Source organism: Salmo salar, chromosome ssa16, assembly GCF_905237065.1.
Source record: "Salmo salar chromosome ssa16, Ssal_v3.1, whole genome shotgun sequence".
NCBI classification, from domain to species: Eukaryota; Metazoa; Chordata; class Actinopteri; order Salmoniformes; family Salmonidae; genus Salmo; species Salmo salar.
Window position 1 is genome coordinate 11,797,024 of NC_059457.1, and position 64,465 is coordinate 11,861,488.

General features: G+C 41.5%; 1 protein-coding gene and 1 pseudogene across 7 annotated transcripts; both read left to right on the forward strand.

Moving 5' to 3' along the window:
- The first annotated feature begins 28,687 nt into the window (after window positions 1-28,687).
- LOC123727805 (DEP domain-containing protein 7-like) lies at window positions 28,688-38,275 on the forward strand (annotated as a pseudogene).
- A 673-nt stretch (window positions 38,276-38,948) lies between these two features.
- On the forward strand, window positions 38,949-48,533 carry tcp11l1 (t-complex 11, testis-specific-like 1). 7 transcript variants are annotated; one of them, XM_014148071.2, is made up of 11 exons: window positions 42,601-42,744; window positions 42,942-43,048; window positions 44,080-44,227; window positions 44,539-44,671; window positions 44,843-44,963; window positions 45,726-45,946; window positions 46,134-46,270; window positions 46,412-46,575; window positions 47,305-47,486; window positions 47,636-47,808; window positions 48,030-48,533. In XM_014148071.2, the coding sequence occupies exons 3-11, from the start codon at window positions 44,107-44,109 to the stop codon at window positions 48,242-48,244; spliced, it is 1,467 nt and encodes a 488-aa protein (XP_014003546.1). In that variant the 5' UTR covers window positions 42,601-42,744; window positions 42,942-43,048; window positions 44,080-44,106; the 3' UTR covers window positions 48,245-48,533. The 7 variants fall into 7 exon arrangements, with proteins under 7 accessions (XP_014003545.1, XP_014003546.1, XP_014003547.1 ...); XM_014148072.2 differs by having other exon boundaries at window positions 42,643-42,744; window positions 42,946-43,048; XM_014148073.2 differs by having other exon boundaries at window positions 42,659-42,744; window positions 42,990-43,048.
- Window positions 48,534-64,465: the final 15,932 nt, after the last annotated feature.

Consider the following 64,465-nt stretch of genomic DNA (forward strand, 5'->3'; position numbering starts at 1 on the left):
CTCAATGGCGACGCGGCTTAATGCAAGACGGCATATGGGTTAAGACCCGGGCTCCAGTTCCTCCCTCAATCACAGCCAAAACAGTTCATCCTTTATGGAGCTCCACACAGTCAGAGTTATTCATACAGATATATAGGGTGACATTCTGTACCTCCTAGCCATGGGAGGAGGATGTACCCCATGTGATGTTCTCAACCTTGCTCAAATCAAACGTGTGTGGCGCTGGCATGGTGGTCTTTGATGTGTATAATTCAATCAGAGGAACCATCCAAAGAGTGTTAGCCTTACTTCCATATCTCTCACCAGAAGGATTTGTACGGGGATATTTCATCATTTGAAGACTGATAACTGACGGCAAAAAGTGAGACCGCAAAGAGACAAGGACTGAGCTTATTTAAGAGCATAAATGATATAAAGGATGAACTTCAAACCCTGGTGACCTTTGACAGTGGGGGATGGCCTAAGATGATCTTCTCTATGCTCCAGACCCAGGGTAAGAGGAGAGGGCCTGAGCAGAAGTGCTTCACAGCAGTACACATGCACACAGGGAGACCAAGCGCGTAGTCGCTCATCTTAAACCTTACAAGCAAAGGTAAAGTCAGTTATTCATTGTTAAGTTGTGAGTTTTAGTACAGCTATTGCTTGCAGAAGCTGTATAATTTTTCTAACAATACTGAAGTGTATAAATGCTACAAAGTCGATGTGTTAAATGAATGCAAAAAGTTCAAGGTTGTTTGATCGTTAAAACTATTGAAAATATAATCAAACACTAGATCCCTTCTTACTTCAAATACACATCTAAGGTTTATGTTTTCATTGGATTGATACAACACTCTTATGTGGGCAATGCTTTTCTAAAAAAAACTCTGGTTTCTCTACAGAGGCACTATGGGGGGGGGGGCCAGAGTAAAATCCGCCCAGTATAATGTGCTCATGTACCGGAAGTATTTTATAGACCAGCAGCTGCAGTATTTCACTTCACGAGGCAGTGCACTCGGAGTGCCAGGATTGCACTCAAGCTTTCTTAAAAGGACATTTTCTTCTCAATTTAATAAGACTTCCTGGTTAGATTTATTGTGATGGCTTTTGAAGTAAAGAGGCATAACGTGACAAAAAAACAAGCTCTATAACCTCAGGATATTCCACAAGCGCTGAGCATTCCGAGATTTCCGTTTAGTTGACGGTCGCAGAAAATTGGCAAATAAAATGTTTTCCCCGCCTATAAAGACTTTGAATTAAATTGATCTGGGACGTAAATCAGAAGCAAACTCAAAACTTGACTCAAACAGTAAAGATGTGAGGTGTTTGTTCGGGCTTCAAGGCTCATCACCTACAGTATGTGGGGAATACGTTAAGAACGTCAAGGTCTTCTAGTATTTTACCCAACTTTGTTTTCATACTCTGGCAGTAATCATCGCTCACACACTCACCCGTGATGAGCAGCATTGTCTATCTGATCTAAAAAATAAAAAAAAGAACAATAGCACAGCTGAGACGTTCAAATGATAAGACAGGAAGGGCTTAATAAAAAAAGGGGAATTCATTGAGGTCTATGATTCACACACCCCCACAGCGAAAGAAGACTATGTTGACATGATTTTGAACAGGGTGCCTTGTTCCCAGAGAGAGGCACCTTCCTCAACAGTGTTATTCTAATGTTAGCTGAATGCACACGACCCAGTGGAGCGTGCAGAGAAGAGTAGAGAAAGGGCCTGGCTAATTCGCTTGGCACTCAGTGAGGACACAGTGATGGAATGTGAATGTCAGCAGCCTCTTTATTTACACACTATATAAAAACCAACTGGTAATTAACACCGGGGCGCCCTCCCGCGCTCAAGTGTAATTGACTGTTTCAAAAGGACCACCGCTTCATAATCCTGGCTGTGTATTAATATTACCCTCTCCATATTGCCCCATATCCCACCCTCCGTTTCAGGACAGGGGTCACCACCACTGGCTGAGACACTCAAACACATAAGACTTCTTTATGAAGGCATTAACATTTTGACGTGCTCATAATGAGTAAGTGTAGTAAGATGGACCTCGGAGAGACCTTGTGCCACTGTCGAAGGTGTGTGGAGTCTTATTTGTGCTGTGTGAGGAATTTTCTTGTGGAATACATCTTGAGTGGTAAGCCTACTGAGTATCCGTAGGAGCAAAATGATAATTGCCGTTTTAATTGCATTCGTACGGGTAACTGGCTGAAAAACGATTCAATTTCCCTATGTATCTTCCAGGGTTCTGTATTTGTAAAAAATTGGAAATGGGCAGAATTGTAATCCATTTCTGCTGCATTTCGATTAGATCGAGTCAATTTGACAGCATCTTCTGGCATCCATTTCAAAGTGATCATCGCAATAGCCAATTTACAGCATAGTAATTATCCATGGTTACAAATAGTACAAGTGTTGTGGTTAAAGACTAGTTCTTTATTCTCAACACTGCTCTCTACTCTCTGTTAGTCGGAATAAAATATCCACTTGTTAATCTTGACCGGTGAGGCCTGTGAGCAACATACTGTATCGCCCTAACATGTGTCCATATGGTCTCTACTGCTTCCTCACAGGGGGGACATAAACTTAATGAGAAGCTCATTTGCATTTGTTAATTTGGGTTAATGTGCACTAATTGATTCCTGTAACTTGTGTATTCCAATTAACCCAAGTTACAGTTGCCCAGTGGTCCTGTTCCTGCTGGAAATGAGTGGTGTTTTCGCCATTAAATTCCCTCTGAGACACTGCCAGATTGGCTGTAGAGTAATTAAGAGTTAATTAGCTTGTAAACAATTAGACCAAGCAATTGTCTTCCTACCTTGGTTTATCTATTTCAGTGTGTCTATATTGCAACCTAAGACTGCTGACGACCCTTTTGAAGTCTATAACAATACAACTTAAACAAGCCAGGTACAAAGAATTAGGCTACTTTTAATTGACTGAACTGTGGGTAAATAACAAACTGCATGGATCTGAAAATAAATACAGGAAACCACTGAAAATACTCGAGCAATGCCTTCCTGTCTTGAGAGTAGTTTTCAAATCTCAACAACAGAACATTTGATAGTTTGAACAAGTGAACTTGTGGAATGTAATGATCAATAAATGAATGAAATCTACTCTAGTACTTCTTTATAACTGCGTAGTTTCACTTTCATCCATTTTGAGTCTCTTGGGGAGTCTCAACCTCTCGGAGCACAGGAACTGCTCGATCTTGGCAATTTGGGCTCTGATGTTAGACTGCTGCGACACCTCGTTGTCCTGTGAGCTGGGTGGAAAAGCACCAGAAGCAGTCCCTCTGCTGAAGCTGGGGTGACAGGGAGAGGAGTCGGCCCTGGGGTACTCCTGCCCATAGTGGAAGGGGTCGGGATGCTGAGCAACACAGAGCTGACAGTTAGTTATTAGTTATGAGCCATTTAGGCTTAAATAATACATCCAACTTGTTGAAATTGTCCCTTTACATGTTTTAGGTGCTTTCCCCTCATACATGTAACTCATGCTCATTGTTTCTCATTTCACAGCACCTGGCTCTAATAAACAGCAGACTGACACACTGTGATGATTGTGACGAGAGAGTAAGTGAGTGTGTGTGAGTGAGGAGAGGTAGCAAAGTATCATTAGGTAGCCTATTCCCACAGCCACTCCATTCTCTATCTAGCAATGTGAGTTTTATGTGTTGAACACACGTTGAAAATCCCAACCCCTCCACAGTAGCATCTCTGTGACCCTCAACATTAAGACTCAGACTCTGTGACCCTCAACCCAGAGTCCTGGATACAAAATAAAAAAGGTTTACAGGAAACAATTATCTGAAATAGTTTGAACTGTTTTCTGTCACTTGTCATTTGACAGATATGTCTGAGAGTTCCCTATAAACTTATGCAGAAGAGTTGATTCAACATTCTAGACATTCCCCAAGCATGGTTGATCGCGTCTACTAATCTATCCCTTCGGAGTCGAGATACTGCTGTTCTCCATCAACCTCTAACTGAGAAAATGCTGTCATTTCACCAGGCTGAAACGTTTTTGTAAAATAAGAAAACTTGAAGCACACTTATTTATTTTCATTGCTCTGCATAGCTGCTCCTAAGATACTGTAAATTAATTCCCTTTTTCTCTTGATATTTCATAAAAGGTATCTCTGATTCTGTTCCATTTCCCTTGATGATCTCTCTTGTGGGAAGTCAGGATGCTGTCAGCTTTCTGTGAGTCTGCAGACGTGGTCATCACTGACGGATCTGATTGACAAACAGGGAATGGAAGATATACTCAAGCCAATCAGATTCCCTTGATCAAATATCAGGTATGCCGATCACAAGGAGGCAATCATGAAGTCGCAAAACAACAATGTTCCTTTTTCAGAGTAAAAGTACTTTGAAAGATTATTTGAAGACTAAATGATTGCCATACTCACCTGTACTCACATACTCACTGTTTCGCTTGCCCTTAAGGATGATGGGTATTGTGAATGGAGAAGGAAGCTGTTGGAACCCAGAGGACTGTTTGGTTTTCAGTTCAGACACTGGAGATATCTGGCATGTAGAGGTTGCAGGCCTACTGTCATTGATACTTTGACTAATTGCGATGCTCTGCATGTTCCTGGAATGTATGTCCCTTTTTTCTGCAGTTAACACAAATGATGATTGATATCTTTTGTTGCTTGCAAAAAACGCATTGTCAATGTCAAATGTCTTCCCTTCAACTTTTAGAAGGTCAGATTGTCTTGAATGATTGCTTTTGGAGGAGAAATCGGTCTCAATTCTTGGGGGCTTTGACGTGGGTGGGTTGTTGTGCGTAACTTCAGCATCCTTTTCATTGGCATGTTGTGGTCTCAACTTTTCCTCCACTGTAGAGTTACGGCAGTGGCCTTCATGAACCCTCTCAGAGTGTGGTGAGTCCATAGCAAGTGGAGAAGGTTGGGACTGTGATCCAACAGGGCCGGCAACATCCACACAAACAATTGAAGAAGGATGTTCAGGGACATCATCTCCATGGGTTCCATCAGGGCTCGCATCAAGCTCTTCTCTCTCTGGTAAGGTCTTCTGACAGTTAGGATCCAGTGTATCCTCTGTCACAGGCACACACTCCAGCTGGTTGTTCATGCTTGTCCTCCGACTTCTTGGTGCCAATATTATAGTCCAACTGAGCACAGTCCTGTGCAACAACACTCTGGGGACTGTTTTGTTGTGGAAGGTTCAGGGGCATTGATGGAAGACAAGATATTCCCGTTATCTCTTGCTCTGTCGTATTCTCAATGTGTGTGTTGCTGTGTTGGGCTGAAGCTGGTAATGACCTGCTACTTGACTCATCATTGACCTCTGGCGTGTGACATCTTATCACATTGATTTCAACGACCTTCTGAGGAAGCGCGTTGCATGGATCTGAGGACTGTGAGACTGCCAATGGGGTCTCAGCTCGGACTGGGCCAATGTCCTGAAATTATGATGCTGCTTTTCTGGCTGCCTCCGTGTTTATCATATGTCTGTCTGTTTGTCATCTCTGGTGTATACACCCTCTGTTCTTGCTATCCATCCCTTGTTCCTCCAGCCACTGGGTCAACGTCTAGCGCACCACAGACAGACCTGTTCTCAGAGCCAGATTGCATCTTCATAGAGTGACCTTTGTCGGTTAGATGGACGTCCAGACATTATTAATCAAACTGCAGACTGGATCATTGGAATAACTGGAGTTACGTTTGTTGTTTGAGTCAGCTGGCTGACCTTCCCCTGCTCTGCATATACTCAGCTTATGGACCACGTCTGTGATGGTCGGACCATCTGCAGATCCGGACTGGAGCGAGGCCAACCACTCCAGACTTCCTGCTGGTGGTTGGAGCACTGAGCTAGGTTTGTCAATACCCTGACGGCTCTCTCCACCTCCCTTTACGTCTGTGTACGCTGGATCAGAACCATGGTCCGACCATCACAGCCTGTACGCTGTTGATAACCTTATAGTTGGCTGTCTGTGGAGAGACATCCATCAGTCTCCAAACACCCCTCAGGACCGACTTCACAGCTTTGATCTGTATAGGTAAATCACATAGACAAACAACATCAAAGATACATTTGGTACAATTTCTACAAAGTTATTGAACCGACATCAATGCCACAATTAAATATGCAATTAACTTGAATGCGATGGTAATGAATCATGCAATGGCAATGACTGGCAAACAATATAATGTTATTTTTGTACAATATAATGCATCTTACATGACACATTTGTAACATGTCAATTCCCCTGTTTGTGCCTCTCCATCCACTACATCTGCATCCTCTCTAGGAATGTCCTTAGCAGATTGGTCTCTGCTTTCACCCATTGGATTCTGGTTGTCTTTCAGCCCACTCTGTATAGGTGAACGGTAACAGATAACAGTATTATTGAGGTATTCATGGTGTAAGGTCGAAATACAGCAATTAAACATCTGTCTTTCTGCTTTTAAACAGCAGTGTACAAAACATTATGCACACCTGCTCTTCCCATAACAGACTGATCAGGTGAAAGCTGTGAGCCCTTATTGATGTCACTTTTTAAATCCAGGTTAAAGAAGGATTTTTAAGCCTTGAGACAGTTAAGACATGGATTGTGTGTGTGTGCCATTCTGAAGGTGAATGGGTAAGACAAACTATTTAAGTGCCTTTGAATGGGGTATGGTAATAGGTGCCAAGTGCACCGGTTTGTGTCATGAACTGCAATGCTGCTGGGTTTTTCACACTCAACAGTTTCCCGTGCATATCAAGAATTGTCCACCACCCAAAGGCCAACATGCCAACTGTGGTAAACATTGAGGTGGGCCAGCATCCCTGTGGAACGCTTTCGACACCTTGCAGAGTCCCAGCGTATTGAGGCAGTTCTGAAGGAAAAAGGGGGTGTGACTCAATATTAGGAAAGTGTTCTTAGTATTTTGTACACTCGGCATATATCAGCATGTGTAACTCAGATTTTTATTTGGCAAATGTTGCTGTTCCACCTCTAGTCCCTGTATGCGATCTGCTTGCAGTACAGCATGGGATGAAAGTTCAGTGTGTTTCTCATGAAGGTGATCAGAAGCCTTCTTCACAGATCTCAGGTGCTCTGGCTGGATCCTCACATGTCACATAAGCTTCTGTTTAAGCATACGCAGTACACACGATTTTAACACAACTTTAGTGTGTTCAGATATGTGAAACAATGACACAAACATACAGTGTCTAGTTTAGTTTGACCAAGCTTTTACATCACAAGAGAGACTTGGCCTATTGAATATATTTGTCCAGTGCGTCACAACATCTTTTCAACCGTATTTGACAATATTCAGGGATACCTCATTGTCCCATGTCATCTTAGAATTTCTCTACTCCTCCATCAGATGAGCGAATATGTCTTCTTTTTCCTGGGTTTTCTCTCGGATCACTTCATGTTCTCTTTTAAGGGCCTGCAATAAAATTAATCACCCGAGAGGTTTTTCATGCCATAATACATTTTTATGTGTTTATTTAACCTGGACAGAGGGATCTAAACAGGAAGGGAAGCCAATACAAATCAGCTAGGCTGTGTCATGTTAATAATGATTTTAATAAATGAATGAATATGTGAATTAAACTGAGGTAGAGGGGCGAGTAAGAGGCAATAAGATACGCGGCTGTAAACAGAGAATAAACACACTATCATTCAGTTGCACTTCGTGTGTACTAATGTGCAAAGTGTGATATATAATGCAGTCCGTCATCTTTATGTGCTGCGAACACTATCATCATTTATTTCTGTCCTTGTATAAATTCACTTCATAATCATTTAACTGGTTTTAAGAAGTCTTTGATCGAAAAGAGAGTGACAGAGGAAGTGTTTGTTCCACCGTTTTGTATTAAACCATCAACAGTGCTCTCTGGTCATTTAAATCATACCTATCAAATTGTGTTCTATTTTCAGAAAATCATGGGTCAATAAAAAATGCAATAAGATGTAATAGAGCAGAATAAACATGGATCGGGAAAGTGAATTTTGCAGCCCATTTTGTAATCTTAAAAGAAAAACAATTTTCTTTAGCTTAGTTTGCTCATTTGAAACGAGGAGACACTAATAACTGCTAAAATGTCTGATCCGGTACTCCTTCCGCTGTGCTTCAACCTCCAGCTCCACTTGGCTCACAGCCTGAGTTTATGACAGCAGAAGCTGCTGGACATGTTGTAGTGAGATCATCACCTCTTGAACATACACAAAGGGGTGGGGGCTGTGTTAATGACATAAAGCACAACCGCTTGCCTGCCCCATGTGGAAATCCCCTTTCCCAACCTCCACAAACCAACCCCCTTTATTTTACACTTACACACTTTCCCCAAATCCATAAAATATCACCTTTTAACATTTTCACCCCATCGAGCAGCCACTGTAATACACTATGCTATGCAGGGAAAGACAATTTGGATACTGACCTTTTTTTCCAGCCCTTTCAGTTGTACACTCATCGCTGAGTTTTTCAAATTAATTTCTGTTTCCTGCAACAACAAAAAACCTGTTTAATTATTAACATTTCATTCATGTTGTCTTGATACACATAAACCCAGTTTTTCTCCCAAAAACGAAATCCCTTTTATCACATGCGGTCTGTGTTGCTCTTTGACTATGAGGTTGCACATCTCCAGATCCACCCACCGATGACACTTTGGCCTTAAGAAGCTTGTTATTAAGTTCCTCCACGTCCTTGACGAAGACAAGGACATAAGAGTGCTTTCATTTACAAACTCGGAGACCCCAAAACTCCGATCCACATCCATAAGAGGGAAAAGTAACAAAATGATGTCGTGGTAAAATGTGTGTAACCTTCAGTCTCCGGCACTTTATAGTGCACTATGCCCTTTGGCACAGTGAATGCTGTACATATATATTACAGAGATACAGTGATATATGATCGTCTTTGATCTCCTTGACAGATAATTATTTGACTTACACCTCCAGACAATGCCTTCTCTAGCCAATCGTTCCCTATAAACAGCAGTCGGTATACTCTGCTGACGTAACACGCATTTTAAAATTCATATTTAAATCATGTCTCAAGTGTTTTAAGGAGATGATTGTGGATTCGTCTTTCCTATTTACAGACGTCAGTTTTATTGTTGAGTCTCATGACATTTTCAACTGTAAGGGAGGCATCAGAGACCACAAAGAGAAAGTCATTGAACAAATGTAAGCTTGCTGAACTAAATTAATTAATGAAATTGCATCATGCAATTGTTGACCAAGTTAAATATTTCTGGGATTTATATACAGTGCATTCGGAAAGTATTCAGACCCATTGACTTTTTCCACATTTTGTTACGTTACAGCCTTTTTCTAAAATTGATTAAATTGTTTTTTTCCACTCATAAATCTACACACAATACCCCATAATGACAAAGCAAAAACAGGTTTTTAGACATTTTTTCACATTTATATACTGCTCAAAAAAATAAAGGGAACACTTAAACAACACAATGTAACTCCAAGTCAATCACACGTCTGTGAAATCAAACTGTCCACTTAGGAAGCAACACTGATTTCACATGCTGTTGTGCAAATGGAATAGACAACAGGTGGAAATTATAGGCAATTAGCAAGACACCCCCAATAAAGGAGTGGTTCTGCAGGTGGTGACCACAGACCACTTCTCAGTTCCTATGCTTCCTGGCTGATGTTTTGGTCACTTTTGAATGCTGGCGGTGCTTTCACTCTAGTGGTAGCATGAGACGGAGTCTACAACCCACACAAGTGGCTCAGGTAGTGCAGCTCATCACATCTGTCACATCAATGCGAGCTGTGGCAAGAAGGTTTGCTGTGTCTGTCAGCGTAGTGTCCAGAGCATGGAGGCGGTACCAGGAGACAGGCCAGTACATCAGGAGACGTGGAGGAGGCCGTAGAAGGGCAACAACCCAGTAGCAGGACCGCTACCTCTGCCTTTGTGCAAGGAGGAGCAGGAGGAGCACTGCCAGAGCCCTGCAAAATGACCTCCAGCAGGCCACAAATGTGCATGTGTCTCTTCAAACGGTCAGAAACAGACTCCAGGAGGGCCCGACGTCCACAGGTGGGGATTGTGCTTACAGCCCAACACCGTGCAGGACGTTTGGCATTTGCCAGAGAACACCAAGATTGGCAAATTCGCCACTGGCGCCCTGTGCTCTTCACAGATGAAAGCAGGTTCACACTGAGCACATGTGACAGACGTGACAGAGTCTGGAGACGCCGTGGAGAACGTTCTGCTGCCTGCAACATCCTCCAGCATGACCGGTTTGGCGGTGGGTCAGTCATGGTGTAGGGTGGCATTTCTTTGGGGGGCCGCACAGCCCTCCATGTGCTCGCCAGAAGTAGCCTGACTGCCATTAGGTACCGAGATGAGATCCTCAGACCCCTTGTGAGACCATATGCTGGTGCGGCTGGCCCTGGGTTCCTCCTAATGCAAGACAATGCTAGACCTCATGTGGCTGGAGTGTGTCAGCAGTTCCTGCAAGAGGAAGGCATTGATGCTATGGACTGGCCCGCCCGTTCCCCAGACCTGAATCCAATTGAGCACATCTGGGACATCATGTCTCGCTCCATCCACCAACGCCACGTTGCACCACAGACTGTCCAGGAGTTGGCGGATGCTTTAGTCCAGGTCTGGGAGGAGATCCCTCAGGAGACCATCCGCCACCTCATCAGGAGCATGCCCAGGCATTGTAGGGAGGTCATACAGGCACGTGGAGGCCACACACACTACTGAGCCTCATTTTGACTTGTTTTAAGGACATTACATCAAAGTTGGATCAGCCTGTAGTGTGGTTTTCCACTTTAATTTTGAGTGTGACTCCAAATCCAGACCTTCATGGGTTGATAAATTGGATTTCCATTGATTATTTTTGTGTGATTTTGTTGTCAGCACATTCAACTATGTAAAGAAAAAAGTATTTAATAAGATTATTTCTTCATTCAGATCTAGGATGTGTTATTTTAGTGTTCCCTTTATTTTTTTGAGCAGTGTGTATATATATATATAAAAAATTGAAATATCACATTTACATAAATATTCAGACCCTTTACTCGGTACTTTGTTGAAGCACCTTTGGCAGCGATTACAGCCTCAAGTCTTCTTGGGTATAATGCCAGTCCACCTGGTCATATGTCCCCATTCCACCTGGTCATGCTGCTGCTCCAGTTTCAACTGTTCTGCCTGTTCCTATGGAACCATGACCTGTTCACTGGACGTGCTGTTGGTCTCTCTCTCTACCGCACCTCCTGTCTCTAACTCTGAATGATCGGCTATGAAAAGCCAACTGACATTTATTCCTGAGGTGCTGACCTGTTGCACCCTCTACAACCACTGTGATTATTATTATCTGACCCTGCTGTTCATCTATGCACGTTTGAACATCTTGGCCATGTTCTGTTATAATCTCCACCCATCACAGCCAGAAGAGGACTGGCCACCCCTCAGAGCCTGGTTCCTCTCTAGGTTTCTTCCTAGGTTCTGGCCTTTCTAGGGAGTTTTTCCTAGCCACCGTGCCTCTACATCTGCATTGCTTGCTGTTTAGGGTTTTAGGCTGGCTTTCTGTACAGCACTTTGTGACATCAGCTGATGTAAAAAGGGCTTTATAAATACATTTCATTGATTGATTGATGACGCTACAAGCTTTGCCACACCTATATTTGAGAAGTTTCTCCCATTCTTCTCTGCAGATCCTCTCAAGCTCTGTCAGGTTGGATGGGGAGCGTCGCTGCAGAGCTATTTTCAGATCTCTCCAGAGATGTTCGATCAGTTATAAGTCTGGGCTCTGGCTGGGCCACTCAAGGACATTCAGAGACTTGTCCCGAAGCACCTCCTGCGTTGCCTTGGCTGTGTGCTTAGGGTTGTTGTCCTGTTGGAATGTGAACCTTCACCCCAGTCTATGGTCCTGAGTGCTCTGGAGCAGGTATTCATCAAGGATCTCATCAAGGTAATTTGCTCCATTCATCTTTCCCTCGATTCCTGACTAGTCTCCTAGTCCCTGCCGCTGAAAAACTTTCCCATCGCATGATGCTGCCACCACCATGCTTCACCTTAGGGATGGTATTGGCCAGGTGATAAGCAGCTCCTGATTTTCTCCAGACGTGAAGTGTGGCCAAAGAGTTAAATCTTGGTTTCATCAGACCACATCCTGACTAGTATCCCAGTCCCTGCCGCTGAAAAACTTTCCCACAGGATGATGCTGCCACCACCATGCTTCACCTTAGGGATGGTATTGGCCAGTGTACCAAAAGGCTGATTGTTGGATTGCTGCAGAGATAGTTGTCCTTCTGGAAGGTTCTCCCATCTCCACAGAGGAACTGTGGAACTCTGTCAGAGTGACCATCGGGTTCTTGCTAACCTCCCTGTCCAAGGCCCTTCTCCCCCGATGTATCACTTTGGCAGGACAGCCAGCTCTAGGAAGAGTCTTGGGGGTTCCAAACTTCCTCCATTTAAGAATGATGGAGGCCACTGTGTTCTTGGGGACCTACAATGCTGCAGAATGTTTTTTGGTACCTTTCCTCAGATCTGTGCCTCGACACAATCCTGTCTCGGAGGTAATAAGAAATAAGGTATTTCTGTTTCTGCAAACATTTCTAAAAACCGGTTTTCCCAATTTCATTATGGGGTATTGTGTGTAGATTGATGAGGGCATTTTTTTATTTAATACATTTTAGAATAAAGCTGTAACGTAACAAAATGTAGAAAAAGGGAAGAGGTCTGAATCCTTTCCGAATGCACTGCATATGTAGCTTTATCTTTACTGCAAATGGAAAAGTAACATTCTCCAGATTAACTCCACAAGGTGGACAAAATGGTTCCTATCTTCTTTAAATTAACAGCAGCTGCTGACCACACCGTAACTGTATCACCACTTTACATAAATAGTGATACTATGGTTTAGGGGCAAAATTTTAACATGTTTCAAAAACCAAGCACAACAGAGTTACTGGTTGAATGCCAGACAAGCTACCTGATGATGTATGGCCTGCCACTGATTTCAAAGGCACTTCAATATTTTGTCTTGCCCATTCACCATCTGAATGACACACATACACAATCCATGTCTCAATTGTCTCAATCCTTATTTAACCTGTCTCCTCCCCTTTACCTACATTGATTGAATTGGACTTAACTAGTGACAACAATAAGGGATCATAGCTTTCACCTGGATTCACCTGGTCAGTCTATGTCATGGAAAGAGCAGGTGTTCTTAATGTTATGTACACTCAGTGTATATTAGAGTCTTGGGCAAAGTCTGGCTTTTAAAACGTATGGTAACACTTTACATTAAGTTGCTCTGCACAGGTATAAGAGCAACTTCAGTCTGACATAAAATGTCTAAATGTTCTACTGGGCATGGCTGTGGTGGGACTACCATTTTGCTCCAGCTTCTTGCGGGCCTGCTTGACCATGGCCCACTGTCTGGAGAGAGCGCCTAACCACTTCTCCACTTCCCCGAGTTGGTTCAGGTGGCTGTCTTTAGTCTGGGTCTGCAGCTGCAGCTTCTGCTCCTCTAATAAGAAGTCAAGTGGGTTCTCTCTCAGTAGAATGGTCAGGATTGGTATGATTTTTCGAAGTCAGCCGCCACAAAGGAGGAGGATACTGGGAAAGAGTTTGCTGTCACTTTGGGCTGAGAGGACCTTTGTTTAACATCTTGGCCGCCGGCTTCCCTCCTAGAGATAAGGAGTCAACTTGACACATGCCTGAAAGCCTTTTATTGTTCCTCGCTGTCATTTTTGTTTGATTGTCTGTATCAAGCCGCTTTTTTCTTTGCCACTGGAAGGTTAAACAGAGTGAGGCTCAGTTATAAAATATTATAGTGATATTTTCTAGGCTGCACTGGCAGTTCAAGTGTCACACACTCCCTATCCGTTACTCCTGATGAGCCAATCCCTCCCCTCATCCTCCTCTTTAATTCCGCCCACTCCCACTCTCCCCCCGGCGACATTTTGTATAATTGGAATCCTTACCAGCTCGCTTAATTTCTTCTCCAAACTGTACTCGAACAACTGTAAAACCGTAGTAAAAAGACGGTTACGTTTACAGTCTACAATGCAGACTTTCAGGGAAGTTTTATAGTATAAGCAAAGCCTTGCATATGTGCAAATAACATTAAATGAAACTAACAATACAAAACACATGGATTTAAAAAGATTTAATATACAGTGAGACATCAAATAAAGTCAACACAATTGTGCCATAATATAAGCAAGAAGTCAATTATATTACTCCAAAATAAAATGCCAAAAAGAGCCTGTATTGCTCAATAGCAGGGTTAGGTTGTAAATGCAGTGAACCATGGGGACTGCCATATATCACCTTAGCTGTCTCAACGCAGTATCTACTCCACATACACACCAACTCATAAGGCCAGCGGTGGGATAGCTTTTCACATCGTTCACCCATATCCTCCAAACGGGAAAAGCGGGGGAATCTTCCTTGTGTGTTTTCTAGAAATGTTACCTGTAACAATTTCACTTCCTCCTTCAGACTGTTAATCTCCTTGTCCAGCTGGTGATTTCCCTTCAATTAAACATTGTCACAATAGATATATTTAGTTTATTAGAATAGTATTTGTGAACTATAAACTAAACTCAGTAACTTAATTTTGGCATTACTGAATTACTGCATTTGTACAACACAATATGAAGCAATGACATATTACCTTTCCCACCCAATACTGTGTGGGAAAGGTAATAATAAAAAATAGTATCAATAAAGGGAAAAAAGTTAAGAATAGTTTTATCATATTTTTTCACCTTTGACACCTCTGATTTTGGACTGAAACTTAATTCAGGGGAGAAAATTAAACAGATTGCAAAATTATTATGTAATGATATCAGAATCAAATGTTACCAAACTATAAAGCAAAATTGGACACAAAAAATAAAATAAAAAAGCTGGCTACATTGAGTATGTTTACATGCACACCAATAATTTGATATAAAACTGATTATAGCAGTAGGCCGAGTATGGCAATAGTCATGTAAACACTTTACTCTGCTTATCCTAAGGTCAAAATCGAAGTAAGCGTAAGCCGACTAAAACACCTGGTTTTCTGAGCAATCTTTGGAAGGAAATGTTAACAGTTTTATCCAGCGGTGTATTTGATCTGCGCATGTGCCAGCGCCAGCAACGCAAAACTCAGAGAATTCAGAGAAACTGAAAGTATGCATTTTATAAATAGTTTTCACATACAAACTTTATATATCCAAACTCAGAATCAAATAGGCTTTCCAAAAAATAACGTGGTATAACCATGTGTTAGAACGTTTATTTTCATTGGCGATTCTCTGCATTTATTTAAATCCCATCAGGTAGCCTGATTTCAGATGTGTTAGAACGTTTATTTTCATTGCCGATTTTCTGCATTTTATTTAAGTCCAATCAGTTAGCCTGATTTCAGAGGTGTCCATGTAAACAGGATTAGTAGGGTAATCCTTCTTCTTGCAAAGCATGTAAACATTTTAGACAAACTATTACATTAATCTGACAATCCACAATAATCGTATTATTGTGTGCATGTAACCACACTCATGCTTCCACTCCACCACATAGTCGCGGGTAAAAAATCTGGAGAAGAAAAAAAAGGTGCTGTCATTTGTGAGATATTCTGCTATTCTAATTTCTGCTTCTTCGATACAAGTTTACTAATCTTTTCTTCATACCGAATTTCAGCCTCCTGAAGCAAAGTGCATACAAATAATATATAAAATACATAGTCAATCTCAGATTTAAAATTATTACTAGAGTATTATTCGCAGTGCCGTCAAAAAGGCCCAGTGCAGGCAAAAACTTGATTCTTCTGTGTTTTATAAATATTTCCACACTATGAGGTTGGAATAATACTGTGAAAATGATGGCATTGCCTTAGTGTAAGAGAGGTTTGAAAACGCCTCCTGAAATTTCAGCCTGTTTTGGTGGTATGGAGTTTTGGCCTTGCACTGCCAAAGACCAATAAGAAAGAGTTCCAAACCTCTCTGCCAATAACAGCTCATTTTCAGTATTCCCCTTCCCACTCAGACAACTCCCAGACAGTGTTAATGAGTTTTGTTTCTTTTTACCATTCTTTTTGAAAACAATCACAGTAAGGTACTTAACTGTTAGCCAGAAATGGTTTGATATTGAGATAAAAATGGCTGCAATAATTTAAAATAATTGAACAAATCATGATCAATACCAATACATTTTTCCTAAAGACAGAGTTGGATACCGGTCTACAGAATAAATTCAAGGAGGAAGGCTCAACTATGAATTGAGTTTCAGTAGTTCACCCCAATATCTTTGGGGAAGTAGCGGTACATTAGAGTGGTGATATTAGTGCCCTGGAAAGCAGGTAAAAGGAAAACGCTTTCTACATAGTTCATTTGTATATGCGTGTGGCATTTGGCTCATGGAGTTTATTTAAGTTCCCATTAAATTATGCATTGCATACTTGAAAAGTGCACACAAGATTAAGCTGTTAGTTTGCAGAAGAATAATGGGTGGTGAGCCCAGTAAAAAGGTTATTCAACTTGGTTATCCAAGTAAATCAAGAGGCAACAGCAGATTAAATAATGCCTGAGCCAAAACACATTGTAAATATCAGGCCTATCCCATATGTAATCTGAATACATGTGCATAACCTTATGTGAAAATTCACAACACAGTATTCTAAGATCAGATAAATGCCTATCATCGGTCTTCATTTAATTGCTTCATAGTCTGGGCGTTAAAGCATCTGGAGTTTGAATGCAGGTAAATCAATGAGATACCCAGACTTTGACCTCATGCCACTAAAACGTCCATATGATTATTAAAAAAAAAATGGCGCAGTTAAAATATTTGCCACTACTCCATCGTCACACTGTATAGGAAAACAAACATGATGGAATTTATCTTGCGCAAGATATTCTGACGTGACATCCTCTTCTTTTAACCTCACACCTATAAACCCAAGAACTACAAAGTGTTACTTTAATGGCATGCCTGAGGATCACATAGATTGAATACTTTTGTTTCTGTTCCAGAAACATGGTAATAACAATAAAAGGCAAGAGACAATAGTTTATTTTCCTCTTAAAACCTTAAACATGTCCAGTGCCAGGTTTAAAGTGCTTGCTCCAGGGTACCCCTTTTTACAAGCAAACACGAGAATTCACCAGGTCTTTGCTTGCATGACCCCGTTCTGATGTGCAACTACAGCTGGCTTGTGTCCAGATGGCCAAAAATGTCTGTGAGCTTCCTCTGAAAAATCATAATACACCTCCTACGAAATTACACTCCCCACTCCTTATGACTTGGCCAAATAGAGCCGTAAGTGTCCGAGCTCTTCCTGGTAAATAATGGGATGAAGAGGAAGTTGTTATTGTGGAGACATTCCTGAAAATGTTAGTTTTTCCAAGAATGTAAAAATCGATTATCCGGCTTTATGTTACTGTAACATCAAGAGATATTTAAAGGATGTTTATAAATCCCCGTTCCATGTGAATATGTAGTTCTTCCACTGCTTCAAGAAGACTTGTTTTCAATTCCAACACTTGTAAGGAAAATATCCCACTGTCTGTCTCGTGAGGGGTGTACGATAACGACAGCTCCTTTTCAAAGTCGTGTCCTCCAGTCAACAACAAAAAACGACAATAATTATGTTGTAAGTTAGGGAAATAAGAATTCAAATGCATTCTATAATTTATGTCTTTCTACAGTAAACCTAGCTTAGCGTGGCGGGGAGTTTTCCTGAGTGTGCACTGAGATCCATCAAGACGTTCAGGTCAGGAGGTTTTGTTGGGACTAATTAACCCTCTGATAACTCCTGTACAAGTAAAAAAATATATAACATAATAATAAGTCATATTTGGTATACGCCTAACGTAACACAACTGCAGGGTATACAGTGCAATGATTTGGTAGTAGTAGCAATTCTACTGCATTGAGAATAACATCTTCAACCCATCAAGGTGGAAATGAAGCTGTCCTGAGAGTCTAATAGGGGTCAGAGCCATTACACTGAATGGACAAATTGCCCTGTCATTCATCTTAAATAATATAAGTTATTTAATTTGACCTATAGATGGTCCCTGTCTCCTCATCATGACCACTTTTTAAGTGGGAGGTCTCCACTGCCGACGATCCTTTAATAGAAAATAGTATTTTCTCCATTCAACCTGCACCATTATCAATCAAGTGCAGGGATTAAATGAACCCGTTAGAATTTGCTACTATCATAAATGACATTGTGACCTGGAGGGGGGCAATTTCTTTATTTGCCTGTCCTCTGATTCATTTGAGCAGATATTAAACAATTCTATAAGCCATGAAAAGTGAAATTAAAAGGACACCATCCATACAACGGGATAATTCCCATCAGCAACATGAAGGCTTTATTACCTTCGAGTTTTATTACTATTGTCTTGTAATGCACTGAGGGAAACACCGCCATAACCAAAGCCCTGAGGTGAAGTTCATACGTATTTAATCACAATGTCATCGATCATGACGGCTGGGCTGACTTAAATGCTTAAAGCACAGCTACAGCAAAGTATTTAGGGCTCTTATACCACAATTACATAATTGACACGAGGTAATAACTGAGCTCAATAATATTGTAAGAGATAACGTAAACAAGCATCATAAATTCATGCCATAGAAAATAAATGACCACACAATAGCATGAAAATACTGACTGTGCAAATAAAATAATATAAACACAACATGCAACCATTTGAAAGATTTTACTGAGTTACAGTTCATATAAGGAAATCAGTCAACTGAAATAAATTCATTAGACCCTAATCTATGGATTTCACATGACTGGGAATACAGACATGCATCTGTTGGTCACAGATACCTTAAAAAATGGGTAGGGGCGTGGATCAGAAAACCAGTCAGTATCTGGTGTGACCATTTGCCTCCTGCAGCATGCACATCTCCTTTGCATAGTTAATCAGGCTGTTGATTGTGGCATGTGGAATGTTGTCCCATTCCTCTTCAATGGCAGTGCGAAGTTGCTGGATATTGGCGGGAATTGGAACACACTGTCGTACACGTCAGTCCAGAGCATCCCACACATGCTCAATGGAAGAGATGTCTAGTGAGTATGCAGGCCATGGAGAACTGGGACATTTTCAGCTTCCAGGAATTGTGTACAGCCGCCACCATGGGGCACTGTTCACAACGTTGACATAAGAAAACTGCTCGCCCACATGATGCCATACATGTGGTCTAAGGTTGTGAGGCCAGTTGGACGTACTTACAAACTCTTTAAAAAGACGTTGGAGGCGGCTTATGGTAGAGACATGAACATTCAATTCTCTGGCAAAAGCTCTGGTGGACATTCCTTCAGTCAGCATGCCATCTGCACGCTCCATCAAAACTTGAGACATCAGCGCCATAATGTTGTGTGACACATTTTAGAGTGGCCATTTATTGTCCCCAGCACAAGGTGCACCTCTGTAATGATCATGCTGTTTAATCAGCTTCTTGATATACCACACCTGTCAGGTGGATGGATTGTCTTGGCAAAGGAGAAATGCTCACCAACAGGGATTTAAACAAATTTGTACACAACATTTTGTAGATATAAGCTTTTTGTGCGTATGTAACATTTCTGGGATGTTTTATTTCAGCTCAGGAAATATGGGATCAACAATTTACACATTGTGTTTATATTTTTGTTTAGTATGCTTCCATTGTATGATGATTCTTTTATGGGATGATTTTAAATTATTTAGATGAATGGGAGGTTCAGAACTACATGATCACTTGCCAAACAGGATATGACAGCTCACTAAAGTACCTCATATTTGACTCTCTGTTTAAATAAAAGGTTAACTACAATAAATATAACATCCGAGTTAGACAATACAGTAAATCTTTAGCCAGGATGGACCAGGGTGGGTGAAGGCTTTTGTTTCAGCCAAGCAGTAACATACTTTTTACTATGGTATTTTACCTTATCAGTATTTTGACAAAAAATATATATGATATCTAACAAGCGACATCAACATTTTATGTGCAAGTGCTTCTGCATGGTCGGCAGCTTTATCATCCATGCCAGCTTTAATCCATAATGTGTTTAACGCATGTGTAGCCTGATAATTGCATTTAATCCTATGCATTCACCAATAATTGTTACTAGCACTAGGAGGCGTGAGATGACCAGAGTACCCACTTACAGCAGATGGATGGTACAACTGAATAGTTTTAGAAATATTCTAAAACACACAAATTGCCATATTTTGTAAACCTTGGTCACTGTAACTTTGTAACATTGAAATATCAAAAGCTTGTGGTTTTAGATACTATTCTGCATCATTGTATGTTAACATCATAAGGTTGCTTCACTTCAACATGAGCTTATTTGAACCCGAGCACTAAGCAGGTATGACATCGGTTCTCTGTGTCCAAATATGATTCAGGACTTTAAATCAAACCTAACCAAAATCAACTAAAAAATAGAGCAAAAAATATTCTCTATACTTACTCCATAAGGGAACAGTGCATACCTGGAATAGTGATGAGCGATTAGGGATTTTTGAGGTCAGTTCGGGATTAATTCTGTAACACAGAATATATATATATTTTTAAAGTCCCATGATGGTAGTGACTGCCCATTACTGCTTATCAGTTATTAACCATAATTTCTTCAAATTTATTTACTAAAATATTTCAGTTGTTGTGTAGATTACATTTTTTGATTTGATGACTTTATTATTTCATTCCAAGTCATCTCTATTGAGCTGCTGCTGCCTGTGCTGTCTGACAAAATTGTCACCTTGTAGATCTTCAAAGTAAATAAGGTATACTTTTATTTATTTTTTTATTTCCCCTTTATTTAACCAGGTAGGCTAGTTGAGGACAAGTTCTCATTTACAACTGCGACCTGGCCAAGATAAAGCAAAGCAGTGCGACAAAAGCAACTACACAGAGTTACACATAAACAAACGTACAGTCAATAACACAATAGAAAAGAAAAATTGAAAAATCTATGTACAGTGTGTGCAAATATAGAAGAGTAGGGAGGTAGGCAATAAATAGGCCTTAGAGGCGAAATAATTACAATTCAGCATTAATACTGGAGTGATAGATGTGCAGATGATGATGTGCAAGTAGAGATACTGCGGTGCAAAAGAGCAAGAGGGTAAGTAATAATATGGGGATGAGGTAGTTGGGTGTGCTATTTACAGATTGGCTGTGTACAGGTACAGTGATCGGTAAGCTGCTCTGACAGCTGATGCTTAAAGTTAGAGAGGGAGATATAAGACTCCAGCTTCAGAGATTTTTGCAATTCGTTCCAGTCATTGGCAGCAGAGAACTGGAAGGAAAGGCGGCCAAAGTAAGTATTGGCTTTGGGGATGACCAGTGCAATATACCTGCTGGAGCGTGTGCTACGGGTGGGTGTTACTATGGTGACCAGTGAGCTGAGATGAGACAGGGCTTTACCTAGCAAAGACTTATAGATGACCTGGAGCCAGTGGGTTTGGCGACGGATATGTAGTGAGGGCCAGCCAACGAGAGCATACAGGTCGCAGTGGTGGGTAGTATATGGGGCTTTGGTGACAAAACAGATGGCACTGTGATAGACTGCGTTCAATTTGCTGAGTAGAGTGTTGGGGGCTATTTTGTAAATAACATCGCTGAAGTCTAGGATCGGTATGATAGTCAGTTTTACGAGGGTATGTTTGGCAGCATGAGTGAAGGAGGTTTTGTTGCGAAATAGGTCATGACTGCTGAATAGAAACTATCAATGTATTTTCATGGATTTGATACGTTGTGAAGCAACAGCTGTTCTCTATATCTCCTCACGATCGTACATTCTTCTGTCTCTTCCGTAGCAGGTGTCAAAGAAACAGACTGGACAAGTAGATGCACAATGGATTATGATCACTGTAGTTAATTACCTTTATGTACTAAACTATGTTGGACATTGGCCTGTTGGAAACTACAACTCCCTACTACTTTTCCAGGCTGTATCACAACCAGCTGTGAATGGGAGTCCCATAGGGTGGCGCCCAATTGGCCCAGCATCGTCGGGGTTAGGGTTTGGCTGGGGTAGGCCGTCATTGTAAATAAGAATTTGTTCTTAACTGACTTGCCTAGTTAAATAAGGGAAGAAAAAAAAACTTTGCAAAGTTCAGGCTGGATCTGATTTATCTCTACAGAAACTGTGCAATGTGGACATTGAGCTCACAGGGGAAAAAAAACAGAACGAAATGGAATTCAAATAGTTGAAACAATGTTAGTCAATTAGTTGTTTGAAAACAGAAAAAGAACCAACATTTTGGTTAATCGCTCAGCACTAAACTGGAATAACTAATTAATTAATTGAATTGTGTCCTGTACATCTCACTGATTGCCTCCATGTCTATCTCTTTGAATAAAAACGTTCAGCATCACCTTGTCTTGGTGTGATCAATCTTCTAGTTGATCAATCTTCTAGTTTTCTATTTGTTAGATTGCTCCTTCCCTATTCATAGACGCTAACTACCGTTACCGCCGATTGATGAGGTATCTTTAGTGCTTATTGATGAAGGTATATTTTTCCTGGGGGACTTTTGTTAAGATCCCCCACGCTCGGTCTGAACGTGAACACCCATAGCTTGCCGAATGGTTTTGGAAACATAAGGAACGTATCTTTCATAACAGTGAGAAAAATACCCCCAAAAAATACGTTTTTTAAAAATTACTACACACATTTAAAGGGTTAGTGTCGCACATGTCCATATCTCCATGTCACAGCGCGTGTTTACGGAAGACAGACGGACGGTCAAGGCGACCACCTGTGCTAATTAGACATCTAGCATACTCTGAACACCTGTGTGTAAAGGAAGGCTGCCAAAAACGTGTTTTAACTGAAAAATACTGTCAGCTTCAACTGTAATAAAGCTGGTTAAAACAGTGTATAGTAAGTGAATATTTTTGTATTTGTGAAATGATTTTGGTGTGATATGAAAGTAAAGGGCTTTATGTTTTCTAGAACCGTATCACAATTGAGAATTAATTCACGTTTAGATATAGTTTTTGGCTGTCAGAGCCAGCCTACCTCTGAAAATAGCAAGGTCCTTGGACCTTAAGGAGTAACAGTAGGTTATCGTAGCTACTTTGGGCTAGATTTCCACCTGCTTTTTCAGGAACCTCCTAAAATCTCCCTCGGGCACCCATAGGACCCATAGGACCTCTGGTTGAGAACCACTGGTGTAGCTCCAGGCCTATATAGTTAGCAGACCCCTGTTTAGAGAAATGTGCTTTTGACTAGCTACATGGCGTCTACCCAGGGGCGAAAATCTGATATCAACTTTGGAGGGGACAATTACATTACATTTTCTCAAGAGCAATTCCTGAGGGGGACACCAAAAGTAGTGCTGTAACACATAGCCTACGTTTAAAATGGTAAATGTATATTGAGGAACCAAAGAAATAAGGTGTTTGCCGTACTCCTAACTACCGGTACCCAAAACTACACAACTAATCACAACAGCAATACCATTGCCTTTAACAAATCTTAGTTCAGTCACCAGTTTAAGTTGAGAGTGGGGGTATCCATGGCATTTTCCAATTATGTTCCTATTTTACAAGTAAAAAAATTGAGAACCTTTCATAATGTTGCCAAACAAAGACTCAACAAACTTACCTGAGACTCCCTGTCTCTGCCAGTCTGTCCCTGCATATCTGTCCCCAACTCTGCTGTCTGTGTGCCATCTGTTGCCTGCTCTGCCTAATGACATCATTGTGAAACATTCCATTAGCATTTCACTTCTTTCTTATGAACATTTTATCAACTAGTCTGAGATATTAGGCTAGTAGGGTTCTTACTTTGCGTTTTGGTGTACTGAAAAATACTCTGATGTCCGTCTTTTTTCTGCCATTTTTCTACCTGGCTGGCTACACACACACAGTATGTAGGTTATTTACAGTAGGAGATGGGCTTCTATCATCTTATCTTCTATCATTCTATATGGGCTTCGATCTGAAAGGTAGCTAGCAAATGTGAAACGGATTGCAGTGACAAGAGTTGACAGCTGTATGAGTTCACCATTTACACAACATATGCTGCAACCTTTTGTCATTTTAATCGTTTGTTTCATATTGGCTGGCTTCTAACAATAGCTGAATTTGCAAAGCTAGCGAGCACCAATTCAGTGGTGTTTGCTATAATCTTTGCTACCCGGGTTAAATAAAGGTGAAATAAAATATATAAATAAAAGTTCCCTTGCGACAATTTAGCTTTTGCAACGAGACCATTAAATATATTTAAAACAATGGTAGAAGAGAGTGTAGTTCTGTTCAGTTTATCGCTAACCTTATCACAGGGACTTTGAAACACTAACTTACATGCATGCTGATCTTGGAATAAATTGACGATAGCAAAGATTCCATCTTTGACGACGCCACATGAATGGAATAGGTACTAGCTAGCTTAATAGTTAATATTTGCGCGCTAGCTCTGCATATTCAGCTAGTGTGTGTGCGCGATTGACTGGATTAACCTCACATCAGTTACGTGCATTGAGTGCCTTTCAGACAGTAGATACGACCTCTACGTTACCTAGCAAGCTAAGGAACTGGCAGTGGATCAAACCATTGTGAGGCAAAGGGTGGGGGGTCGCAATCTTTTGAAACTTAAAAACGCGCTATTAAGTGTCTATAATCAGCACAATTGCTTTCATTGCGTATTATTAATATTATTTAAATTACATAGTTATGTTTCAGTGATATATTGGGGGGGGACAAATCATATTTTTCCCAGGATGGGGGGGTCGTGTCCCCCCCGTCCCCCCCGGGATTTCCGCCCCTGCGTCTACCTCAGAGCCTGGGGTCACAGGGGTGTATTAGTCGCACATAGTATTTTACTACGTTTTTTTCTACAGGACAAATTCAGGTCGGTTTCCCCGTTTCGTTTGGTTCCTAGTTTGTACAATCCTGGTTAAGTCTGGGCTACCTGTAAATCATTTTCACCAACCGTCTTCAAGTCCAAGGGCCTATAAACTAGAACAAGGCACCGACTTACCGGTAGACCCCTTCCACTACCATTACCAGCGAGCTAACGTTAGCTGGCTAGGTAGCATGGTTGGTGACTTACCAATTTCACAGCTGATTTCCTTTAGATGTGAAGAAACAAGCACACTTTTGAGAATACACAATAAGTTATTTTAAGTAAATCTAGCAAGGTTTCTAATATTATATACTGACAGTGTTGTTTGCTTAGCTAGTAAGCTACATTTATGAAAGTAACAAAGGCAATGTTGTAGGCCTAGCTAGCCATCTGCTGTGTAAATGTATTCAGCCGCTAGCACAGCTCGCGCACAGCCAGGTCAATGCACTTTCAGCACGCAAGAAAAACAAACAAAACTGGACATCATTTGGACCTGTGTTCTGACACGTGAATGCACAGCACACATATCTACAAAAAGCCAATTTCTAAAACGTATCATCTTAATTAATATTACATTTGCAACCTAACCATAACCACACTGCTAAACCTAACCTTAAATTAAGAGTTTTGACAATTTTGACTTTGTGGCTGTGGAATCTTACTGTGGCTATAGAAGCTAGTGGAAACCCAACCGGTGACTGGGTACATGCCAGATATGTGACTGCACATTATTTTACCTGTGCAAAGGGAAGGAAACACTGACGTTACTCGCTCTCCAACCAAGGTGCATGTTTTGAGAATCAAACTGAAGTGAAGAGCTAATTTAGCAACACTTTAAGGATAGTGGAAGCTTATAAAAGTGCTTATTTATGAACCATGAAAACAGCCCCAGACCATTATTCCTCCTCCACCAAACTTTACAGTTGGCACTATGCATTGGAGCTGGTAGCGTTCTCCTGGCATCCACCAAACCCAGATTCCTCTGTCAGACTGCCAGATGGTGAAGCTTGATTCACCACTCCAGAGAACGCGTTTCCACTGATACATAGTCCAATGGCGGCAAGGTTTACACCACTCCAACTGACGCTTGGCATTGAGCATGGTGATCTTAGGCTTGTGTGCAGCTGTCTGGCCATGGAAACCCATTTCATGAAGCTCCCGACAAACAGTTTTTGTGCTGGTTGCTTCCAGAGGCAGTTTGGAACTCAGCACTCGGTGGTCCCGTTCTGAGCTTGTGTGGCCTACCACCTCACGGCTGAGCAGTTGTTGCTCCTAAACGTTTCCTCTTCACAACAACAGCACTTACAGTTGACCGGGGCAGCTCTAGCAGGGCAGAAATTTGACAAACTGACTTGTTGGAAAGGTGTCATTCTATGACGATGCCAATTTGAAAGTCACTGAGCTCTTCAGTAAGGCAATTTTACTGCCAATGATTGTCCCGTGGAGATTGCATGGCTGTGTGCTTGATTTTGAAATAGCTGAATACACTAATTTGAATGGGTGTCCACATACTACTTTTGTATATATAGTGTACCAATGAAGACCCATACACACTTTTTTTTGTTGGCATTGCATATACTCACTCCTTAATCCCCATGATGAATATCAAAGTAGTGTAGTGGAGGTATATGCTGAATAAATTAATACGGCTGATGGAACAGATAGGAATATTTAGCTTAAAATGTTGATAAACTATTATTTCTTCACATTTTAAGGAGCAGCAATGTGCACAAGGCGGTAGGCCTACGCGCAAATGCCGTTTGTGGGAAAACACTGTTCTGAAAAGCACACTGCATAACATGACTAGGATCATGCCTTTGGCTACTAGACCATGGAAGAAAGATGGTTTGAAAAGCAAAAGAACAAGAGAGCACATATGAGGAAGTTTTTGTAAAATAATTTCCTCAGTTTACTTTGAAGGAAGGCAAAACATGCCTTATAATATGGAGTAAAATGTTCAGGTTTCAAACAATTAAGGAACAAGAAAAACATAGAGACAGTAATGATAGGGCAAAACGAACTTGCCCATCTATCTTGGAGAAATTACAAGATTATGTAAATAATACTGTTATTGCATCAAATGGTTGTTTTATGCAACAAAATGGGGTTCTTAGAACTATATTGTGTTTGTGTGAACTGAGAGGAGCTTCTGAGATTTAACTCTAGCAACTGATTTTTGATGGTCTTGTCCTCTCTCAGAGCCTGCATTCCATAAAATGAGTTGATGTTTGTGTGCCGGGAGGTACCAGGGTGGAGATGGCTCCGGTATGGATAATGATGAGAGGAACTTTGTTTTGGGGGCCAGACCCTGGTTTCGACACAACGAGAATAGTATTTACAGCAGATACTATCTGTATTTACAGATAGTATTTACAGCAGATACTAATACCAAGTATTTTATACAATTTAAATTGGCCTTCTATGGGCTCAGGGACCAATCACAATTAGAGCCCTGCACAGGTGTGAATTTTAAGTCTGAGCCCTACCCATGCCCGCGACATTCAGGCCCTACTCTACCCAGGACGATTGCTTCTGCTAATTTTAAAGCCTGGCCCTGCCGAAATCAGAAATAATTTTCTCCATTAGTAAATCCAATAGCTGCTCCTCTGTCTGTCACTCGCTCCCTGCGAGCAGGCAGCTCGTTCTGCATGCACTCTGCTGATGGTGGCTCTGAGTCGGTGAGTATACATAGCAACGGCTCCGCTTGGGCTGCTTTTCTCAGTGATGAGAGATGAGAGAGCTACTTTTCGTCACTCTAAACTCAAGGAACATTATTATTTTATGTGAAATAATCTCTCCTGTTCTATATTTGAACCATTTCTGACCAGCGCTTCTGACACCATGTTATGATCTTAGTCAGCTATGAATGACTACAATGCAGCAGAGCATGAGCAAATGGCTGTGCTAATACGCAAGCCCTACCGTGCTCTAGTTATTTATGTAAAAACAGGCCCTACCCAGCCCTAACCCTATGTATAATTTAGGGGTCCGTCTGGGTTGGGTTGGGTAGCAGAGCTCTAATCAGAATGGGAATTAAAAATAAAACATGATGTGATTGGTTGTTGGTCAGTTGCAGAAATCTGACCAATTGTTTTTGACATAGACTGACCAATAGATTGTTATTACAAATAATTTTACCTGCAAGTGGCACAACCGCTTCTTGCTGCAATCTAGTGTTCACAATGTGTAATTGTTCCCATGTGTCCTTGACGCTGTATCAGAGTATCCCTTGGAGCAGAAGACACCAAGTAGAGCTGTAAAGTAAGATCTTTGACAAAATATTCCAGACTAGATTTACTATTCCCTACATAAAACTATTTTAAATAGAAATTACTAGCCTACATTTTTTGTTACAATCGCACTATTTTTCAAGTTCGAGGGATATAATTGATAGCAATTAGCAGAGATTATACCTAGGCTACAGGGTCTTCATCAGCTAATTAAGGTTTCCCTTTCTCAGCTGTGGAATGTATAAAAAGGCAACATTTTGGAAAGATATTTTGATTATGTCACCACCATCATTATCAATTTTATAGATTATTTAGAAGCCATTTTTTTCCCTAAGTATTAATCAAACCAATGACTCCCATGGTTTTGTTTGTAAAAATTACTTTCTCCTCCTATAGGGCCACCATTTGATTTAACTTCTTATTGTCCAGGGAGGCTTCAGTGTTCTGCCAACACCACTGTTTATCATGCACAGACTGTGCTAGCCAACCAAGGATATGGTTAAACCTTTATATTGCTTTTTCTCACTTGTTTTGTTCTACAGGTCATGGCATGGTCAATAAGCCATTCCGGGCCTTTCTTATTTAGACCAGCATCATTGCCAACCTCAAGATGTCAGTGAAGGTAAAGCAAAGGCTCATAATGACTGCAGTAGATGTGGTGTTGGTCCATATAGTCCGGAGTAAGTTCTTTGAAGGTGCTGACATCTCACGGGATAAGGTGGTGCGTGTTTTCCAAGCCCTCCTGGACTGTAAAGTGTTTGAGACGGTGGGAGACAGTGTCTTTGGTATAGATAATGAGCAAGTGTTCCAGGATAGCAACCGGTACAGATTTCTGAACACAAATTCCATCTGTGGATGAACTTGAAAAGGGAGTCCTTTCCCCTGGTATTCAAGGCACTTTTTGCACTCCACACTGCCCTCTCCCACCTGGATAAGAGGAACACCTATGTGAGAATGTTCATTGACTACAGCTCAGCGTTCAACACCATAGTGCCCTCCAAGCTCATCACTAAGCTCAGGACCCTGGGACTGAACACCTCCTTCTGCAACTGGATCCTGGACTTCTGTTAATCCACCCCCAGGTGGTGAGGGTAGGCCACAGTGAATCCCCCACGCTGACCCTGAATACCGGGGCCCCTCAGGGGTGCATTCTCAGTCCCCTCTTGTACTCCCTGTTTACCAGTGGCGGTCGGTGCCGTTTAAGATGAGGGAGGACGATCATCTATAAACCAAGATGGCGTAGCAGTCGCACGTGTGTGTTTGTCTTTGTCTTATCCCGTGTCTTATCCCATGTAAATAGCCGGTCTTTTTCGTATATATCTTAATCTCACTTTCTATCTACGAACTAAATATACTTTCCTGCAACCCGCCTCACCCAATGTGGTATGGATCTGCTATTTGTATTCCTTATAACTGGAACTTCCATCAGGAGCTAGCTACTAGTCTTTGTTAGCCACGGCTAGCGGTCTTCACCTTTTTCTCGGTCACCAGCCAGCTTTAGCTCGGACAATACCTGCCAGTCTGCACAACGCGATATCAACCCAGAGCATATCGGACTGCTTCCCTCTACCACATCACTAAATTCCTGCCGCTCTGGATCATTACACCGGATCATCGCAGCTAGCTAGCTGCAAACGAGTGGCTACTGTTAGCCAACGCCTCTGTCCCGAAGCAAGCACCAGCTAGCCTTGAGCTAGCCTCGAGCTAGACCCATATACCAGCTAATTCTAGGGCTACAATGCCTCTTTTGCCAATTGGCCTGGACCCTTTGCCGAAACGGAGCCCCGCCGATCCATCACGACTGGACTGCCGACGTGATCACCCGATGTGGTCTAAACAGGCTATTCTGTTACGATGTCGCCGAAGAATCATCTACTAGCCCCGTCCCCCTAGCTTTTCTGAACGCTGTGTCCCCTGCTCGCCTAACGTAGTAGTGACTACCGAACGGCACCCTGACTCACCTATTGCTGCTCTTTTGACCCCATGATCACTCGGCTACACAACTGATGCCCCCTGGACTGTTTCAATAACACGGTACCTCATTTTGTTTACCTGTCGGCCCCAGCCTCGAACTCAGGTCCTGTATGTACCTAACTGGCCCGCTCTGAGCATTCATTGCCATTTACCCATTGTTGTCTTAGCTCTCCTGATCAACACCTATGATTGCTTTATGCCTCTCTCTAATGTCAATATACCTAGTCTACTGCTGTCTTGGCTAGTTCTTATTGTTTTATTTCACTGTAGAGCCCACAGTCCCACTTAACATGCCTTAGATAGCTCTTTTGTCCCACCCCACACACATGCGGAGACCTCACCTGGCTTAACTGGTGACTCCAGAGACGAAACCTCTCTCATCGTCACTCAACGCCTAGGTTTACCTCTACTGTACTCACATCCTACCATACTGTACATTATGCCCTGAATCTATTCTACCACGCTCAGAAATCTGCTCATTTTATTCTCTGTTCCTAACACACTAGACGACCATTTCTTATATTCTTTAGCAGTACCCTTATCCTACTCCTCCTCTGTTCCTCTGGTGATGTAGAGGTGAACCCAGGCCCTGTACACTCTGCAAAGCCTGATGTCCTAGCCGTGTCTGAATCCTGGCTTAGGAAGGCCACCAAAAACAAAAATGTACATCCCCAACTACAACATTCTCCACCAAGATAGAACTGCCAAAGGGGGTGGAGTTGCAATCTACTGCAGAGATAGTCTGCAGAGTTCTGTCATGCTATCCAGGTCAGTGCCCAAACAGTTCGAGCTTCTACTTTTAAAAATCCACCTTTCCAGAAATAAGTCTCTCACTGTTGCCGCTTGTTATAGACCCCCCTCTGCCCCCAGCTGTGCCCTGGACAGCATATGTGAATTAATTGCCCCCCATTTCTCTTCAGAGTTCGTACTGTTAGGTGACCTAAACTGGGATATGCTTAACACCCCGGCCGTCCTACAATCTAAGCTAGATACCCTCAATCTCACACAAATCATTAAGGAACCTACCAGGTACAACCCTAAATCCGTAAACATGGGCACCATCATAGATATCATCCTGACCAACCTGCCCTCTAAATACACCTATGCTGTCTTCAAACAGGATCTCAGCTATCATTGCCTGTGTCCGTAATGAGTCCGCGGTCAAACGACCACCCCCATCACTGTCAAACACTCCCTAAAACACTTCAGTGATCAGGCCTATCTAATCAACCTGGCCCGGGTATCCTGGAAGGATATTGACTCCATTCCGTCAGTAGAGGATGTCTGGTTATTCTTTAAAAGTGCTTTCCTCACCATCTTAAATAAGCATGCCACATTCAAAAAATCTAGAACTAAGAACAGATATAGCCCTTGGTTCACTCCAGACCTGACTGCCCTTGACCAACACAAAAACATCCTGCAGCGTACTGCATTAGCATCGAATAGCCCCCACGATATGCAACTTTTCAGGGAAGTTAGGAACCAATATTCACAGGCAGTTAGGAAAGCAAAGGCTAGCTTTTTCAAACAGAAATTTGCATCCTGTAGCACAAACTCCAAAAAGTTTTGGGACACTGTAAAGTCCATAGAGAAACAGAGCACCTCCTCCCAGCTGCCCACTGCACTTAGGCTAGGAAACACTGTCACCACCAATAAATCTACGATAATCATACATTTCAATAAGCATTTTTCTATGGCTGGCCATGCTTTCCACCTGGCTACTCCTACCACGGTCAACAGCTCTGCACCACCCAAAGCAACTTGTCCAAGCCTCCCCCACTTCCCCTTCACCCAAATCCAGATAGCTGATGTTCTGAAAGAGCTGCAAAATCTGGACCCCTACAAATCAGCTGGGCTAGACAATCTGGACCCTCTCTTTCTAAAATTATCCGCCGCAATTGTTGCAACCCCTATTACTAGCCTGTTCAACCTCTCTATCGTATCGTCTGAGATCCCTAAAGATTGGAACGCTGCCGCGGTCATCCCCTTCTTCAAAGGGGGAGACACTCCAGACCCAAACTGTTACAGACCTATATCTATCCTACCCTGCCTTTCTGAAGTCTTCGAATGCCAGGTTAACAGATCACCGACCATTTCAAATCCCACCGTACCTTCTCCACTGTGCAATCTGGTTTCCGAGCTGGTCATGGGTGCACCTCAGCCACGCTCAAGGTCCTAAACGATATCATAATCGTCATCGATAAAAGACAATACTCTGCAGCAGTCTTCATTGACCTGGCCAAGGTTTTCGACTCTGTCAATCACCGCATTTTTATCGGCAGACTCAACAGCTTTGGTTTCTCAAATGACTGCCTCGCCTGGTTCACCAACTACTTCTCAGATAGAGTTCAGTGTGTCAAATCGGAGGGCCTGTTGTCCGGACCTCTGGCAGTCTCTATGTACCACAGGGTTCAATTCTCGGGCCGACTCTTTTATTTGTATACATCAATGATGTCGCTCTTGCTACTGATCCACCGCTACGCAGATGACACCATTCTGTATACTTCTGGCCCTTCTTTGGACACTGTGTTAACAAACCTCCATACGAGCTTCAATGCTATACAACACTCCTTCCGTGGCCTCCAACTGCTCTTTAATGGAAGTAAAACTAAATGCATGCTCTTCAACCAATCGCTGCCGACACCTGCCCACCCGTCTAGCATCACTACTCTGGATGGTTCTGACTTAGAATATGTGGACAACTACAAATACCTAGATGTCTGGTTAGACTGTAAACTCTCCTTCCAGACTCACATTAAGCATCTCCAATCCAAAATTAAATCTAGAATCGGCTTCCTATTTCACAACAAAGCATCCTTCACTCATGCTGCCAAACATACCCTTGTAAAACTGACTATCCTACCGATCCTTGACTTCGGCGATGTCATTTACAAAATATCCTCCAACACTCTACTCAGCAAATTGGATGCAGTCTATCACAGTGCCATCCGTTTTGTCACCAAAGCCCCATATACTACCCACCACTGCGACCTGTATGCTCTCATTGGCTGACCCTCGCTTCATATTCATCGCCAAACCCATTGGCTCCAGGTCATCTATAAGTCTGCTAGGTAAAGCCCCGCCTTATCTCAGTTCACTGGTCACCATAGTAGCACCCACCCGTAACACTCGCTCCAGCAGGTATATTTCACTGTTCATCCCCAAAGCCAACTCCTCCTTTGGTCGCCTTTCCTTCCAGTTCTCTGCTGCCAATGACTGGAACGAATTGCAAATATCACTGAAGCTGGAGTCTTATATCTCCCTCACTAACTTTAAGCATCAGCTGTGATAAAATAATGTATATGTTTAAGGTTTTGACTAAATGATTCCACCCTTAAAATGTATAACTGAGTGATTATAAGACTAATTCTATAACTGTGTGTGCATAGGACAAGCTAAGACTTTACTATTTAGCGACGTAAGTAAGACATTCAAGGAAAGGGGGAACTGTTAACAGACAGCAGACAACTTGTGACCACTGTGAAACTGATAACAGGAAGAAGGTCCGTCTGTGCCATTTAACCAGAATCTTACAAACTCTGGGGTGCAGACTGAGTAGTTTAATTGAAGTTCAGTTCATGAACATTGGGAACAGAATTCTCATAACAGCTGTCAGAGTAGCTTACCGATCATTGCACCTGTACACAGCCCATCTGTAAATAGCCCACCCAACTACCTCATCACCATATTGTTATTTATTTTTCTGGTCCTTTGCACCCCAGTATCTCTACTTACACATTCATCTTCTGCACATCTATCACTCCAGTGTGATAGAGGATGACTGTCATTCATATTCCATTCACCCAGCTCAATGTAAAATCGATAGGTTTAGGCTACGACATGATACTCAAATTTTCCCTATACCCATCATGAGGTAGCTACAACCTAGCCTACAAATGAAACTTTACAACGTAGGTGCACAGGTCGATAGACATTTTTGTAATCAAGGTGACGGACATTGACACATTCAATACCGCCTTGCACAATCTTTCCTGCATCTAACTGATCACTGTAAGGTGTAATCATTAGTCAGTTGCAAACAACAGTTTCTATTGGACAAATTCAGGTATGTTTATCCCTGTTTCATTCCGTTTGCTTCCATTTAAGAAAAAAACTATTCAACAGAATCGGCGGAATGAATACACCCCTAATCACACACAAACACAGTTCACTTTCATAGCAGCCACATTCAAATAGCATGATCCCTTTGATTGTTGGATAATTCCTTGTCATATCTACGCACTTTCCACTTCTCACCTTTTCCCTTAGCTTGTGGACTTGTATGCACAACACATCAGCTGTCTGTGACCAGGTGAAGAAACCTTTCCAAGGCAAACCTTCATACCATAACCGCTAACCACTACACACAGCCTAAATTGTTGTCACCATAAAATCAAGTCAACATAGCTACTAGAACTAACGCATCAGTAAATCCTCCACAATCATGCAGTACAGTGTACAGTTAGAAAGCAGTTAAGCAGTTACACCGGCATGAACTGTTCAATTATATTGTCTTTCTCTCTCTGAGTCAACTACTAACCACATTTTATGCACTGCAGTGCTAGCTATATGTAGCTTATGCTTTCAGTACTAGATTCATTATCTGATCCATTGATTGGATGGACAACTTGACAGTTCATGTATGACAGGTCATGCTGCAAGATCTCTGATAGGTTGGAGGACATCCTCCGGAAGTTGTCATAATTACTATGTAAGTCTATGGAAGGGGGAGAGGACCATGAGCTTCCTAGGTTTTGTATTGAAGTCAATGTACCAAGAGGAGGACAGAAGCTAGCTGGACAGAAGCTACACCATGGAGGACAGAAGCTACACCATGGTGCTACCCTACAGTGTGCTGTTGAGGCTACTGTAGACCTTTGTTGCAAAACAGTGTGTTTTAATCAATTATTTGGTGTTGTGAATATATTTAGTATAGTTTAATCTAACAAGGATAACTGTTTTAATGTTTCACAATTTAAATTTGTATGAAATTCACTAAGGAGGATGGTCCTTTCCTTCCTCCTCTGAGGAGCCTCCACTGCTGTTCAACCATGGCTGTGTCGCTGCGCACGACTCCAACACCATCATTAAGTTTGCTGATGACACAACGGTGGTAGGCCGGATCAGCGATGACGATGAGACAGCCTATAGGTAGGAGTTCAGTGACCTGGCAGTGTGGTGCCTCTCCCTCAACGTCTGCAAGACAAAAGAGCTGATCGTGGACTACAGGCAACGGAGGGCTGAGCACGCCCCCATCCACAACGACGGGGCTGTAGAGGAGCGGGTCGAGAGCTTCAAGTTCCTCGGTGTCCACATCACTAAGGAATTAACATGGTCCACTCACACCAAAACAGGCGTGAAGAAGGCATGACAATGCCCCCTATGGCAACTGCTTGGCATCCGACCGCACGGCGCTACAGAGGGTGGTGCGGACAGCCCAGTACATCACTGGGGCTGAGCTCCCTGCCATCCAGGACCTCTGTACCAGACGGTGTCGGAGGAAGGCCCGGAAAATTCTCAAAGACCTCAGCCACCCAAGCCATAGACTGTTTACTCTGCTACCGCATGGCAAGCGGTACCGGAGTGCCAAGTCTGGGACCAAAAGGCTCCTGAACAGCTTCTACCCTCAAGCCATAAGACCATTAATCAAATGGCTACCGGACTATTTGCATTGACCCTTTTTTGCACTGACTCTCTTGCACTGACTCTATGCACACTCATTGGACTCTACCCACATACTCACACAGACTCTACTGCACATACTCACACATACTTATGCTGACATTCATATGCACAACATACGCAAAATACGCATATGCGTGTTGTTCCAGTTTTGTATTTCTATGATTTTCTACGTTGTGTATTTCTTTGTTGGCCTGGTATGGCTCTCAATCAGGAACAGCTGTACATCGTTGTTGCTAATTGGGAGTCATACTTAGGTAGCCTTTTTTCACCTGTGGGTTGTGGGAAGTTGTTTTTGCGCTGCTGTGTTTATCCTGCAAGATTGTTGTTTGTGGTCTTGTTTTGTTATTTAAGTGTTCAATAAAAGTTTAATATGAGCACTCAACCTGCTGCGCCTTGGTCCACTTCATACGATGGCCATTACAGCAAGTTTACTTCGATATGATGGTTATTTTGTCAATATTTGCACAAAAGTGTTGCCAGCGTAGTTGGTGCATAATCTATTTCACCAACAAAAAAATGATTCAACCTTTTCTAGTGCATTTTGTTTTGTCGACATCAGGAAAGTTTACTGACAAATTAGTTGTTTTCATCAGGTTACATTTTTGTACTCTCATTAACAGCCTGGATGGAAACCTGTTTACTGTGTTTATATGGTCTAATACTCTTCAATTTAGCATTTGGGAACCCACAGGGATGCACATTTTGTTATTGCCCGGGACTTACACACCAGATTCAACTAAAACTAAGTACATCAGGGATGCTGGTGTCGGGCAAAAACTTAAATGTCGAGCCCTGTAAAGTACCCAGGACTAGGATTGAAGAACAGTCCATTCCTTTACTCTGGTTGATGAAGTGAGGCAGCAGGAGACAATTCTGAGACTGCTGCAGCTAATAGCGCTTCCTATGCTGGACAATCTGTTGGAAGGTAGAGAGGCCTCTCTCTCCCCATCGTATAGCACAGAGGGACCAACACTTGATATACACCAGCAACTACCTGGGCAATGAGACCCTGAGGGCCTTCAAAGAATCACAGTATGTAGTGTGATTTTTTTATCGGTCTTAATTTAGTATCTTATATGAATATTTCTACCATAGTTGAAGATCTCATACAGGCCTACAGAGTACAATATTCCTGTTGGTGAGGGACTGGGGACAACAGTTTTTTTTCAGTGGCACAAAATTGTATGTTTTCTTCTGTTGAAGGGAGGATGATTGACTTACAGCAGCATTGGTCTGTCTGGAGTACCTGCCTGACCAGCAGGTGGTGGAGGTTAGCTGTGAGCTGCCCAGGTGTCCAGATGCTGTGTTGTTGTTGGCCAGGGCCAGCGCCATTGCTCAGGAAAACAGTAATCCTAACTGATGCTGTATGAAGCACTGGTGAATACTACGGCCAGCCCGACCACTCGCCCCAGCTCGCCAGTCACATGTCCGACATATACATTGGGGTTACCGAACTTCTAGGTGACCACTTCATATGACTTAGGTCATGATGGCACCTTTTCTATCACAAGCAATTTATAACGCTGCATTAAAGGGGCAATCTGTGGTTTGTACATACATTTATTTAGATTTTTTATTCATTATATGCAGCCATTTATTCTTGAAAAATATGACTTATCAATATGTCATGAGTTTAGTTTAACTGTCTAACCCCATCAGAACCCAAAATATAAGCTTGTTTAACTCCATTGTTTGTAAACAATATCATTGTAAACAAACACTGTATAGCTTCAAAACATGGTTAAAACTATCATTTTGATCTCACGGATGGTCAGTCCTTGCATCCATATACCTGTCTATGAATTTGGTTACATTTCTGCAGTCCCAACCCTAAGCTGTTTACCAGAAACTGTGGTGGTGTTACTGCTTTGTTGTTGTTTGAACTGCATTCAGTTAATGCAAAGTTTGATAAAGCTCTGGAGGCATTGCAGTTGTGTTTGAAGCAACTGCACCCTCGTAAGTGAAGCGGGAGGAGCTGTGCACATTGTTGTGCTTCATGGCTATGGCTACAGACCCACTGGAAATCAAGCTAGACAAAGAGGTGAGACCGTAAGACTAATGCCCTGTTGGTCAATCTATGAACGTTTGAACATCTTGGCCATGTACTGTTATAATCTTCACCCGGCAGAGCCAGAAGAGAACTGGCCACCCCTCAGAGCCTGGTTCCTCTCTAGGTCTCTTCCTAGGTTCCTGCCTTCCTAGGGAGTTTTTTTCTATCCACCATGCTTCTACATCTGCATTGCTTGCTGGTTGGGGTTTTAGGCTGTGTTTCAGTATAGCACTTTGTGACATCGGCTTATGTAAAAAGGACTTTATAAATACATTTGATTGATTGATTGATTGATTGATAATGCACATGAGTCAGTTACTGTTTCTGTACCGAGTCAGAGCATTCTAATTCAGACCTTGATTAACCAGAATATAATCAGTTTCAAATTATGTTGGAATTACTATCGTCATTATATGGTCTCATTTTCAGATTGAGAACAAAATGGTTATGAAGATAGCTTTTTCCAGAGCCATTATCCACAGCAAATCGCTAGCCAAACAGAAAGTGAAATCATCATGAGATTTTTAAGGTATTCTTGTTTTGTAGACAGAGCAGTGACTGATTTATTTGGGTCCTTGAAAAGCTATATGAATGTTTCATTAACATTGTATGTTGTGAGAATTTCTCATGAACATACATTCATTGCGTCATTACATTTGATACATGGCTTAATTGAAAAAATGTCTGTTTCAGATACCAGACTCTTTGCACAAGACAAACTCGCCAGAGTTGTGCACAGAAAACAACCAGAGGTAAAATATATATCTGCCGGGTAGTCTTTGTGGAGAGTGCTCTGACTCAGATGTCTCACATCTTGCTCTCTTTGTTATCCTTAGGCTCCACCTTCTGTCAGCAAGCCTCAACAAAGGTTTATACTCAAAGAAGGCTTATACTCAAAGAACAACAAATGAAGAGCTGTTGGCATTACTGAAGAACAACCATTTCGCTACACCTGCAATAACATCGGCTAAACACTTGTATGTGAGAAATAAAATTTGATTTGATGAAGAGCCAAATCAGAGGAGGCTGGTGGGAAGGGGGGGCTATAGGAGGAAGGACTTCTTGTAATGGCTGAAATGGAATAAACTGAACAGTTTGCATATGTTTTGATACCGTTCCCAATTCCATTCCAGTCCTTGCAATGAACCCGTCCTACTAGAACTCCTCCCACTCTAGCCTTTTGGGTGGCCTATGCAAGATTTAACGGTGGAGAGAAACATTTATGTTTTAAAGTTGATTTCCTGCAATTCTACACACTTTGCCCTGTGGCGTAGAGAAAATGTTGCAGGTCAGGGCCTCTGGTCGGGTGCCATGCGTGCTCGATTGGTATTCGACTAGGATTAAATTATGTCAGATAAAAAATGTCATGACATGCCTGATGGAAACAGAAGATTTGACGCTAAACTTTCCAAATACACTAGTCAAGGTGGGATCTTTTTGTCTTTAAAATGAATTATGAGAGAAATGTCGGTGGAAATGCTTTTATGCGCAAATATTGATATTATAACCCTCATATCGACGTAAATTTGGAGTCACGCAATGACATGTTCTGTGACCCTCCAACTATGATTCGTTAGGAAATCATGCACTTTATTCGGCTACAGATGAAATAAGTTTTGGTGAACTTCACAGGGTGGTGAAAGTGCCAGGTGATGAGCTTGACGCTCCTTTCCAACAATTATCGAGGGTCTTATGCTGGTGACGTGATGACGATCGATGCTTGGCTACCGTTTGACAAATAAAAATATCTTGCTCTTTTGTCCATAATAATCTTATCATGTATTGTGCATTCTGAAATTATTCAGACCCCTTAACATTTGCCACATTTTGTTACGTTACAGACTTATTCTAAAATGGATGACATAAAAAAGGTCCCTCATCAATCTACACACAATATCCCATAATGAAGAAGTCAAAACAGGTTTTTAGAAACTTTAGCAAATGTAAAAAAACAACAACAACAGAAATACCTTATAGACTCAAAATTCAGCTCAGGTGCATCCTGTTTCCATTGATCATCCTTGTGATGTTTCTACAACTTGATTGGAGTCCACCTGTGGTAAATTCAATTGATTGAACCTGATTTGGAAAGGCACACACCTGTCTATAAAAGGTCCCACAATTGACAGTGCATGTCAGAGCAAAAACCAAGCCATGAGGTCAAAGGAATTGTCCGTAGAGCTCCGAGACAGGATTGTGTTGAGGCACAGATCTGGGGAAGGGTACCAAAAATGTTTTGCAGCATTGAAGGTCCCCAAGAACACAGTAGCCTCCATCATTCTTAAATGGAAGAAGTTTGGAACCACCAAGACTCTTCCTAGAGCTGGCCACCCGGCCAAACTGAGCAATCTGGGGAGAAGGGCCTTGGTCAGGGAGGTGACCAAGAACCCAATGGTCACCCTGACAGAGCTCCAGAGTTCCTCTGTGGAGATGGGAGAACCTTCCAGAAGGACAACCATCCCTGAAGCACTGCACCAATCAGGCCTTAATGGAGAGACCTGACAATAGCTGTGCAGCAACGCTTCCCATCCAACCTGACAGAACTTGAGAGGATTTGCAGAATAGAATGGGAGAAACTCCCAAAATACAGGTGTGGCAAGCTTGTAGCATCATACCCAGGAAGACTCAAGCCTGTAATCGCTGCCAAAGGTGCTTCAACAAAGTACCGAGTAAAGGGTTTGAATACCTATGAAAATGTGATTCTTCAGTCTTTTTCTATTTTTTTTTAATACATTTGCAAAAATGTCTGGGATATTATGGGGTATAGTGTGTAGATTGATGAGAGGGGGGGAAACAATTTAATCAATTTTAGAATAAGGCTGTAACGTAACAAAATGTGGAAAGTGGTCTGAATACTTTCCGAATGCACTGTATGTCCTTTGCATAGAGTTGATCAGGCTGTTGATTGTGACCTGTGGAATGTTGTCCCACTTGTCTTCAATGGCTGTGTAAAGTTGATGGATATTGGCGGGAACTGGAACATGTTGTCTACACATTGATCCAGAGCATCCCAAACATGCTCAATGGGTGACATGTCTAGTGAGTATGCAGGCCATGGAAGAACTGGGACATTTTCAGCTTCTAGGAATTGTGTACAGATCCTTGTGACATTGGGCCTTGCATTATCATGCTGAAACATGAGGGGATGGCGACGGATGAATGGAACGACAATGGGCCTCAGGATCTCATGGTATCTCTGTGCATTCAAATTGCCATAGATAAAACACAATTGTGTTCTTTGTCCGTAGCTTATCCCTGCCCATACCATAACGTCACCACCACTCAGGGGCAACGTTGACATCAGCAAACTGCTCGGCCACACAACGCCATTCAGTTGAAACCGGCATTCCTCTTTGAAGAGCACACATTTCCAGCGTGCCAGTAGCCATCGAAGGTGAGCATTTGCCCACTGCAGTCTGGTCAAGGGCAACGAGCACGCAGATGAGCTTCGCTGAGACGGTTTCTGACAGTTTGTGATGAAATTCTTCAGTTGTGCATAGGGCAGTTGGGGTAACTGTATTACCGTCACATGGGCAGTCATGAGTCATGACCGCAGTAAAATTCCACATGACCTTGAATCAAACACATCAAAACTGTATCCTGCTTTTAAAACTCACTTCGCTGTGATGATCAATTTGAAGAAAGAAGTTCAACATTGTGGATGTTGTTTCAAAGCCTAACACAACGAAATGGACAGGCAATTTATTAATTTTTTTCATAATTCATTGGGTGGCACATTACCTTTAGCTATACAGAATTTCTCACCACCATGCTTTTCCATTTCATCCTCTCTCCCCTTTATTCTTTTCTCGAGCATGCAGAAGGGCTGTCAACTGTTTAGTGAAATATGTTTTGTTGCGAAAACATGTTACCATCGATGTTCCCAAACAGATTTCACTTGGTTTCCCAAATTAAGCAATGTGTAGCTGCAGGAACAGGGTTGGAGAGCCCATGGCATACTGAGTTTCAGCAGCATACCCACTGCTGGCTTGCCTCTGAAGCTAAGCAGGGTTGGTCCTGGTCAGTCCCTGGATGGGACACCAGATGCTGCTGGAAGTTAAAAAAATATCTAAACTCCCCACGGTAGTGATTGGGGACATTGCCCTGTGTAGGGTGCTGTCTTTCGGATGGGACGTTAAATGGTTGTCTTGACTCTCTGTGGTCACTAAAGATCCCATGGTACTTATCGTAAGAGTAGGGGTGAAATGCCACGTTCAAAACAACTGGGAACTCAAAAAAGGTCAAATCATGACGTCAGTGATATTCAGGTCGGAAAGTCGGAGCTCTAGTTGTTTTGAAAACACTGAAGTCTGAAATTTATTTTTGAGCGTATGGAACATTTCTGGGATCTTTTACTTCAGCTCATGAAACATGGGACCAACACTTTACATGTTGCGTTCATAATTTGACTCAGTGTATATTTAATTATTTTGGTCGGGGGCCACCTAGCGGCCGGGGTTCCTAAGTGACCGATTGTGCTTGGAATCGGCCCTGCACCCACCATCCTCCACTGATCCAAAGTACTCTGCCAAAGAGAAGAAATGCATCCTTTCTATGTCTGCTGTCAGTGTGTAGCCAGTGTCAATTTTGTCAAAAGATCACACTTTGTACATGTTTATATAGGCCTAGGACAAACTTTGTAAACATGCATTATGAATTGCATTTAAATAATCAAAGTATTTTAATACATGGAGATGGATGGTATTTGAATTAAACTCGAGTGGGAGAACTCTGATTGCATCAGTCTTATTTTTCTTTAAGTTTCCGTGTTTTTGTGTTGAGGGAGACATTGCAGTCATAAATATTGTAGCCATCTTCCATCTGAGAATGTATTTAGCAGGGACCTCACGACGAGAGTGGTCGAAGTTCGACGTCACTTTGGTCCAACCCACTGCCGGAAGACTTTGCTTCATTTTCACCAGAGATCAACAACGCATTTAGCTAGCTATGTAACTTCATTCACCATGCCAGAAGTACACTTTGATTAGGTAACCAAATTGATTCTAATTCTTTTACATGTAACATTAGCTAGCCTGGCTTCGATGCAACCTAGATAGTTTTTACATTGTGCTGTAAAAAAAATATATTGGTTGCATCGAAGCTATAGTTAGCCTAGCAGCCAGATGATGAAAGTCAGGCAGTAGGTAACGAATCGCTGTGTCACACGTTATTGTTTTGTTGTCAGCCAGCAGAGAGACTACTACTCCATCACTCCACTGTCCATTCACTTCAGGTCTGGCAAAAATCGGACCAAAGAAATCTACTCTGCAAGCTAGCTAACCACAGTATACGGTATGTTGCTCACAATAATAGTGTTTTTGCTTGCTAGCTCATGACGTAAGTTAGGCTGTCTCTGCTGTCAAGGTATAAGGACTCGGTGATGTCATTGAAATCACACTATTGGTTTAGCCTTGACAGAACTGTGCATTGTTTGTTATGCGCCAGTGATCTTATGACCAGAAGCCACAGAGCTCTGATTGTTTTTGTTTGCAATCACACCATTAGGATGGTGCGATGTCCTCGCTGCCTTAAGCTGTATTAATGCTTGCCTTGTCTTGGGGTCAGGTTGTCTAAACATCAGCCTGTTACCATGGTTAGTCCACGCTATCAGTCTGAAAGACGTCGCTGTAAAGAAAACACAGTAGTCTGTATCTACAAGCCAGAATGTTGAACACAGTGATATTTAAACGTACTTAATCGGTTGTCCGTGCTGTTGGTCCTTTTGGAGGTAGGAACTGGAGATTGTTGTTTACCCGACTTTTTGCGGCGCCGTTAGGTTCTGTTGCTTGCTTGTATTTTCCATCTCCTGGTGCCTTTCACGTGGTGCACAGTATGTAAACAATAGCCGAATGTAACCAAATGTTCTCGACCAAAGCTCTTCCCTTGCAATCAGCTGATAGTGTTGGAATTTGCCAGATGATTGTGTGGGACAACTTTTGGTCTGTGCTTTGGTTAAACTCGGCTATTGTTGACATATTGTGCAAGTCGCGTGTGAATTGCGGCAGCATTGAAAATACAAACCGACTTACAGACCATCATACTGAAAGTAGTTTTAATAACACTACTCTGTGGCTATTTTGGCTCAGATTACCTCCTACATAAGGACAAAATCAGCGGACAAAACAGGTGAAGTATGTTCAAGTGAAGTTTATTCTACAGTCTGACTTGTGATGGGACTGTACACAAAAAGTGAGCCTACATGTTCGAGACGAGAGAGGAGTCTTCCACTCTCTGATTCGTAGAGGCTAGTGGTCAGCCATCACACAACTGAAAGTATTTTAATATGTTTCTTATCCTAATTTATCCCAACTTACATTTTTCAGTCCCGGGACTCAAGTGAGAGGAGCAACATGCCCAAGGACTCTGACAAACCTGGGGGTGGAGAGAACAGAACTGACTCCTCTGAACAGTCCCATAGTAAGAGAGTCCAGAGAGGCACACCTAGTCCTCACAGAGGGAACACCCCACAATGTGAGTAGCACCTATAGGGTGAGAACTAGATGGTATACAGCTACAAACATAATTAAATTTTTGTAGCAGGTTAGGAAATGTGGGTTAAGGTATGGTTAGGGTTAGTTAAAATAAAAAAAATCTCCCTGAAACGACAAAAAAAAAAATGATTTTGACAATTTATGTGTCTAGCCACAACCCAGCTGCCTTAATGGTTCAAAATCAGGTTTTCTAGTTGAAGGCTTGAAGTCCAAAACTAACAGATGTCATTTAAGGTCCACATCCCTTTTTAGAGCTGCATAACCTGTTGCCATTGCACCCCTGTTTCACAGCCAGCCCACCAAGATTTGTGTCAGTGGAGGAGCTCATGGAGACGGCGAAAGGTGTGACCAACATGGCCCTGGCCCATGAGATCGTAGTGAATACTGACTTTCAGGTGAAGCCCTCAGAGCCAGCAGAAGGAAGGTGAGCTCAATGGATAGTCTTATAGAAGTGGCTGTCACTATGTATTCTGATTGCTGTGCCATGCACAATTATGAGACCTGATGTACTGATGCTAGAATCCACAATTTTGTAAATATGCTATTTTTGCATTTTGTATTGCCATTTAAATTATTTCTCTTGATATGCTCCCAGTTTGGAAAAAAGAGTGAAGGAAATTATGCATAAAGCATTCTGGGACGTTCTAGAGGCACAACTGAGTGAGAACCCGCCATCATATAATCACGCCATCAAACTTCTTGCTGAGATCAAACAGGTAAGACAGCTGTTGCTAGGCCATAGATGCAGTAAAGAGGTCTATGGACCGCAGACCGTGGGGGATAGAAGAATGACGCCTGATTGGCATACATTCAACAATTCTGATCTAACGAAGTAGATATTAGTCAAATCCTTCACGATTGATGTATCGTATCAGGCCCAAAGGGTGGTTGCTAAAGTCCGATTTGGATATATTTTCGCTGCATAACATTTAGTAGTCCCTTTTCAGGTTTAGAAAAACATGACTGCTAAATGCTAACTCCAGTTCTTATGAGCTGGTAGCATAGCTAGCATGGAGAAATCATAGGGTGGTATTCAAAGTCGTTTTTTAACTGTAATGCGGTTGATTGGTGACGGTGACGATGACATGAACATGTATTGGGGTTGAAGTCCATACAAGCATTATACTCCGATTTTTACCTCGTGTGAAATACACATACAGTATAAACAATAGCCTAAATGTAGGCTAATTTTGCTCGAGGGCAATGAGGAGATTCGGGATCTTTCGCCCACGGCATCTTTCCCCCACATTTCCATATTTCCTATTCTTATTTCTCGTGTTTTTTTTTCTTGTAGTGATGCATTGTTATTGATTGTTGGGTTTTGAGTTTGCAAGAAAGGCATTTCACTGTACTTGTGCATGTGACATTACAACTTGAAACTTGTTTTGGTCGAGTTCCATTGACCTCTTTACCGCATCTATGTTTTATCATTCAGAAGAGCAATTTTTATTAAACGGTCACTCTCTCTACCACTGTAGACTCTGCTGTCCTTTCTGCTTCCGGGTCATGGTCGGTTGAGGGGGCGAATTGAGGAGGTGCTAGACCTCTCTCTGATCCAGCAGCAGGCAGAGAACGGAGCTCTGGACATCAGTAAGGTGGTTGAGTTTGTCATTGGTATGATGGGTTCACTCTGCGCTCCGAGCCGGGATGAGGAAATCAGGAAGCTTCGGGAAATCACAGATCTTGTGCCTCTGTTAAAGTAAATCGGCAGTCAATTCTTTTTAGTGCTGGAATGGGGTTATCTTTTGAATGATATGTTAATGTGACACAATTTATGTCTCCCTCCTTTTTGTCATTCTAACATAAGGCCTTATTTTGCTAAGATTTGTGCTTGGAATGTCTTCATCCCTGTCACTACTTTAAAATTGTCATACTCTCTCTCATAGGGCGATATTTCCAGTGATGGATAAAATGAAACTTGATATGGCCAATTTTGCAGTCAGCAGTATCCGACCCCACCTCCTGCAACAATCCGTTGAGTACGAACGGAAGAAATTCCAGGAGTTTGTTGAAAAACAACCCAGTAAGGAGGACATCATTAGCGTCTCACAACTGATCATTGCTAATCACTAATGCTTCAATCATCACTTAAGCTATGTTGTGCTGGCTCTTACTGTAGATGATGTAAATGTTTGTGGAGAGTAACATGCAGACTTTTTTTCAGACGCCTTAGACTTTACTGAGAAGTGGCTTCAAGACTCTGCTAAATCTGTACTTCATGAAGATCAAGCGGGTGGGGCGGGTAGTTTACCCACTCCTCTCGCTGTGCACAACCATGCTTACCTGCGTCTGCTTAAATGGAACCACGCCTCTGATCCTTTCCCTGAGGTAGGCTTGTCTGTCATACACCTTACACAGGCCCAACAATAGCCTAACAGTGGTTAGTAATCCTTAAGTCTATTGATGCACCTGTGTGTCGTAAGTAACATTAAAAAAAAAATCCCCATTTAAAATCCATCAGTTTAAGCTAGAGATATCAGTTTTTTTTACTGCGTCTCAATCCACCGCATTCGCCTATGTTGGCCTTCCACATCTCCGGTGGAAGGTGGCTGAGCTACAGCGGTATTCAGACCATGTAACAATCCAGATCATCTCACGAAAACATCTGTAGCATCCGAATTGTGACGCTTATGTGCCAACTTCTGTCTGTAACGTCCGAACCGTTTGGGCTACAAACTAATATGACCCTATGGGACTCGTCTGAAGGTAACCCATACAAATTAATGGAAGTATGGCGGTTGTTTTGGGCCACCAATAATAAGGGGTTAAGTACTGTATGTCAAAAAACCCAACAATATTTCCTGAGCTTTCTTTTATCTCCTAGATAAAGGACAGACACTTCAAAACCTTATTCCTTATTATTTATGTTTTGACTGTCTTTTTTTGCCATTTATGAATGTTTTTGTTCAATGCGTTTCTATGGGCTATAGTAGTAAAGGCCAAATTCAATGTTTGATCAAATCTATATATTTTTTTTTATACATAAAGGGGTCTTAAAATTCTAAATCAAATCATCACTTTTTTATATGCCCTCTCTGTCTTTTTCGTTTGTCCCAGACTCTTCTCATGGACCAAGTGCGTTTCCAGGAAATGCAGCAGGTCTTGGAGCAGCTGGTTCTGGTGGCGTCTGTGCTACTCATAGTGTACAACACCACAGGAGAGGCCATCTCAGGCCTGCCAGGCCTTATGGACAGACTGAAGAGGACCATCGGGGTTCTGCTCACAGAGATGCACATGCCGTAAGTACACATTTAAACACACAGTTTGAATGATCATACACACACTTGAATGACATTAGGAATAGTGACTACTCTTGTTTGTCATGCATAATACCCAGAGCCCTCATTCATTTTATGAACTCGCCCAACTCTTAACTTTTGGTCTGAAGGTCTTTCAGTGCAGATGAAGCCTTGGCTACCATTGGAGAGAGGATGTGTGTGGAGCTAAGTGGATGTCTATCAGAACATGGCTTCTCCCCGTTCTCCACCAACCGGCAGAGCATTCTGAAAGGCCAGATCTCGGCTGTTACTCTCCCAGACAACGCCATCCGCAGGCTTATAGGTAATCTAACCATAGTTGAATGTATTTTGCCAATGCCACCCCCTCAATGAAGTTCTGTGCAAAATATAGTTTGGGTCTGTATCTTCTGTCTATTCTTTGATCATCGTTTACATGTGTGGTCATGCAAATGACACAATCTGCTTGTGATGATAGCATACCTAGTTTGTTGCTTTACTGTGTCACTTTAACCCTCTGAGCATGAACATTCTTTCCTTACTCAGGCTCCCGCATCCAGACTTACCTGCTTGCCTTCCTGGAGTCCAGTCACAGGAGTGCTCCAACCCTGCCAGGGGGCCTAGCTCCAATCAGCAAAGAGCTGGAAGAGATTGCCATGAAGTTTGGCCGTCTGGTCCACTTCAACAAGTTGGTTTATTCCCCTTTCTACCAAAAGATCCTTCAGGAGATTGTGCAAGAAGGAGAAAGTCATGACACCTAGGCTTTAACACTGAACTGTCAAATAAAATGGGATTACTGTAGGTTATCCATGCTTTCCATTGTATGGCTAAAGATAATGTAATAATGACAGTATTGTACAATGCCAGTATTAATTGATATCAAAATACTTATACACAAGCGCTGTTGCATTCACATGTTACTTATTTGATGATGGTGCATCTGTTTCTGGATTGGTACAACAAACACGGGTAAAAAAGGCTTAATACAAAACTGCATGTTTTCTTTTACTTGCATTAAATAAGGAGCTCTGTGATAGCACCTGGAAATGATTTGGTACTGGCTACTCATGAATTGAATTGCTTAAAAACATATACAACAAGATGTAGAATTACTCCCAGAAGACACTAAAAAGTATTCCTTAATACACGTTTCCAAAGTGGTCCTCGTTGGTAAAGGGGAGAACATAAGAGGTATTTTTGTGTAGAGACACTCCTTGTTGGATATTTATTTCCACTGTAAACTGCTATGTATACTGTAAAGCACACATCGCTACCTAGGTTTCCATCCAATTGGCGACAAAAGTTTCATGCGAATATTCAAAAATCTGCATAAAACAATATGCACATTTTCCCAGCAGAGATGTGTTCCCATCAAATTGACAGATAAAAGGCTGCGCGTGATGATGTAGGTCAACTAAAAATAGCTTTTGCGGTTAAATTCCCATGTACCGAATAAAAATAAATAAACAAGTTAAATGGGTTTCCAGCGCATTTTCAACTCTACACAAAATGTTGGATTATATAGTGAGTGTGCCCACTCTGGTATTGGCATCGCTGTTAGCTAGAGCGCACCTATAGTTTACATTATGAGATTATTAGGACAAAAGAGCGAGATTATTTGATATGTCAAACAGCAGCCCAGCATCGATGATCATGTCACCAGAATAAGACCCTCGATATTTATTGGAAAGGAGCATCAAGCTCATCATCTTGCACTTTCACCACCCTGTGAAGTTCATCACTTATTCACAACTTATTTTATCTTTAGCCTAATAAACTGCATGCTTTCCCTACGAGTCTTAGTGGGAGGACCACAACATGTCATCGTTTGACACCAAGTTTACTTCGATGTGATGGTTATTATATCAATATTTGCGCATAAAAGTGTTTCCATTGATATTTCTCGCATAATTCATTTTACCAACACAAATTCCACCTTGTCTAGCATCTTTAGGCCTGTCATAACATTTTTTTTTTATCTGACATGTACTTTACTTGCATGAAAAGGTTGGATGGGAACCTGGTTATTGACAGTGATCATGATTAGTGCCTTGCACCTTCATGTGACCAGCTGTAGATTCATGATTTGGTAATTGTTTAAACATGTTAACAATTTTAATGAAAGGACAAAATGTAATACTGAACCATACAATCAATGAAATGTATTTATAAAGCCCTTTTTACATCAGCAGATGTCACAAAGTGCTATACAGAAACCCAGCCTAAAACACCAAACAGCAAGCAATGCAAATGTAGAAGCACGCTGGCTAGGAAAAACTCCCTAGAAAAGCAGGAACCTAGGAAGAAACCAAGAGGAACCAGGCTCAAACGGGTGACCAGTCCTCTTCTGGCTGTGCCAGGTGGAGATTACAGTGAGGGGAAAAAAGTATTTGATCCCCTGCTGATTTTGTACGTTTGCCCACTGACAAAGAAATTATCCGTCTATAATTTTAATGGTAGGTTTATTTGAACAGTGAGAGACAGAATAACAACAACAAAAAATCCAGAAAAACGCATGTCAAAAATGTTATAAATTGATTTGCATTTTAATGAGGGAAATAAGTATTTGACCCCTCTGCAAAACATGACTTAGTACTTGGTGGCAAAACCCTTGTTGGCAATCACAGAGGTCAGACATTTCTTGTAGTTGGCCACCAGGTTTGCACACATCTCAGGAGGGATTTTGTCCCACTCCTCTTTGCAGATCTTCTCCAAGTCATTAAGGTTTCGAGGCTGACGTTTGGCAACTCGAACCTTCAGCTCCCTCCACAGATTTTCTATGGGATTAAGGTCGGGAGACTGGCTAGGCCACTCCAGGACCTTAATGTGCTTATTCTTGAGCCACTCCTTTGTTGGCCGTGTGTTTTGGGTCATTGTCATGCTGGAATACCCAATCACGACCCATTTTCAATGTCCTGGCTGAGGGAAGGAGGTTCTCACCCAAGATTTGATGGTACATGGCTCCGTCCATCGTCCCTTTGATGCGGTGAAGTTGTCCTGTCCCCTTAGCAGAAAAACGCCCCCAAAGCATATTGTTTCCACCTCCATGTTTGACGGTGGGGATGGTGTTCTTGGGGTCATAGGCAGCATTCCTCCTCCTCCAAACACAGCGAGTTGAGTTGATGCCAAAGAGCTCCATTTTGGTCTCATCTGACCACAGCACTTTCACCCAGTTGTCCTCTGAATCATTCAGATATTCATTGGCAAACTTCAGACGGGCATGTATATGTGCTTTCTTGAGCAGGGGGACCTTGCGGGCGCTGCAGGATTTCAGTCCTTCACGGCGTAGTGTGTTACCAATTGTTTTCTTGGTGACTATGGTCCCAGCTGCCTTGAGATCATTGACAAGATCCTCCCGTGTAGTTCTGGGCTGATTCCTCACCGTTCTCATGATCATTGCAACTCCACGAGGTGAGATCTTGCATGGAGCCCCAGGCCGAGGGAGATTGACAGTTCTTTTGTGTTTCTTCCATTTGCGAATAATCGCACCAACTGTTGTCACCTTCTCACCAAGCTGCTTGGCGATGGTCTTGTAGCCCATTCCAGCCTTGTGTTGGTCTACAATCTTGTCCCTGACATCCTTGGAGAGCTCTTTGGTCTTGGCCATGGTGGAGAGTTTGGAATCTGATTGATTGATTGCTTCTGTGGACAGGTGTCTTTTATACAGGTAACGAGCTGAGATTAAATGCAAATCAACTTTTATAACATTTTTGACATGCGTTTTTCTGGATTTTTTTGTTGTTATTCTGTCTCTCACTGTTCAAATTAACCTACCATTAAAATTATAGACGGATAATTTCTTTGTCAGTGGGCAAACGTACAAAATCAGCAGGGGATCAAAAACTTTTTTCCCTCATTGTATAAGAGTACATGGCCATTAGGCCAGATTGGTCTTCAGTATGTTCAAATGTTCGTAGATGATCAGCTGGGTAAAATAATAATCACAGTGGTTGTAGAGAGGTTGCAACAGTTCAGTACCTCAGGAGTAAATGTCAGTTGGCTTTTCATAGCCAAGCATTCAGCAGTGGTGTTAAGTACTTATGTTTTTTGGGGTATCTCTACTGTACTATTTATATTTTTGACAACTTTTACTTCACTACATTCCTAAAGAAAAGAATTTACTTTTTGTTCCATATATTTTCCCTGACACCCAAAAGTACTCATTACATTTTGACAGGAAAATGATCCAATTTACGCACTTATCAAGAGGAGATCCCTGCTCACCCCTACTGCGTCTGATCTGGCGGACTCACTAAATACATGCTTCATTTGTAAATTATGTCAGTGTTGGAGTGTGCCCAAGGCTATCTGTCTGCTTTGCTTACTATAAGGAATTTGAAATTATTACTTTTGATACTTAAGTGTATTTAAAACCAAATACTTTTAGACTTTTACTCAAGTATTATTTTAATGCGTGACTTTCACTTTTACTTGAGTCATTTTCTATTAAAGTATCTTTACTTTTACTGAAGTATGACGTTTGAATACTTTTTCCACCACTGGCATTCAGAGGTCGAGGCAGCAGGTATGGTAGAGAGAGAGAGTCTAAAACACCAGGTTTTTACAAGCTCTGTTTGCTTTTTGGCAAACCAGGTTTCCATCCAACCTTTTTATGTGAGTAAAGTACATGTTGGATAAAAAAATGTATTGACAGGCCTGATGGAAACAGCAAATTTGTCTGTAAACTTTTCAAATCTCGACAAAACAAAATACGCTAGACAAGGGGGGATCTTTTGCTGTCTAAAATGTATTATGCGAGAAATGGCAGTGGAAATGTTTTTATGTGCAAATATTGATCATATTGGAGTCACGTAATGATATTTTCTGATCCTCCCACTACGAGTCGGGAAAGCATGCAATTTATTTGGTAAGGCTACATTTTTTAAACATTTTTTTTATTAAAAAAATAAATAATTCACCTTTATTTAACCAGGTAGGCCAGTTGAGAACAAGTCCTCATTTACAACTGCGACCTGGCCAAGATAAAGCAAAGCAGTGCGACACAAACAACAACACAGAGTTACACATGGAATAAACAAACATAGTCAATAACGCAATAGAAAAATCTATATACAGTGTGTGCAAATGAGGTAAGATTAGGGAGGTAAGGCAATAAATAGGTCATAGTGGTGAAGTAATTACAATTTGGCAATTAAACACTGGACTGATAGATGTGCAGAAGATGAATGTACTAGTAGAGATACTGGGGTGCAAAGGACCAAAAAAACTATGGGGATGAGGTAGTTGGATGGCTATTTACAGATGGGCTATGTACAGGTGCAATGATCTGTGAGTTGCTCATTCAGCTGATGCTTAAAGTTAGTGAGGGAGATATGAGTCTCCAGCTTCAGTGATTTTTGCAATTCGTTCCAGTCATTGGCAGCAGAGAACTGGAAGGAGAGACGGCCAAAGGAGGAATAGGCTTTAAGGGTGACCAGTGAAATATACCTGCTGGAGCGCGTGCTACGGGTGGGTGCTGCTATGGTGACCAGTGAGCTGAGATAAGGCGGGGATTTACCTAGCAAAGACTTATAGATGACCTGGAGCCAGTGGGTTTGGCGATGAAAATTAAGCGAGGGTCAGCCAATAAGAGCATACAGGTCGCAGTGGTGGGTAGTATATGGGGCTTTGGTGACAAAACGGATGGCACTGTGATAGACTGCATCCAATTTGCTGAGTAGAGTTTTGGAGGCTATTTTGTAAATGACATCGCCAAAGTCAAGGATCAGTAGATAGTCAGTTTTACGAGGGTATGTTTGGCAGCATGAGTGAAGGATGCTTTTCTGCGAAATAGGAAGCCAATTCTAGATTAAATTTTGGATTGGAGACAGATGAAAAGTTATGAACTTCACTGGGTGGTGAAAGTGCACGGTGATGAGCTTGATGCTCATTTCCAATACCTATCGAGGGTCTTATTCTGTTGACATGAGAATTGATGCTTGTCTGCCGTTTGACAAATAACAATAATCTCGCTCTTTTGTCCATAATAATCTTATCATGTAGTAGGCTATACCCACACTGTATCTGCGAGTGCGAGCTGTTGGCTAGAGCGCCCATGCACTCACCAGAATGGGACGTTCGCAATATTACACAAAATGTTTTGTGACAAAACCATCAGTAGAGTAGAAAATGCGATGGAAATGTTTTATTCGGCACTCCGTCATCTGGCACGGCCTTTTATTGGCCACTAGCCAATTTGATGGAAACGTCTGTGGTGGGAAAATGTACATATTGTTTTTAAGAATTTTTGAATATTCGCATTTAAAATCTGTCCCCAATTGGATGGAAACCCAGCTATAAATGCAGATAAAACCAGTCATGCATACAAATGTGTATATACTGTAAGAGCTTGATGTTACTGTTTAACTTATTGTTTTCTCAACATCTACTGCATGTCCATCGATCTTTTGACTCATTCCATGCAACATTAACTCTCCTTCAATGCATAGCCGCGGGAAGTAGGGGTGCCGAGGGTGCAGTAGCACCCCCTGAAAAATCTGGGGGGAAAAAAATTGATGAATAAAAATATACAGTAGCAATGAAAAGTTTGGACACACCTACTCATTCAAGTGTTTTTCTTTATTTTTACTATTTTCTACATTGTAGAATAATAGTGAAGACATCAAAACTATGAACTAACACATATGGAATCATGTAGTAACTCAAAAAGTGTTAAACAAATCAAAATATATTTTATAATTTAGATTCTTCAAAGTAGCCACCCTTTGCATTGAGGACAGCTTTGCACACTCTTGGCATTCTCTTAACCAGCTTCACCTGGAATGCTTTTCCAGCAATCTTGAAGGAGTTCCCACATATGCTGAGCACTTGTTGGCTGCTTTTCCTTCACTCTGCGGTCCAACTCATCCCAAACCATCTCAATTGGGTTGAGATTGGGGGATTGTGGAGGCCAGGTCATCTGATTCAGTACTCCATCACATTCTTGCAAAAAACGAATCTGTTTTTGCCTTGTTATTATGGGGTATTGTGTATAGATTGACGAAAAAAACTAACAATTAATCAATTTTAGAATAAGGCTGTAACATAACAAAATGTGGAAAAAGAAGTCAAAGGGTCTGAATACTTTCCGAGTGCACTGTAAGCATTTTCTTTTTCGCGGCAGGTAGCCTAGTGGTTAAGTGTTTGGCTAGTAACCGAAAGGTTGCTGGTTGGAATCTCAAAGCCGACTAGGTGAAAATCTGTTGATTTGCCCTTGAGTGAAGCACGTAACCCCAATTGCTCCGATAAGTTGCTCTGGATAAAGGAGTCTGCTAAATGACTAAAATGTAATGATCAGCTCGTCAAAAATTGAAGGATGCAAACTTGAAACCACTTATCATGACAATTTATCCCACGGTGTAAAGCTCCTGGACAGCAGTTGTGAGTAGCCTGATTATCCATTCCATATTGTCCATTTTACTTTGACCTGTCCTGTTTTTAGGATCTGTTTTTTGTTAACTTGTCAGCAATTTAAAGAATTTTTTTTTTATTGGGCACCATTTGTGTTAGACACATCATGCAGATTTATCAGATCAAATAGCCTGTCTCATTACATTGTCATACATTTTATCTCCAGCCTGTAGGCCACAGAAAAGGCCACATACTCCATATTTGATATCTGCTATGATTTATGTCAGATTATTTTTTTTTTTACGGGTTTGTTGGAAAGTGGCAGCGATGCATTTCTCCAACAGCACCATGGAGACGCACGCTGGAAATGGACAAGCAACATTTCTTGCGCCCCTGCCTTTGACAAAGTGGCCACTGTTTATTATACGGCTGCATCAGCACTCACTTAAAAAGCCCATATGCCACTGGTTGAGAGAAATTGACATTGTTTTTGGGCAGAAATATGTGAGGTTTTTATGTGTTGTTGAAGGTGCGTCTTGGTCAGTTTAGCTCAGAAAATGCCACCCTCTTCAATCTGCCGCCATAGGCGGCCACATAATCCTGCCTAATGAGCGGACAGGCCTTGCCTGTATTAGTGGACGGATACAGCAGTCTGTAGCACGAGGATAAATGTTTTTCTCCCAAATTTGCAGCACCCCCACCCCCAAACATCTTCCCTTGGCTATGCTTCAATGTATTGTTACATAAAGTGTTATCACATCAATGTTACTTATTTTGTGTAATGCTGTAATTACCTATTAGCAATGATTAGCAATGTTCAGCACTGAACATTAAGCACTCAATAAATCATGAGAATATTTATTTGTTTTCAGGTTTGTGTTGGTTGTCAAGCCTTTGCTGAATTTAGTTTGCTGCCTTTTTGTGACTTTGATATGATTAGGATCTTCATTAGCCGACGCCAGTGGCGACAGCTAGTCTTACTGGGGTCCGACACATAACGAAAAAGACATTACAGACAAATGAATACAATTATGAGGTTTTTATGTGTTGTTGAAGGTGCATCTTGGTTAGTTTAGCTCAGAAAATGTCACCCTCTTCAATCTGCTGCATAATCCTGCCTAATGAGCGGGCTGGCCTTACCTGTATTAGTGGACGGATACAGCATAAATGTCAGTACATTCACACAACTTTGAAGGTGAGAGCAATCTATTTTTTTGTTTAGAGGAAACAAACATTTCTGTATATATACAGTTGAAGTCGGAAGTTTACATACACCTTAGCTAAATACATTTATACTCCGTTTTTCAAAATTCCTGACATTTAATCCTAGTAAAAGTGCCCTGTCTTTGGTCAGTTAGGATCACCACTTTATTTTAAGGATGTGAAATGTCAGAATAATAGTAGAGAGAATGATTTATTTCAGCTTTTATTTCTTTCATCACATTCCCAGTGGGTCAGAAGTTTACATACACTCAGCAAAAAAATGTATGAAATTGTATGAAATATATGCATTCACTACTGTAAGTCGCTCTGGATAAGAGCGTCTGCTAAATGACTAAAATGTAAATGTAAATGTAATTAGTATTTGGTAGCATTGACTTTAAATTGTTTAACGGGTCAAACGTTTTGGGTTGCCTTCCACAAGCTTCCCACAATAAGTTGGGTGAATTTTGGCCCATTACTCCTGACAGAGTTGGTGTATTTGCCAATTTCTCGCATTGCGTAGCCTTCATTTCTCAGAACAAGAATAAACTGACGAGTTTCAGAAGAAAGTTCTTTGTTTCTGGCCATTTTGAGCCTGTAATCGAACCCACAAATGCTGATGCTCCAGATACTCAACTAGTCTAAAGAAGGCCTGTTTTATTGCTTCTTTAATCAGAAAAACAGTTTTCAGCTGTGCTAACATAATTGCATAAGGGTTTTCTAATGATCAATTAGCCTTTTAAAATGATAAACTTGGATTAGCTAACACAACATGCCATTGGAACACAGGACTCATGGTTGCTGAAAATGGGCCTCTGTACGCCTATGTAGATATTCCATTCAAAATCAGCCGTTTCTAGCTACAATAGTCATTTACAACATGAACAATGTCTACACTCTATTTCTGATTAATTTAATGGGAAAAAAGTGCTTTTCTTTAAAAAACAAGGTCATTTCTAAGTGATCCCAAACGGTAGTAAGCACAGTCAAAAGTTTAGACAAACCTACTCATTCAAGGGATTTTCTTTATTTACTATATTGTAGAATAATAGTGAAGACATCAAAACTATGAAATAGCACATATGGAATCATGTAGCAACCAAATCAGAAATATTAAATTTGAGATTCTTGAAGGTAGTCACCCTTTGCCTTGACAGCTTTGCACACTCTTGGTATTCTCTCAACCAGCTTCATGAGCGCTTGTTGGCTTGCTTTTTCTTCACTCTGCGGTCGAACTCATCCCAAACCATTTAACTTGGGTTGAGGTCGGGTGATTGTGGAGGCCAGGTCATCCGATGCAGCACGCCATCACTCTCCTTGGTCAAATAGCCCTTACACAGCCTGGAGGTGTTTTGTGGTCATTGTCCTGTTGAAAACCAATGATAGTCCTACTAAGCGCAAACCAGATGGGATGGTGTATTGCTGCATAATGCTGTGGTAGTCATGCTGGTTAAGTGTGCTTTGAATTCAAAATAAGTCACGAGTGTCAAAAGCAAAGCACCCCCACACTTCCTCCTTCACATTGGGAACCACAAATGCGGAGATCATCCGTTCACTTACTCTGCGTCTCACAAAGACAACGGTTGGAACCAAAAATCTCAAATTTGGACTCATCAAACCAAAGGACAGATTTCCACCGGCCTAATGTCCATTGCTCATGTTTCGTGGCCCAAGCAAGTCTCTTCTTATTGGTGTCCTTTAGTAGTGGTTTCTTTGCAGCAATTCGACCATGAAGGCCTGATTCACGCAGTCTCCTCTGAACAGTTGATATCAGGTTTGGAGGTAAGATCCAGATGCAGATTGTGTCAAAGTAACAATGTTTATTACAGCAACAGGCAAATGACAGGTCAAGGCAGGCAGGGGTTGATAATCCAGAGTATTGGAGCAAAGGTAATCCAGAGTTGGGGAAGTAGTACAGGATGTCAGGCAGGCTCAGGTGCAAGCAGAGTGGTCAGACAGGCAGGCTCAGGGGCAAGCAGAGTGGTCAGACAGGCAGGCTCAGAGTCAGGAGAGGTAAGGTTCAAAACCACGAGGGTGAGGAAAAAGAGAGACTGGGGAAAATCAGGAGCTGAGACAAAACCGCTGGTTGACTTCACAAACAAAACAAACTGGCACAGACAAACAGAAAACACAGGTATAAATACACAGGGGAAGATGGACGACACCTGGAGGGGGTGGAAACAAGCACAAGGACAGGTGAAACAGATCAGTGTGTGACAATTGAGTTGTGTCTGTTACTTGAACTCTGTGAAGCATTTATTTGGACTGCAATTTCTGAGGCTGGTAATTCTAATGAACTTATCCTCTGCAGCAAAGGTAACTCTGGGTCTTCCTTTCTTGTGGAGGTCCTCATGAGAGCCAGTTTCATCATAGCGCTTGGTTTTCGCGATCGCACTTGAAGAAACTTTCAAAGCCATCGAATCTTCCAGATTGACTTACCTTCATGTCTTAAAGTAATGATGGACATTTGTTTTTCTGTGCTTATTTGAGCTGTTCTTTCCATAATATGTACTTGGTCTTTTACCAAATAGGGCTATCTTCTGTATACCACCCCTACCTTTTCACAACACAACTGATTGGCTCAAATGCATTAAGAAGGAAAGAAATTCCCCAAATTAACTTTTAAGAAGGCACACCTGTTAATTGAAATGCATTCCAGGTGATTACCTCATGAAGCTGGTTGAGAGAATTCCAAGAGTGTGCAAAGCTGTCATTAAGGCAAAAGTTGGCTACTTTGAAGAATCTCAAATACAAAATATATTTATATTTAAAATATAAATATATTTCTACAATGTAGAAAATAGTACAAATAGATTAAAATCCTTGAATGAGTAGGTGTGTCCAAACCTTTGACTGGTAGTGTATATTTATTTTCTTTGCTGAAAAATTACACTTGTTTTAAACCCCATGCTTTTGGGACTAGCAGAGCCTTCAATTTGGAGTTGCATGCAATACACATATCTAACAGCAGAGAGAAACAATACTCAATATTGAAACAGACATTCAAATCAAGTTTATTCAGACATTAAAGTGGCCAGCGCTATCATCTAGGAAAAGGTTAATGTATTGCTGTGGGGAAATGACAGAGGTGTTCACTTTTAATCAATTGCTGAAACCGAAGGGCACTCTGAGGGCCTGGGAGGGTTATTTTAGAATTTCCCATAATATAACACAGTCTATTATTATTTCACTATTATTATTATTAGCTATGGATAGAATGCAGAAATGTCCTTATCAATATTTTGTTGCATTTTGCACTGAATAAACAAATCCTATTTATGATGTTTTATGTGGTGGGGTCGTCACCTTGCCGTTGAAAATAGATTAAATAGAATTGCATTAATTGCATTAGACATTGGAGGTAACTAAAGTTCATTTCGAAATTGGTACTATAATTAAGCAATAAGCATGAGGGGTGTGGTATATGGCCAATATACCACGGCTGTTCTTAAAAGCACAACGCAATGCAGTTTGCCTGTGTACAGCCATTAGTCGTGGTATATTGGCCATGTACCACAAATCCCCGAGATGCCTTATTGCTATTATAAACTGATTACCTAATTAGGACAGTAAAATATATTTATTTTTTTACCAATGCATGGTCTACGGTCTTTTACAAACTGGGTGGTTTGTGCTCTGAATGCTGATTGGCTGAAAGCCGTGGTATATCAGACCGTATACCACAGGTATGAGAAAACATTTATTTTTACTGCTCTAATTACATTGGTAACCAGTTTATAATAGTAGTAAGGCACCTCGGGTTTGTGATATATGGCCAATATACCACGGCTAAGGGCTGTATCCAGGCACTCTGCATTGCGTTGCCCTAAGAACAGCCCTTAGCCATGGTATATTGGCCATATACCACACCCTCTCGGGCCTTATTGCTTAAATATACCACAGTTTTCAGCCAATCAGCATTCAGGGCTCAGAACCACCTGATTTATAATTGGATTTAAGTAACTGAGGAAATAAATCACGTGACTGAGGCTATGGGGACTGTTTATATTTGCTCAAATTTGTCATAGTTTTCTTTTTTTTCTTTTTATAAATCATGTTTCATAAATGTTATTTTCTTTATAGATTACAATTGGTGCAGTTCGTTTTGCTTGGCCCGGTGCCCCGGGTGAGTGGCGATTTCCCCTAAGGACCAATGGAATGGTCTAAAATCAGTTAACTCCGCTCCCATGGGGAACCGGGCCATGCAAAAAGAACTCGGCCAGCGGCTTTGACGATATCGTGCTCAGAAGTCAGCTCGTAATGTGTCGATGGTTGATTTCTCTGGTCTTGTTCTATGACTCTCAAACATTGCACAAGCAAAGGGGTGGGGAGACTTTTTCTGCTGGCTTCCAACATAGCTAGCGCTAGTTGATGAAATAACGAGCAAAGTGCTGGAACTGTACGCTCTCTGGGAAAACTGGTCCCAACAAAGATTAGAAATATGGGCTTCGTTACCCTTGAAACGAAAACAAGACCCACTTTTTTTGCGAAACTGGCAGTTGTTGACTACGCTGTGGACGAAGACTGGTTTCATTTAATGGTGTAATACGTGAGTTATTTGGAGTTTAAAATGTGTGAGATGGTGGGTTTATCGAAAGCCTCGTTGTCCAGGAGAACAAGATGGCAGCATTGCAGGCAGACTGAGCATGGTGTGGGTACTTGTTAAACTCGTTAGCATGTTCAGAGAAGCCCTGCTGACTGTATTCTGTCACTAACTACTGTTAATAAAGATAGCTAACGTTTATATATGCTAACGTTAAAATTATCAAGCCATTTGTGCGAATTTCAATGCATTTCGTTACTAGTAAATAGCTAACTTGTTAGTTTTACTTATAGTTTGACTTCAATGCCAAACGTAGACGTTGGCTAGCTAACGTTAGCAAATCTGTCAAACTAGCTAGCTGGTTGCTAGCCAATAGTTAATGTTAGCAAAACATTTTTCGTCAGCATGGGTTGCATTTTTGATTCGTCCATTGGTTTGTATGTACATTTTAATTATCTGATTTTGGGTGATTTAATTATTGCCTACCAACTAGCTGGCTAGCCAACGTCATGGAATGGCCAACGTTAACTAACTACATTTTGTGGAATAGCAACAGTAACGTTACTGCACACACTGTCACTGAGTAGTAATCCACTCGGGGGAACGAGAAGTCCCAGTCATGTCCTTCCTCTTGTTGTGACATAACGTTAACTGACAAGCTGAACGCTTACATTCACCAGCCATCTAACTTATAATAACAATGTTTTATCCCTCAGACATATAGTTAGTTAAAACATGAAATACCTTATATAATTGACATACTATTTGATTTCTGCCTTGGCACTACTAACGTTAGCTACTTATTTGAAATGACTTAAAACTACGTTGTCAACAGGTGCCTTATCAACCACCCATACCCCTCCTCAGTCTGCACCCCCACCCATTTGTTGATTACTTACACAGAAAGGTCAGTCACTAGTGATTCGATTTGACTTAGTTACTAGTGGCCTCTTACAGCAGGCAGCCTTTACAATCCTGAAATGGTGAGGAGTGTAATTCAACACTAGACCAGGGTCTCCTACCAATGATGGGGTATCAGGCTACTGCTTGTATGGACAGAAGGCGTTGCAGCTGACTCTTTTGGTACTTAGCTAGTGTGGTAACTAGTAAGTGTTGGAGAAGGTTTATGAAAATAATGATGAAGAATTAAGACTTGCTGTTCTGATTTATACCACCACAGGGTACCCCTGAGTGTGAAGTGAACCTTTCATGGGGTATTCCGTTTATTTTATTTTGCACTGTTCCTTTTGGTAGGATGACATCACTTCAGTTAATGTGTGATGCAACTATCAATCTGCTTTTTGTGTTATCTTTTGGTTTTTACAATTTAAATTAGCAACTGAAGTAGGGATGGGCATTTAATATTATGTTACTGTTCATATTACTTTTTGGGGATATTCTGATTTGCCAAAATACAAAATAAAATAGCTACTGACTCTCAAGCAATCAGAATTATGTTTGTCAGGGGTCTCCAACCATTTCCAACATGAGAGCTACTTAAAAAAAAAAATGTTTTACTTATTGTGAGCTACTAATTTTAAATCATTTCCCCCTTTTCAAATAGGCACATTCTTCTCTTCTACTCTCCCTAGCAACTCTTCCCCGGGTCCTTAGTGTACAAGAAAAAGTGCACTCTGTTTTCTGTCAATATACCTGATAAAATAGTGGCTAATTAACAACTCTATAAAATCTGTGATTGTTTTATATTTTTCCTTGTAGAATATTTTTTCAGTGACAATTACAATTGTTCTTTTTTATTTAACTAGGCAAGTCGAGAACAAAGTCTTATTTATAATGGTGGCCTAGGAACAGTAGGTTAACTGCCTTGTTCAGGGGCAGAACAACAGATTTTTTTTCCCCTTGTCAGCTCGGGGATTCGATCTAGCAACATTTCGGTTACTGTCCCAACGCTCTAACCACTAGGCTACCTGCCGCCCCTCTTAAAGAAACAACAAAATTTGATGTTCTGAGTCCTTGTTGATGCTTAAATCACATAAGAAGATCTGGAATAATTTTAATTGCACCTCTGGCCCCCTTTTACGTTGCAGATCTAGCGAGGGAAGAATGTGCTGTCTAATCTGCTGGTCTAGTGACAGTTCTGAACTGCTGCTGTTCATTTCATAGCAAAGTTTGCAAATGACAAATAATAGATACACTTATTCATGATATACTTCTGCCAGGTAAGCCTACTTTGCAGTTATCATTTAATTGAAGGTTTTGGGGCAAGTATTTCTGTCGGTGGAACATGTGAAAATTGCATGTACTTGCAGAATTGTTTGGCAAGCTCATAGGTGGGCTGCGAGCTACTGGTAGTGTGCAATTAACCTGTTGGAGACCGCTGATGTAAATGCTAGACAGCGGGCATGCTTCTTTTCTCCGGTAGTTTGGCTAAAAGCAACAGAATGAAAAGTCAGATTTTCACCATAATAACTGATTTTGTAACAAAAGTTTTTGGGGTGAGTGTTTTGCATTCATCTGTCAGGTATTGTGAAAACCGTTAGGTGAGCACCTGTAATTGCTTTTTGAAGTGGGGGAAATGGCATAATAATGTCAGGGCAACCTGGGGGCTAAATGCGCAGCAGTAGCTCAATGCACCATTATAAAAACTGCATTCAAAAGTTATTACTCAAGACTTTAAAATGTCATGGGGTATACTTGTTGGTAAAAATGTCAAGGATAATTTAATTTAGACAAAAGCCATTCAATTGTTAAAATAGGCCATCTATATTTGCAGTACCTGTCAAAAGTTTGGACACCTACTCATTCCAGGGTTTTTCTTTTTTTTACTATTGTCTGCATTGTAGAATGATAGTGAAGACATCAAAACTATGAAATAACACACATGGAATCATGTAGTAAACAAAAACTGTTAAACAAATCAAAATATATTATTCAAAGTAGCCATCCTTTGCCCTAATGAAAGCTTTGCACACTCTTGGCATTCTTTCAACCAGCTTCACCTGGAATGCTTTTCCAACAGTCTTGGAGTTCCCACATATGCTGAGCACTTTCTGGCTGCATTTCCTTCACTTTGCAGTCCAACTCATCCCAAACCATCTCAATTGGGTTGAGGTCGGGTGATTGTGGAGGCCAGGTCATCTGATGCATCACTCCATCACTCTCCTTGGTCAAATAGCCCTTACACATCCTCGGTCATTGCCCTGTTGAACAAATGATACTCCTGCTAAGCACAAACCAGATGGTATGGCGTATCGCTGCAGAATTCTGTGGTAGCCATGCTGGTTAAGTGTGCCTTGAAATCTAAATAAAACACAGACAGTGTCACCAGCACAGCACCATCACACCACCTCCATGCTTCAGTGGGAACCACACATGCAGAGATCATCTGTTCACCTACTCTGCGTCTCACAAAGACACATCTATTGGAACCAAAGATCTCACATTTTGACTACTTTGAAGAATCTCATATGAAATATATTTTGATTTTAAGACTTTTTTTTGGTTACTACATGATTCGATATGTTTTGATGTCTTCACTATTATTCTACAATGCAGAAAATAGTAAAAATAAAGATAACCCTTGAATGAGTAGGTATTTGACTGGTAGTGTGTGTGTGTGTGTGTATATATATATATATATATCTCAAGTACCGTAAATCTTCAATTAATAGCCCCGGTGTTTATTTGCTTAAATCGCTCAACACAACAGGCGCTTATTAGAGACAGGAATCTAGTTCATCAAGGTGTCTTATTTCCTTAATGCACACGTTTTGCTCATTTGCGTAGTTGTTTAATTCCAGCATTTTAATTTGTTTCTTCATTGTTATTTACACACATTCGCAATTCTTTTTTTGTTGTTGTCTTAGTGTGCCTCTTCCTTTACGAAATATTTATTCTCCTCTTTGACTGTGCTTTTCGGTAGTTC

What these genes read in the sequence shown, in the direction of transcription:
- tcp11l1 (XM_014148070.2), top strand. Translation starts at nt 39,036, where the DNA reads ATGTTGCAGGTCAGGGCCTCTGGTCGGGTGCCATGCGTGCTCGATTGG. An exon ending in CAGAGGGAACACCCCACAAT is followed by an intron (nt 44,228 to 44,538) that starts GTGAGTAGCACC and finishes CCTGTTTCACAG; the next exon opens with CCAGCCCACCAAGATTTGTG. An exon ending in GATCTTGTGCCTCTGTTAAA is followed by an intron (nt 45,947 to 46,133) that starts GTAAATCGGCAG and finishes TCTCTCTCATAG; the next exon opens with GGCGATATTTCCAGTGATGG.